Source organism: Myodes glareolus, chromosome 22, assembly GCF_982192425.1.
Source record: "Myodes glareolus chromosome 22, mMyoGla1.1, whole genome shotgun sequence".
Taxonomy (NCBI): domain Eukaryota; kingdom Metazoa; phylum Chordata; class Mammalia; order Rodentia; family Cricetidae; genus Myodes; species Myodes glareolus.
In genome coordinates this window covers 56,022,527-56,094,115 of record NC_142047.1, presented here as the reverse complement: position 1 = coordinate 56,094,115, position 71,589 = coordinate 56,022,527, and the positions used below count along the sequence as shown (strand labels likewise).

The 71,589-nt window shown below is 47.3% G+C and overlaps 1 protein-coding gene, 1 long non-coding RNA gene and 1 pseudogene across 3 annotated transcripts; 1 reads left to right on the top strand and 2 right to left on the bottom strand.

Annotated features, from left to right (window-relative positions):
* Nucleotides 1-26,857: 26,857 nt before the first annotated feature.
* On the bottom strand, nt 26,858-61,031 carry Kcnk1 (potassium two pore domain channel subfamily K member 1). Of its 2 annotated transcripts, XM_048450173.3 has the most exons (4): nt 60,883-61,031; nt 60,358-60,765; nt 32,978-33,373; nt 26,858-28,005 (listed from the first exon to the last, which is right to left on the bottom strand). In XM_048450173.3, exons 2-4 carry the CDS (start codon nt 60,710-60,712, stop codon nt 27,746-27,748), a joined length of 1,011 nt encoding a protein of 336 aa, XP_048306130.1. In that variant the 5' UTR covers nt 60,713-60,765; nt 60,883-61,031; the 3' UTR covers nt 26,858-27,745. The 2 variants fall into 2 exon arrangements, with proteins under 2 accessions (XP_048306130.1, XP_048306131.1); XM_048450174.3 differs by lacking the exon at nt 60,883-61,031 and having other exon boundaries at nt 60,358-60,798.
* LOC125410555 (cytochrome c, somatic pseudogene) lies at nt 28,012-32,662 on the bottom strand (annotated as a pseudogene).
* On the top strand, nt 60,783-68,666 carry LOC125410523 (uncharacterized). Its single transcript, XR_007235081.3, has 5 exons — nt 60,783-60,908; nt 63,366-63,780; nt 64,646-64,767; nt 65,652-65,810; nt 68,434-68,666. It is a non-coding gene; the product is annotated as an uncharacterized LOC125410523 (long non-coding RNA).
* Nucleotides 68,667-71,589: the final 2,923 nt, after the last annotated feature.

Below are 71,589 nucleotides of genomic sequence, written 5' to 3'. Positions count from 1 at the left end.
TTCTGCTCATTCACAGAAGGAGTCCCCCATGCTGTGGTCCTGCCATCATGCCTTCCCTGCCAGGGTGGATTGGATCTCTATCAAACTGCGAGCCTAACTAAACCAGCACTTTCTTTAAAGTGCTTTATCAGGTATTCGGTCACAGCAATGAATAAAGTAGCCAATGCAAAGTAGCCAATACAAAGTAGCCAATACAGAGTAGCCAATACAAAGTAGCCAATACAGAGTAGCCAATACAAAGTAGCCAATACAAAGTAGCCAATATGCACAGCCCATGCTTCTCCATATAGCAGGCTAACCAAGAGGCAGTCCCAGTGGTTCAGCGTGGTCAGAGCTGGGCTCTATGCTCTGTCACTCAGTGTTCCCCACTTTCTCACTTCCTGAAGTACTCTACCACTGCTCTCAGCACACAGTGTCTGATTCTGCCTTTCCCTACCTCTAAATGTTACCCAGTGGTATGGCAGACCCAGAGTCTGACAGATCCTACCCTGCTTCTAAAAGTCCCCAACTTGAGAATCGTTCTTGTGTGATTAAACTCAGTTAGATTCAAATTTGCCAAAAAGCAGCAGCCAAGAAAAATAACAAAGGGAGGTGGAAAGGGTGTGAAGAAGAGGGGAACCGGGAGGAGGGGGAACGGGAAGCCTCGGGTATCTCATGACTTTGTGAAGTAGATTGTGCAAACCCTGCATCTAAGAGCTCAGCTGTTTGCTCTGCAGAAGCAGTAAACACAGTTCCATCCTTTAGAGGACCCCTTAGAGGTCAGCGCAGCTTAAGGATACATTCTAAGAGCTCTGTCTCGTCATCACAAGGATGCTGAGTCAGATAAAGAGACTGACAGTAAATGGTCATTAAGAGAGACTAAAGATAGTCCAGGATAATTTGGGCTCTTGATCTCCAACATTTCATCTCACCACAATCATGATGACTTTGTTTTCCAAGGTCAGTCTCGGGGCTCTTCTACCAGGCTGTGGCTTCCCAAGACAGACTGAGTTCACAAGGAAATTTCTATTGTCATTTTGGATTTTAAAATGAAAAAGAAGAGTTAAATGAAACTTAATTTGGCCAAGAAGAGCTTCCGTACAAATATGATCATGTCCTCTCTTGGCCCACTGCAACTTAACTCTGTGTATAAACAGGAATGGATCCAAACAGGACTTTGTCTGTCCAGCAGTCTCAGCCTTCTCAAGTCTTCAACCAATCAAAGCTGAATAAAGCAGACATCAGATTTTTAGATTTTTTTGCATTGCTTATATGTATTTATGTGTATGTACATGCATGCATGTGTACATACATTTGGGTGCCTACAGAGGCTGGAAGATGGCATCAAATTCCCCTTGGAGCTGGAGTTACAGCTGGTTATGAACCAGGGTGGGTGCCAGGAACTAAATTCAGGTAACTAAGACACAATTTGGTGCCAGGAATGGTATTGATGTGCAAGCCTGACCTTTTGTGTGGAAGAATGTGGGAAGACATTGGGACTTTAGACTGGAAAATTGGTTGAATGCTGTGAGTTGGGCTAAATGCACCATTCTAGAAAGAGCATGGAAGGCCAGAGTGCTGAGAACACTGTGGATTCTAGAGGCCCAACTTAGGGAGCTTCACAGGGGAATGATATCAGCAACTGGGCTATGGACCATCCTGGTGAAATTTTGGCAAAGAAAGTGACTGCTTTTTGCCCTTGTATGAAGAATCTAAGATAGAGTTGAAGAGTTTTAGACTAAATTCTCTGACAGGAAAATTCAAGACAGCCTAAAATTGACTCCATGATGTGGTCATTAGTGGTCACTCTTATACAGGTCTACAATAAAAAAGAACAAGCAGGGCAAAAAGAATTACAAAATGTACAGTTTGGGGAGAAAATGAGCACTAGAAAATTTATTATTGGAGCCAAGGCTTGTGCTGAAGGAGATGAGAGGCCTGATTCATAATGAAATAAAAGGATCAATGCTTTCAAGACAAGACCTCACCCAGGTTACCCTCTAACTTGTAAAAAGAAAAGGTCTCGGGAATTATCTCTTCCTATAAAACAAAACCTAGCATTACATCACTTACATAAATGTAATTCGAGGAGAAGGCCAATCTCCATCCCAAGCAATTCACTGAGCTTGGAGGCATTGACCACATGGTTAGGCCTTTAGAATCACGAAATATAAAGGAGTAAAGGTGTTGTGGTTTCTTCCTTCACAGTTAAGGCTGAGGCCAGTCACGTGGCAGGGAAGTCCTCTTTTAGAGACCTGGGGTTGGCACTGCTTGGAGTGGTGCAGGTGAAGCCTGGAAGACACTGGAGTCCCCAGGATGTGGGAGATGTCAGAGCCTGTCTCCAGAGCTGCTGAAAACAGAAAAGGTAACCAGCCCAAGAGAGAACAGTGCGTTGCCATCAGCAGTTGAGGAGGAAGAGCCATCTAAGCCCCTTGACGTCAGACACTGAGCTACAGAATTTGTATTTTTTTCCATGTAGGGTTTCTCCTTGCTTTGATTCAGTGATTCCTCACTGTGGTCTCCTTCTTCCCTCTGAGAATAGTAATATATATTCTGTGTCATTGTGTGTTGGAGGTATGTCATTTCCTTTTTGATTTTATAGGAGGTTATAATTACGAGATTGACTTAAATCTCAGAAGAGACTTTGGACTTTTAAACAGGGTTGAGACTGAAGAACTATGGGGGCTTCTGAAGTTCAACTAAACACATTTTGATAATGATATGGCCAGGAGCCTGTGGGGACCAAGGAGAGGGAAGTGGTGGTTTACATTAGACTAGCCACTGTAGGATCATAGGTTTAAATGCTTGATCTCAAGTTGGTGGAATTGTTTGGGAAGGACTGAGAGGTGTGGCCTTCGTTGGAGGAGGTGTGTCACTGGGAATAGGCTTTGAGGTTTCAAAAGCCCACACCATTTCTGGTTAGATCTCTCTCTCTCTCTCTCTCTCTCTCTCTCTCTCTCTCTGCCTCCTACTTTCAGATAAAGATGTAAGCTTTGAGAAGCTGCTCAGGCCTGCCTGCCTGCTGGCATGCCCCCTACCACGATAGCCACGAACTCAACTTATGAAACTGTAAGCCCCAAATAAACTCTTTCTTCTATAAAGTGCCTTGGTCATGATGTCTTATCATAGTAATAGAAAAAAATTCTGGTCAAATTTACCCTTTCCTCACTTATATTCCCTGAAAGTGACTTCTCACTTTCTGTTTCTATAAGCATTATCTAGTATGCGGCTAACCTAGAGTCTTACAAATCCTACATTGCTCCTAGGGGCTCCCCAGTGTGAGAACTGTTCTTTGTCTCAGTTAAAGACAGTTGTACTTAACATATCTAAAGTTGATGTGTGCGTGTGTGTGTGTGTGTGTGTGTGTGTGTGTGTGTGCTGAATGTGTATGAGTGCATATGTGCATGCATGTGTATAGAAGTCAGAAGCTGGCATTGGGTGTCTTCCTCAACTACTGTCCACTTTAATTTTGAAAATGAGTTCTTTCACTGAACTTGGCCAGAGATCACAGGTTTGGCTCATGTACAGCAAGCTTCTGAGATCAGTCTGTCTCCATATGTACAACGGTGGGTTTACAGACCTGTGATGCTATGCCTGGCTTCCTTGTGGGTTCTGGGAGCTGCCCTTGAGTCCTCATGTTTGAGCAGCAAGTACCACACTCACTAAGACATCTCTTCAACCCTCTAAAACGTTTTTTAAATAACAATAAAGGAATACAAAAGAAAAAGAAGGAAGAGACTAGAAAGGACAAGATACCATCTGAGGAGAAGATAGGAGGCCTGCGACAGTGTGTATAACTTGAACAAACCTTACTCTTCAGAAGGTCAAACAGGGGTCATCTATCATTCCTTGACATTGTGCAGGTAACAGTGACTTTATTTTTCCAATCTATCCCTTTCATGAGGAGATTGGCACCATTAATACTGTAGTCAGGAAAACAGAGACCTTGTTAATAACTTTATAATATACTCTTTACCTTTGTTGTAGCAAAAAAAAATCTAAATCCTTTCCTATAATTGCATGGATTAAATAACAATATAATAGAAGTGCCTGGGGTTGTGAAATGAATCATTGCCTCTGAGCAGGGACATTTTTGTGGTGGCACAAACCTGTACTCCCAAGACTTGGGGAGACTAGAGAAGGATATTGAATTCAACACTAGCCTGGGTTGTATAGTGGCTGGGAAGCCAGACTAGACTGTAGGGACCCAGCAGCTCCTCCTAAAAGTTGCCATCTCCAGCACCATTGGGTTCAGCTATAAGGAAGAGATACTCCATTCCATTTCCTTGGAGACTGCATTTTACTACGTAAACCATGCTAGGTTTGGACTCTCTATCCTTCTGCCTTATCCCGCAAGTGCTGGGATTGCAGACATGGCCCACTGTGCCTGGATACTTCATTCCATTTCATAAACAAACAAACAACAAAACAGAGCCTGGGGCTGAGTAGATAGTCTACAGAGTGTTTGGCACAAGGACTTGAGTTCAACTCTCAAAATCCACGTACAAGTTTGTTCTTGGTTTTCCAGTTTAACTGTGTATATTAAGGCTGTATTGCTGAAGACACCACACAGTGTGGCTGCAGGATATCGGAGAACGTATCTCAAACCTACCAGGAAAACTCCTCCCTGCTGGCCAGCTGTCATAGCACTGGTGCGGGGGGTGGGTGCTATGAAGGATACTGGGAGAGAAAATACATCAGTGGTTTTACCCAGTGCTGGACTCTGAACTCTGTAATATTGACCTGCCAAACAAGACGCGTCCACCGGCGCAGCAGTGGCAGGAATGTTAGAAGGGGAGCTGGCAACTAAGCACTTTCTGATTGGCTTTGAAACCTTCTCCAGAGGAGGGAATTCCATGCCTGCTACTTTAATCTTGCTTATGACTTGGGTAATCCTAGGTCTTAGGGTAGAACCTACCTACTACTTTTTTCTAAATGGCAATGATGTCAAATTACCTTCTAAATATTTATGTTTATGTCAGTAGACTGGGCTGTTGTCAACCATGGTCAGAGAACCTTCTTCCTACAGCAGGTAGCAGTCAATGCTGAGGTGTATAAGTGGTCAAAGTGCTGAGAATTAGAGACTGAGTGCTAGGTCCTATGTGGGATACCTTCATCAATATCCCCCATCACCACCTAGGCTCAGGAAACATCGTAGAAGAGACAGAAAGAATGTACAAATTGGGGGACAGGCAGAAATGTGTGAAACATTGTCTTCTGTATATGATATGACTGTAGTCCGGATCAACTTACAATAACCGGGGATACCTGCACAAGACCTGCTTAAGATCAGTCCTGCCAAAATTCTGGCATAGATGGGGAAAGCTCTCTCTAGACTCCACCCATTACAGAGGAGATATTGGCAGTTGATAGGTAGCGGGGGATGAAGAATCACCTATTTTTGAATGTATGACCGCTGAAATATTTCCAGTGCTCCAATGAATGACCTCAAATCCACACATATACAGACAACACTAATTGGACAGTGGTGGCTCACAGCTTTAATATCAGCCCTCAGGAGGCAGAGGCAGGTGGATCTCTGTGAGTTCGAGGCCTGCCTGGTCTACAGAGTGAGTTCCAGGACAGGCTCCAAAGCTACAGAGAAACCCTGTCTCCAAAAAACATAGTTAAACAAACAAACAAATAAGTAAATAGATTTTGGATGGAGTCTTGTTGGAGGGAATTTGGGGATTATTAGAGGAGGAAATGGAGCTAGATAGATCATGCTTCATGGATACATGTGATTTTCAAGAAAAAATAATGTGTATACACTTAAAGATAGATGTGGGCCAGTCAGATGACTCAGTGGGTAAAGGCAATTGCCCCCAAAACTGGTGGCCCAAACTTAATTCACAGAAGCCACATGGTAGAAGGAGAGAATTAACTCCCACAAGTTGTTCTCTGATCTACACACACACACACACACACACACACACACACACACACACATCTGTTAAATAGAGCACATGGCAGCTGCTACATCTTCACCAATCCTTGCTCTTGATCATTTGTGACTGCCTTGATTTTCCATTCTGGCTTGACAGCAGGTTTAAATGTCAGAGGAAAACAACAGATTGGAAGGCTGAATTGCAACAGCTGAGGAGTAAGAAACAACATTAGCAACTACAAACCTCCACACCTCTGCCTTGCCTCCTCTAATTGAATAGAGCAAAGCAGGTATGGGATTTTGTTAGGAAAACGTCCTGAGAGCTGGAGTCCGGGAGGCAGGAGGGCAGGGAGGGATGGGAAGAGCTGGAAATGACCCCTGCCTGTGACATGCCCACAGTCACTGCACTTTCTTCCAGTTTGCTCATTAGAACCACTGTATATCAAACAATTCCCAGGTCATGTTCATTTCCAGTGTGATATGTTCACATTCGATAGGTTTTAAAAGTGGTTCAAAACAGGTTGTTCATCCTCTTGCCTGCAGCCTGTTGAGGAACTCCCCCAGACACCTATAAAAAGGGAGCCCCAACTCTGCTATATGGGCTTGCTTCTGATGTGGGATTCCCCTCTGGTGTGGGAAGTCCTTCTGTCTATGTGTTGCTTTTATTGGTTAATAAATAAGCTGCTTTCAGCCAATGGCTTGACAGAATATAGCCAGGCTGGAAGACACACACACACACACTCATATACATATATATATATATATATATATATATATATATATATATATATATAGAGAGAGAGAGAGAGAGAGAGAGAGAGAGAGAGAGAAGGTGGAGGCAGGGAGACACCATGTTACCCCCACCAGAGACAGATGCCAGACACAACCTTGCCAGTAAACCACAGCCATGTGGCAATACACAGATTAATAGAAATGGGTTAAAATAAGATGGAAGAGCTAGCCAATAAGAAGCTAGAGCTAATAGACCAAGCCGTGATTTAATTAATATAGTTTCTGTATGGTCTGTAAGGTTATTTCAAGTTTGGGCAGCCAGGAACGAACAAGTGGGCTCCTATAACTCCCCTCTTTATGCTGTGAATGTGTTTTATTACCATTGGTTAATAAAGAAGCTTCTTTGGCCTATGGCAGGGCAGAATATAGTTAGGTGGAAAAACTAAACTAAATGTAGGAAGAAAGAAGGCAGAGTCAGGGAGATGCCATGTAACTGCCGAAAGACAAGAATTCCAGTATCTTACACAGTAGGCCACAGTCTCATGGTGATATACAAATTAAAAGACATAGATTAATTTGAGATGTAAGAGCTATCTAGAAATAAGCCAAACAGTGTTGTAATTAATATAGTTTTGTGTGATTATCAGGTCTGTCCGGGTGGCCAGGAAACGGAAAAGCAGTCTCTGTTTACATGCTTCTTCTACAGAACCCTTCCGTGCTGGTTCTCTGTGGCTCTGGGCCTGAGCTCTGAGGGACAGTCATGCTGCTGTCAGTCTCTCTGTCCATGGCCTTAGTCACTCTTCTAATAGATCTCTGAACCTCAATAACCTTCTCAACGCCTCTCTTGAGCCCCACATCTAAGATCTTTCAGGCAGCACAATGGATGATCCCGTTTCATGTGTCTGTACCCTTGCTCCTGTAAGTCTCCCCTCATCCTTGCTCCATAAAGGAGATCAATAAACTTGCACGGAATCGCTGCTTTGGTCTGTCCTCGGTGCCGTATCTAAGGCAAAAACACATTTGGTTGCATCTCTGAAGAAAAGTTAGTGCAACTGAGAATGAAGCCTGGAAGTGAGGGGCCAGAGGAAGGGCATGGGAGGGCAGGAAGATGCTGTCATTTGGCTTTCGGTTTCTCTGGATTTAGGACAGCACTGTGGACCTTCTAGCATAACACTGCAATTATTGGCGTAAATTATCATCCATTATAAAGCACCTTTGGCTGAGAGTGCTATTAAAATGTGTTAAGATGCAGGCTTTAACACCATGCAATTAATAGTTCAAAAGTCTAGCTTAACAAAAGAAAAAAAAAAGAGCAAGCTTGGTGTTTCTGGGCCACTCAAATTATTTTAATGTTTGTAACCAGTGAATGGAAGAGGAAAGGATATGAGGTTCCAAGAGGTGGGAGGATTAAACTCGCGTTTGGAGTTTAAAGAAGTGAGATGGAAATACAGTCTACTGAGTCAGCCTAGACAGCTTCAGAGAGCAAGAGGTCCATTTCAGAGACACTGACATAATTAGGTGGTAACTGAGAGAAGGTAAGTCAAATCCAGACAAGGTGGCATATACCTGCAACCCAGCACTCCAGAGGCTGAGAGAGGTAAGCTCAGGGCTACACAGTGTTCAGGGCCACCTTGGGTTTACACAGTCAGATCCTGTCTCAAATTCACCCTCCCCTGCCACACGCACACCGAGCCTTGTGGTGTTTGTTGCTTGTTGCGATGGCTAGTTGTAATCATCAACCTGACACAGTCTACAGTCACCTGGAAAGGGAGTGCCCAGGGAGGGACCATCTAGATCAGGCTGACCTAAAGGTATGTCTGTGGAGGGTTATCTTGATTATATTAATTGAGACGAGAAGCCTCACCCGCTGTGGGTAGCATGTTGTGGGAGTAACTTCCGCTGCCTCAACCAATAGTTGCTGAAATACGAGCCCACAGTGCAGCAGGGAGCGATTTCCGCTCCGTCAGCCAATAGCTGCTGAAATACCAGCCCACTGGGGCGTGGTATATTTCTCTTTTAAAAAGAGAAGCAGATCCGGATCAGGCTCTCTTGGTTCCGGCTCTTGGTTCCGGTGCTTGCTCCCGGCTCCTGCTCCAGGCTCCTGCTCCCGGCTCCTGCTCCAGCGACTAGGCTCCCTTCCTGATGGTTTATGGTGTATGTAAGTTTTACCCCCCAAAATAAATAACCCCTTAAAACATAACTGGTGTGGGATTGATTCGCCGATAGTAGCACCCTTCCCTAGGCAGAGGACAGGGAAGTGGAGAAAGCGAGCTGAGCGCATGTACACATACAACCGAGTGCCACGGGACCAGCCGCTGCATTCCCTCGGTGTCCTTCCCCCCCCTCCCCCCCCCCCCCCCCCCCCCCCCCCCGCTCCCCGCAATAGGCTGCATCTGAACTCGGGAGCTGAAATCCACGCTTCCCCCTTAAGTTGCTTTCGGCAGGATATTTTTTTATCACAGCAACATGAAGAGAAACAAAGACATTCAACTATGGGGAAACAGGATGCTCGCGAGGGTCAGTGGCAGAAGCAGCGAGGCTGGTGTTGCCAATTGATACATATTTTGACTATTTCTGATTTAAGCCACCCTAATCGGCTAACTGCTCGAGAGGTAAGAGATGCGTTTCTATTATTCTTTTTTCTTCTGGTACTAGATGAAATCAACACCCTGTCTAGAAAGCCTGATCCTCCAAGACTTACAACCCAATTAAATTATTGAGGATGTTAAGTTTCTCATTGAGGCTGTTGGCTAATACAGTCACTGTGACCTGTATGGTGTGTTTATACCAGTTACTGCTGCCTAAATATTACCAATCTAAAGTCCTAGCTTTTCCCAAAGGAAGTCTGGGTGCATAGGAACTGTCACCCACAGTGACATTGATCAGATCTTCACAGGGGGCCAAACTGCGAGCAGAGCCAGGTCTCTGCTCTCCCAGCCTAAGACCTGGCCCAGTTGAAGCCCTTGGCTCTTTCCCTGCCATCTCTCTTTGGCCCAGGCTTTCTTTGTGAGTCTACAGGATACACACCAGGCTTTATTTGTGGAGTCTACAGGACACGCAGGATAAGAACAGCCCATGTTCTGAACTCATAAGCAACAAAATGGGGGCACACGCGAGGTTATCTCAAGGCCCCGGTGCCCCTGGTAGTGAAATCTGTTTCTGTGTTTAGAGATGTATCAGTCCTGGTGTGTGAGTGTTTGTTTGGTTTGTTCCTTTGTCTGTTGTTAAAGGTTTTGTGTTTCAGTGTACGGACATGTGAGCCCAGGTGCTCGCAGAGGCCTGAAGAGGGCGCCAGCTCCCCTGGCGCTGGAGTTGCCTGCAGTTGTGAGCTGCCCAGTGGTTGTCTGGAAACACACTTAGGTTGTCTGCAGTGCAGGAAGCGTTGTGAACTGCGGAGCCATCTCCCCAGCCCCTTGAGTGATTATAGAAGGCTAATTGTACCTGCTCCTTTGTTCCAGGCTTTCAAGCCAGATAAATATTCCTTTCACCCCAAGGACACACTTAACGTATTTACCTTTTGAAAAAGATTGAAAGAGTGTTCCATGAGTTTAATGTCTGCAGCAGAGTTCACTGGAGGACTTTTATGTACAGTAGTTTTCTAAATTATATTAAAATCTCCACATTTTTTGAGACTAGCATCTTCAAGGACCGGAGACAAGGAGGGATTTCATTTTATTAAGATTCCTGGGGATTCTGATGAGCACTCATTGGGAGCACGGAGCTTTGGAGAGCCCTCTTCAGTGCTTCCGTCCTCCCCATCTCTCAACTCTTCAAAATCGCCTATCACTCAAAGTCTGTATTGTCTAAATGTTTCATTCATGAAATCATCTTTCCCTCTGTGGGAGTCCTTCTTAAATATCTAGCATGTTCAGGTATCTTCTGTTTTCAAACCAGTCAAGGGCTGGGGAGATGGCTCAGTCAGTAAAGTGCTTGCCACACAAGCATGAGAACTCAAGTACAAGCCACGAAAACCCATCATGTAATAAATGCTGAGCTTGGGAGTGTTTGTAATCCCTGAAATATAGTGGTGGAGACAGGAGGATTCCTGGGACTTGCTGGCTAGCCTTCCTAAGCTATTTGACCAACTCTGGGTCAGGGGAGACTCTGTCTCAAAAGGTGGGTGGCTTCTGAGTACGATCTCTGGCCTCCACAAGCATGCTTACACAGATATATGTATACCTGGGCACACATGCACTTGTGCACTAGTGCATACACACACATGCATGCATGCATGCACACATGCACACATCTGGACATCATTGTATCTGTTCTCAGCAAGGCCTGCCTGATCACAGGCCGATGGCTTTCCAAGCTCCTTCCTTCCAGCTCAGCCCTCTGCATCCTTGGATGCACGTCTCAAGTAGACTCTGCCCTGGATGCTTGATGACATTGCTTCCAGCATTTGCTGTTGCTGCCATTGTCATTGTTTTCGGGACCTTGGCTTTTTATTTTTAACATTAAATACATTTAAAAGTAAAGAGAACAGTATAACTGAGACGGGGGTTAGTTGTCCTACGCAATAAGGGCTGAGCCCATGATGGACCATGAGCTGTTTTCTTAGCACACATGACCCCTTTCCTGAATGAATAAAGTAACCCTTCCTACCACCGGGCCATGTTGGTTCAAGGGAACATGTATACGGTATGTGGACTCTTCACTGACTTGATCCATGATGCAGTTAAAAACAACCAATCCCAATGAATACTACCCCAGTCTCCACTTTGTTCCCTTCATAGGATCCATAAAACCCACTGGGGCAGGCCAAGGAGCTGCTATTCCTCCCTGGAACCACTCCCTTTCCAGAGTTCTTTCTCACTTTTCTTAATGAATCTAGGTTTGTTCTGCCCACTCAAGAAAGGCTCCATCAAACCTACATTATAGTAAGTACCATGTGACCCATGGGTCAGTTGTCCATCGACCATCATGTTGTTAATCATTTATTTTTTCTCATTTATTTTTTCTCAAGTGCCTGGATTGTTCTGAAACACATCCCAGACACCATTCCACTTGGCCTGGAAGTATTTAATTTCATAAATGTTTATAAAATATGCGTGGAACTCTTTCAAAGTAAAACCAGAAACACAGTCTCACATCACCAAAAACAACTGCTAAAGTCCCTTACCACAGATTCTATTTTCACAGTCCCTCTGTGTGTAGTTCTCGTCGGCAAATGGAATTAAAATCTAAAAGGAAACAGAGACTGTGATTCACCACGAACCCCTTCAGCCATTCTGTTCTTACTGGAGTATTTCCACTGTTCCTTGTATTTATCCTGAAGATTCCCCCAAGCAACACACCACTTTGTCCTGAAAAGTTTCACAAACTCTTCAGGCTGGTGATGGTATCACTGGGGTCTCATAATGTGTTTCTCTTTTCTTAAGTCCCCTGGAAGTGATTAGCTCCATCTCCAGAGAGTTGAGCAGATAACGGTGGCATCTGAATTCTCCGCAGGAGTCTGTCTGCTCTGCTCTGCCCTTGGTGACGCTAACAGACCAGACAGATGGCCGCTGAATTCAGTAGATGACTCCTGTCGCCTGTAGTGATATTTTGATTATGTTTTTAACAAATGAAGCTTGTCTGAAAATCAGAATGCAGAGCTAAGCCACTAGGGGCCAAGGAATGATGGCACACATCTTTAATTCCAGGGTTTGGGAGACAGAGGCAGAGGGATCTCTGTCAGTTCAAGGCCACCCTGGGCTACACAAGAGTGAATCTGCTTAAAAGAGAAACAGAGCTCACACAAAGGTGATTCCAGCAGTTGGGATTCCATGCCTTTAATCTCAGTGCTAGAAAGGTGGAAACAGGAGAGATATGGCTCAGCGAAGAGAGGAATATAAAGCAGGAGGAGACAGGAGCTCTGTGCAGTCTGAGGTTTGGTGGAGACAGATGTAGTCTGAGGACAGGATCACCCCATCGGACTAAGCATTGGTAGAGGTAAAAGAACTCTCAATTGGCTGGCTTCTCTGATCTACAGCATTAACTCCTAAATCTGACTCTGTGTTTTTATTATTAATACCATTCAGAATTTGTGCTACAGTCACAAGTGATTTTTTTTTTTTGAGACAGGGTTTCTCTATAGCTTTGGAGCCTGTCTTGGAACTAACTCTTATAGACCAGGCTGATCTCAAACTCACAGAGATCCTCCTGCCTCTGCCTTCTGAGTGCTGGGATTAAAGGCGTGTGCCACCACCACCCAGCTCACACATGATTTTTATAAGTATTTTCAATTGATAATTGTCTTTCAGAATGGGTTTAGTCATAGACTAAGTAGAAAAACCAGGATAGGGGTTGGAGGGATGACTTAAAGGTTAGGAAAGCTTGATGTTCTTGCAGAGGTCCTGAGCTCAGGTTCCAGTGCCCATGTTAACAGGTTCACAACCATCTGCAGTTCCAGCTCCAGGGATCTGGCATTCCCATACATGGCTACCTGCATTCAGGTGCACATACCCCCACACACACACACACACACACACACACACACACACACACACATGCACATAACTAAAAATAAAATAAAGCTTTTCACAAAAAAGAAAAAAAGAATAGCTATTTTTCTTCTTCTCTTTTTCTCAGAATTCAAATAGTAGAACAGTTCTCTACTATGTTCTGAAGATTAAAAATGAACTTCAAAAACTGTCAATAATTTGAAGAGCTCAGGACTCAGCATGGCCGGTGTTTATGAGTCCCCAAGTCTGTCTGGATTAATGGATTTGTCAGTCTTCTCTGACTTGTAGCTACGTCTTCGCTGTGGCAAGAGGGTCATTTTGATGTAACTCCAGGAGTCTCAGATGGTCTCCTTTACTTAGAATCTGACAAAGTGTTCCAGAACCACAATTTCCTGCCCCATACTGAGGACCAGGCTGTTCTCCAAAGAGCTGTGGAAACAGGCAGGGCAGATGAATTTAGATTTAACACTCCCAGTGCTAAAGAAACTCATCAACCACATCCATCCTCAAGTTACACCTTCCGACCTTTGTAGAAGTCCCATTTTCGACAGCCCTGTAATGACTGTTTGGTGATCCCACCACACACATGCGTGTCTCACCTTGGTGATCCCACCACACACGTGTGTGTCTCATAAAAGCAGCACCATTGGCACAAACACCTTTCTGACACTGCACACATATCGTATGAGAAGTCCTTCTGTATGTGTTGCTTTTACTGGTTAATAAATAAAGAATCTGTCTTGGCCTGTGATAGGGTAGAGCTAGATGGGGAAAACTAAGCTGAATTCTGGGAGAAAGAAGGGGCAGAGTCAGAGAGATATCATGTAGCCTTGCCGGAAACAGATGAGTAGGGACCTTGCTGGTAAGCCACAGCCACATGGCAATACACAGATTAATAGTAAGCATTCCTCATTTGCACAGAATGTATCCCACTGGGAATTGGATACAAGGTTATGATGTCTTAAAGTCACTTGGATCCATGAGGCCCTGTACCATCTAGATCTACTGTTGCAGTGTTTGGTTGCTAAGAACTCTTTTAAACCTTTGAGTGGGAACATTCATGTGCAAGATCATGTGTGCATGTGTTTGCCTGTATGTAAAAGCCAGAAGAGAGACTTGTTTGTCATTCCCTATGTGACTTTAACTAGCCGGGAGCTCACCCAACAGGTTGGGCTGACTAGTCAATGAGCCCTAAGGATTCTGCTGCCTTTTCCTCCCCAGTGCTGGGACTGCAAGGATGTGCTATCATTCTCGGGTTTTTTTTTCTTTTATAATTTTGGGCCCTGGAGGGTTAAAGTGAAGCCCTCATGCTTGCAAAACAAGCATTTTACAGTCTAGCTGTCTCATCAGCCTGGAATTACTTTTCTTAACTTGGATTCTGTTTTCAGCTTTCTAAATTGAGTTTCTTAATGGAAGGCCCTTAACCCTCCTACTTCAGAATCAAGGCAGGGTATCACACAACTGGCTCCCTTTGTAGGGCTTGGGGCCAGGATCCCAACGTTAGGTTTAGATCAGAACACCCCAGTGGATGAAAGGATTTCATGAGGAACAGAGAGGCCCTTGGACTTCTAGTGACCGGTGACAACGTGAGTCGCAGGTCCTGGTTGTCTTCCTGGTTGTCTTCCTGCTTGCATGGCCTCACCCACCCATCATGGGTGTTCTCACCAACAGCATCTTATTCATACTGTCATGAACTGAAAAGATTGGGGTGAATTATCCTGGGCAACTGCCATCGTTAATCTTGATTGACAAATTGCCGGGCACCTAGAATTTCGACGGGACAAGCCTCTAGGTATGCCTGTGAGGCATTTTCTACACCGAGTTGATTGAGGTGGGAAGGCCCATCCTAAATGTTGGTGACACCATTTCAGGGGCCAACAATTACGAGCCAACATTCCTCTTCCTTTGCTTCTTGACCTCGACTGTAAAGTGACCAGCCACGTCATGCTCCTACCCTCGTGCCTTTATTCCAGATTGGAGTTTGGGGACCGTCACCTTCAGTCTTGGTGTCTCTGGCCTGTCCTTGTCTCATGACTCTACAGTTAAATCCACAACAGCTGCATCTGCTCCCGGGCCCTAACACACATGGCCACGGCTTCACTGGATCTCATGACTGACATCCACAGCCACGTTCAGAAGTTCAATTCATAGTCATGTCTTGGCCATGAGCTTTGAATGGCTCCAGAGGCTCTGCAAAACCATCACACACCAGGCCCAGAGCCGAGGATGAGCCTCCCTACTCCCTGAATCAGCTCATGTGGGGATCCACTGGATCTCTAGTTTGATAAATAAGTGGCAAGGGCTTCATTTCCTTTGACTTGGATGTGTCTCAGTACCATCGAACAAGATTTTACATCGAAAACATGTTAACTTTGACTCTCTTGTCTGAAATCGTTTCCGAGCCTGTTGCTGTCCAGAGAGGAGAGAGAACACCCTGAAGAGACACTGTGCTTCTCCTTTAGGCCTCAGGCTATCTCCAGAGGGCTTCCAAGAAATTGGATTTTCCCAGGAATCCTAAGCGGGGAGAAGGAAAAGGCATCAGCCTGAGGCTAGCCAGAAGAGGAAATTGTCTCCCAGGAAGAGACCTCACACACAGTTCTGACAACTTGTGAGACCGACAGGACCTGAGACAATGCTGGGCTGGTGGTGGGTGGGACCACCCCATGGCCTGGACTCCTTAGCTATTTGCGACTCTTGCCGTCTGTTTAAACATAGTCTATTTAAACATAAGCCCAGTGGTTGGGCCTGGCGGAGCACACCTTCAGACCCAGCATGTGGGAGGCAGAAGCAGGTGCAGGTCTTTGCATCTGAGGTCAACCTGGTTTACAGAGCAAGTTCCGGGACCTCCAGGGCTACACAAAGAAATCTTGTCTTGGAAAAAAAAAAAGAGGAGAAGGAGGAGAACAAAACAAACATAAAGCTCATGTCGTGACTTGGTGTGGGAATCACTGGGTCACTTTATTGGTCTCTCTGCCCAGTGTTGCCACAATACAGAATCTTCTTCCTCTGCCTTTCAGTTACTTGTCTCTCTTTTTTTTTTTAAAGATTTATTTTATTTATTTATTATGTATACAGTGTTCTGTCTGCATGTATGCCACCAGACCAGAAGAGGGCACCAGATCTCATTACAGATGGTTGTGAGCCACCATGTGGTTGCTGGGAATTGAACTCAGGACCTCTGGAAGAGCAGGCAGTGCTCCTAACCTCTGAGCCATCTCTCCAGCCCCCAGTTACTTGTCTCTTTAATTGCCCCCTTGGGGATAGACACAGAGCCTAGTTTGTTGGAGGTATGGTTCCCAGGTTCCCTAAAACTCCAGTAATGCACTCTGCCATTTGGCGGTCATGTGACTTTAGTCATTTCGACTCCGCTACTTAGAGGCATTTGACTTTCACCAACTTGCTCTGCTCTTCTGACAATTTGGTTTTTCATCTGAGACTTGAGACCAAGCAATTCATTTCACAGGCCTGTCTGTGAAGATAAGCCTTCTAAATCACCTAGTAAAAATGCCGGGCAGAGACATGGTGCTGGCCAATTATCAGTGCTCTCCCCTGACACCTCAAGAGGCAGACGGCTGTCACAGATGAGAGGACGAAGACTCAAACAGGCAAAAGAATATCTCCAATTCCACATGGGCGCGTACCTGCCCTGTGCAGGATATGAGAGGATGAAATAAGATTTATAAAATATCTAAACTGGGCCAGGTATGCATTGTAATAACCCTTTCAAAAGCAAGATTGGTTTATTTTTTTTATTTTATGTATAAGATAAAAAATTTGCCTGCATGAATGTCTTTGTCATGTGCATGCCTGATGCCAAGGAAGACCAGAAGTGGGTGTGATACTCCCTGGAACCAGAGTTACAGGTAGTTGTAGGTGTTGGGAATTAAACCATGATTGCCCAGAAGAACAGCCAATGCTCTTAATTGTTGATCCATCTCTGTAGCCCTAGTTATAGCTTTTTAAATGGAGCTTTCATGCTTAGAATATCACTCAATTAATAGAGTCCTCACTTAGCATCCACAAAGCCCTAAATATGATCCTAGCACCACACAATCCAGGCATGTTGGTGCATGCCTGTGATCACAACCCTCAGGAGGTGAGGCATGATGGTGCATGCCTGTGATCCCAGGCTTTCAGAGGTAGAGGAAGGAAGACCAGAAGTTTAAGGCTATCGTCTGTTTCATAGCAAGTGCAAAGCCAGCCTATGACTGCAAAAGACCTTATTAAAGTACAATAAAGTACGATAAACGGATCACAAGGCTACGTGAGGGCAAGCAATGACTTCTGTCCCTGTGTTCATGGTTATGTTTCACGTGTCTGGAATGATGTTTGCCATCTCTGGGAACACACACTTGTCGGTAAAATAAATACTCATTTCCTATCTGTATCTCCAGTATTTCACTCACCATGGGTCTAATATTAAGAAAATTTTGCTTTCCAAACTTCTTCCTTTCTTAAATGTATACTGAGCCTGATCTCATCATATCCAAGAACTGTTACAGGCACGCTTAAACCTGGCTTCTGCCCAGTGTAGTGACAGAAACATTCAGTAGCAAACACAAAAATCCATCCAGATAAAAGAAGAACTCTCAGGAGAGATATGGCAAAGCCTGTACAGGAAAGGGCTAGGAGGAAACTGGGTTTGTTTAGCATCAGTTAAAATGACATCTCTACATGGACACCAGAAGGGTCTAGAAATGAATGTCATGTTGGTACACAGCAGGTGGGAAGGCAGAAAGGAGGAGGACAAGAAAATTAGAAACAGCGGGAACAGAGCTGCAGCTGACACACAGCAGATTCTGTAGTGCAGGCTGGCACAGGGACAGAGCAAGACTGTCAGGACACCAGCTAATGGCAGCCCAAACAAATGAGCATCAAGCTGGTGCCAGGGATGGCAGGCAATGGAGGAGAAGGTGAATGAAAGCTGAAGGGGCCATGGAAAAAGTGTGTGTGTGTGTGTGTGTAGTGTGAGTGTATGTGTATAGTGTGTAGTTGTATGTGTAATGTGTGTAGTATGTGTGTGTGTAGTCTTTGTGCAGTGTGTGTGTGGTATGTGTAGTGTGTGTATGTGTATACTGTGTATGAGTGTGTAGTATGTATGGTGTGTATATATTTGAGAGAGAGTTATGTATGTGAGAGAGTTTTATATGTGTGTGTAAAAGGGAGAGAGAGCTTATATGTATATGCACACATGGAGCCCAGAGATCAATCAGGGGTTTTTATCAGGGGTTTTTATCACTCTCCACTTGATCATTTGAGCCAGGGTTTCTCATTGAGCATAGAGTCACCGATTCTGCTAGGCTGGCAGACAAGAGAGCCCTGAGATCCTCTAGTCTCCACCACCCCAGCATTCAGAATACAGGTTCATGCCACTTCATCTTACTTAGAAACATAAACCGAAAACAAAACAAACAAACAAACAAAACCCATATGTTTTGGGAATTCAAACTTAGGTTCACAGACTTACACAGAATGTAGGATTTTAGCATTAGACAGGTGGCCTTGCTCTTAGGCCTGTTCACACCACCATGCACACGCATCAGCAGCGACATATCTTGCTGTGTACTCAGCGGGGGCAGGCATAGCTCTTGGGCCTTCGTCTCTAAGATGCACTGTTGCAGAATATTTGCTTACACTGTGTGAAAATGTGTCGCTGTGATTGGTTTAATAAAGAGCTGATGGGCCAATAGCTAGGCAGGAGAGATAGGCAGAATTTCCAGGGAGAGAAAGAGAGACTGGAGATGAAGCTAGGTGCATGGATTGTGGGAGAGATACCATGAGACTCTGAAGAAGCAGGACATACGGTACAGAACAGAGGTGACCAAGCCACATGGCAGAATGTAGATTAATATAAATGGGTTAATTTGAGTTATAAGAGATAACTGGGGACAGCCTAATCTAAAGGGCAAACTTTCATAGCTCATAATAAATCTTCAGGTCTTTATCTGTGGGGTGACAGATCAAAGACAGTTTGACAAGAAAACTTGTGACAATGCACATAAACGGTTCACAGCACATGTTCTTTTTACTTCTTTAGCCCTGGCTGCCCTGAAACAGGCTTTGTGGACTAGGCTGGCCTTGAACTCACAGAGATCTTTCTGCCTCTGCCTCCCAAGGGCTAGGATTAAAGGTGTGTGCCACAACAGCCCTGCCTCTCCTAGATATCTTAAAGGAACAAAAAAGTCATAGGTTATGGCACCGATGAGATTACATTACTCCAGGCAGAATCTGAGGACCTTAGGACCCGCAGGAAGGATAATAAGAGGGTAACAGTGTCAATAACAGGACCCACTATGGGGGGAAAAACCTGTTGTGAAAATGAATAACCAAGGAGCGTGTCAAGTCTAGAGAGAAGAGGAAGGAGAGAACCGCCATCATAAGCTCAGCATGGGACAGTATGTGACCAGTGAAAACCTTCAACTGGTTAACAGTTGAAAGAAAGTTAAACATGTGTATGTGCGTGTGTGTGGGTGGGTGGGTGGGTGTGTAGATGTTTAAACTAAGGCCTGCCTGGCAGAAAAGCCTCTCTGTGAAGCTTTATCAGCTTCATTTGCAGTTGTTTTAGGAAGGAAACCAGCAGTGTCTGGATGAGAGTAGACCACTGCTTGTTGCACTTGTGTCCGTTGCCCTGGGTCCCCAGGTCATGTGCAACTATAAAAAATTGTGGTGGTTCATACAGGCTGTCACCCAGACATGGTCTAGTCTCACCTACCAGACAGGTCTCTGAGCCTATGAGAGGGTTCTAGATTATATTGATCAAGGCAGGAAAACTCACCCTACCTGTGGATGGTTTTATGCCGTGGCCTGGGGTCCTGAGCTGAATACAAAGGAGAAAGTGAATTGAGCACGAGTGTTCACCTCTCTGGCTTCCTAGCTGAAGATACTTTGAACCTATGCTCCAAAGATACATTGTACCTCCGATGCTCCAAAGATACATTCTACCTCCGGTGCTCCAAAGATACAATGTATTTCATGCTCCAAAAACACATTGTGCCTCGTGCTCCAAAGACACAATGTATTTCGTGTTCCAAAGGTACATTGTATCTCATGTCCCAAAGATACATTGTTCCTCATGCTCCAAAGATACATTGTACCTCATGCTCTGAAGATACATTGTTCCTCATGCTCTGAAGATACATTGTGCCTCATGCTCTGAAGATACATTGTGCCTCATGCTCTGAAGATACATTGTACCTCATGCTCTGAAGATACATTGTACCTCATGCTCTGAAGATGCTTTGTTCCTCATGCTCCTAAGCAGTGCCTTCCCAGCCATAAGGGCGGTGTCCTTGAAATGTGACCCAGAACAAACCCTTCCTTGAGTTGCTTTTGATAGGTATTTTATCAGAGCGCTGAGACAAGTAACTAATTCAGGGGCTCACCCAGGGCAGGAGCTCACCATTGAGACCCTGAGTTTATACGGGCAACCGTCACCGTCAGTTCTTCCTTTCCTGTGTGGTGTGGAAGGAAGCAAGGGTGAGAGAGGTGTTCAGTCAGGACTGTAAAAGAGAAAGCACGTCTCTATCTTCCGGGAGCCTGGCTGTTAAGTCTTGCTTTCTTAGGGGATGCCAGGATCCCCCACTCTGATCTGCTTGTGCAGGAATGATAAGATACAAATGGAGGGGGTTTCAGCAAGGAAACACTGACTTGTCTTAACAGCTGAAGTCGTCCTGGTTCTCTGCGCTCACACCTTTCTTCAAGCAGCTCAGTTCCTGTGGTATTTGTGCCGTCTCCATTCCCCCACACTTAATTCTCATTGCTGTCCTCTGATCGTTCTTACAAGGGGCCCGAGTCTCTCTCTGCAAAGGATCCTTCTGGAGTTCCAAGAGCCTGATGTGCCAAAGAAATCATTTTATTTTTCTGTCTTCTAAATCCTTAAGACTGTCTCATGGGCGCTCTGCCAATTTTAACGATGATGCCCTCCCTGAGCATGGAAATGGACAATGTCTGTTCTACTCTATGGAAGAATAAACTCAAGTCCTGAGGAGGTAGATAGACCCTCTGACATCGCCCAGAAACACATTTAGGACGGTGGAAAGGAACATGTGCAGACTCTGGGTTCAGCTATGCATAGAAGCATGGTCTCCCTCTTAAGACCTCCCTCCCACAGGGATGCGAGACAAGAAAAGAATATGAGCCATGAAGGATCTCCTCCTCCTCCTCCTCCTTCTCCTCCTCCTCCTCCTTCTGCAGCAGCAGCAGCAGCAGCAGCAACAGCAGCAGCAGCAGCAACAGCAGCAGCAGCAGCAGCAGCATTAAAGAACTATGGATGCTATTCCCCATGGTTTCTTTTCTTACTGTCATTTTCAGGACACAGTGCTGAGGAATGGTATGAAAATTTAATGGAGCAACATGGACTGCACAGCTCCAGAACTCCCGAATATGACATCATCTTCTCTTGATGGGTCTGAAGGCACTCGGGGCTGGGGAGACGGCTTGGGGGTGAAGCGCCTGCTATGAGTGGAGTTTGGATCCTTAGCACTCTCGTAAGAGCTGGGCGTTGGAGCACACACTTATGATGCCAGCACTGGGCGACAGTGACAGGAGGATCCAGGGGGTTTGCTGGCAACAAGCCTAGGTGAATTCATGTGGTCCACATCCAGTAAAAGCCCCTGTCTCCAAGAACAGTGGAGAGCAACTGAGGAAGACACCCAAAGCCAACCTCTGGGCTCCATATTAAGTGTGCGCCTGCACTAATAGGCACATCTACCACATGCACAGAGGCATATGCTACAGACACACACCACAATATATGCATACAAACTCTTACACACATTCCACACCACACACACAGAGGCCATACGCATACACACACACCACAAATAGACATACACCACACACACATACCAATATACACATCTACACATTTATCCCGTGTTCATATACTCACACACATACACACATACATGCTTACACACACACACACACACACACACACACACACGTCCACCATCCCCCACCCATGCCTTCCAAAAGCCCCAGCAGAGCAGTTGCCAACATCACTATTATTGTGCAGCAGGAGCCAGGGAAAATCAATTCCTATTTTATCACTGGTTTGTTATTACCTGGGCAGATGAGGTCTTAAACTGTAGCCTTAACATAGTGACAAAATACAAGAAAGCATCCTTGTCAATTTTTATGGGGAGAAGAAATCTCTCTCATGGTAGCTGATTCTATAAAGATCTTCACTCTGATCAGGTTTCCTCCTACAAAAACGGAACCTGGGTCCTCCCATAGGTCACAGGGGTATAACTACTGATGTCTGTGTTCACAGCAATACTATCAGTGTGGGATCTGATCTCAAGGGTACTTGAGGTAGACAGATAATTCTGGAAATGGGTACATGCCTGTGTGTTCATAGGAGGGTGTGTGTTTGAGTGTGGCATGATTGTGCTGGTGTGTGTGTGTGTGTGTGCCTGTGCCTCTGGAGGTCACAGGACAACTTCAGGTGTCATTCCCATAACACCAACTATCTTGTTACTTTGAAAGAGTCTCTTATTGGCCAGGACTTTGCAAGCAGGCTAGGCAGGCTAGGCTACTGGCCAGCAAGGCCCAGCCCCAGCTGTCTAAGTTCCCCTAGCACCTGAGTTACAAATGTGCCAGCATACCTTTCTTTAAAATAGACCCTGGGGCTTGAAGTCAGGTCCTCAAGGTTGTGGGATAAATACTTTATTAACTGAGCTATCTCCAGGCCCAGAAATAAATACATTTGTCAAAGAACCTTGGCCAGTTAAATGGGGTAGGATAAAAGCAAAAAGTGTCCTATAGACTGCTGTGAGAAGTTCCCCATAGTTGCAGTTGGGTCTATAAACAGCCAACATTTTACCAAATTAGCCTTCTGCAACCAAGACTAACCACCTGAGAACACAACAGAGTGTCATGGGGTGTCCGGTTTAGGAGACTGTGATGGGAGAATCCAGCTGCTGCTCAGCCCTCAATACCTTGCAGTAGACAAGACATCCAGGTGCAGACTGAGACATTGTTGCTGAGTCCCTAGTAACAGACTTAGGGATCCAGGGCTTCTCACTTGCAGAGGAAACTGAATCTAAGGAGCTATAGTGACCACACATCCTGGTTCCTGTCAAATTCCCGAACTTCTGCCTGACTTGTGTTGTGGACCTCCCCACCCCCTTCCTCAGAAAGTAGAAGATACCCCACATCTGCCCCAAGAGCCTTGGCTTCCTCTCTTCAGAGGCCCAGCCATGCTGTCTGTCTCTGATTGGGGTCTGAACTTTCTTCAGAACCCCCATATTACTGCTGTCTGTCCTGTCCATGTCTTTAATAACTTTTCTAATAAACTCCACACCCTCAAGAAACCATCCCAGTGTCCCCCTCCTGGGACGGATCAGGTATATAATGTGACGGCCATTGTTTTAAATAATCCTTCCACTCATGAGGTGTCTTAGACACTGAGGACACCATGGTAGAGAGTACTCCACACTCAGAACGTGGCAGGGATGGCAGAGCCACGGGTGTTTCCACTGGCTCCTAAATTCAGTCTTTACACAGTTGTTGTGGAATATTATTTTAAGATGTGTTGCATTCTTTTATGTTGTGGAGCATTTATTTAATGATGCAAAGATGTGTTGCATTCTTTTATGTTGCATTTGTTTAACTCTGCGAAGCTGTGTTGCGTTGCCTATCTACAACAGCTGATTGGTCTAATAAAGAACTGAATGGCCAATAACCAGACAGGAGAAGGATAGTCAAGACTGGCAGGCAGAGAGAATAAATAGGAAGTGAAATCTGGGAAGAAAAGATGAAGGAGCAAGAAAAGAAAGGGTCAGCCACCCAGTCACACAGCCAGACACAGAGGAAAGAGGAAAGAAAAGGGGGCTGGAGAGATGGCTCAGCAGTTAAGAGCATTGCCTGCCCTTCCAAAGGTCCTGAGTTCAATTCCCAGCAACCACATGGTGGCTCACAACCATCTGTAATGAGGTCTGGTGCCCTCTTCTGGCCTGCAGGCATACATGTAAACAGAATATAGTATACATAATAAATAAATAAATAAACTGGAAAGAAAAGATACACAGAAACAGAGAAAAGTGAAAGGGCAGAGAAACAGGTAGATGGGATAATTTAAGAAAAGCTGGCTAGAAACAAGTCAAGCTAAGGCTGGGCATTCATAAGAAAAAATAAGCCTCCATGTGATTGATTTGGGAGCTGCTCAAAAAGCAAAGAGTAAAGACAACCAACAAAAAAATCCTTATGCTTAATCTTCCAGGACCAGCTTCCCCACAAAACCTTGCTTCCAGCCTTCATCTGAGTCCATGCTCACTTTGCTGACTCACACAGTGTCACCAGCACCATGACCTTGCACTGCCAACTGGCATGTGTGTTATTGCCATGCATAGGTGTCCCCTCGAGAGCCCACTCCACCCTTTACTTCCACAGCCATAGACATTGTTTCCTCTCCCAGGGATGCCTGAGCCTGGAGTTCACAGCAGCTGCCAATGCCGTGAACCTGTTTCCTGAGCACTGGTGGGCAGGTGATGGTCATGTCGTCCTCCCTTGCTGTAGCTCCCTCTCCTGTGAGTCTGATCCCGACACCTACAGGAGACATGAGTGGGACCTCCTAACAGTGACACTTCTTAGCCTTCTCAAACTTCTCTTCATGCCCAAGCAGGGGACACAGAGCCATGAACAAAAAGACCGGGAGGCTCAGCCCCCAGATTAGTGTATCTATTGCTCTTGTCTTTATTGTGACCCGATTAGCTGTCAAAAGCAACTTAAGGAAGGGTTTATTTTGACTCAAGGCTTCAGAGGATCCAATCCATCATGTGGTACCAAAAAAAAAAAAAAGCCATGAGTGGAGAACTGAGTGTTAAAAACATTCAAACCCCAACACTGAGCAAATGACATAAAATAACTTAGAACTTTTCACACCTGAGATTGCGTGTAGTTGCCTGTAAGGTTGCTAATTCCAGGGCTGTGCTGTGATCATGATTCTGCCATTGCTGGAATAAAATGGCCCAAGCCTGGTTCAGACGCATGTAGAAGACGGAGCTGGATCTTTTTCCTTCTCTGCATACTGTGTCTCTCTGTGTGTGCTCTTTATTCTCTGCCCCCCAATGATGTCTGTCTCTTCAGCTCTTTTTGAGTCAGAGGTGAACTTGGCTCTGTGTGAACACCAGCGTAAGCTCTGGTGTATTACAGACCATGAGGAATAAGAGCATGGGATCCGCCCTATTCATGGTGTAGGCAGCAGCTCCCAACATTGGCCAGTGCCTGCGGATGTCTCAGGCTTCTCAGTTTTCTGCATCAGGAGTCCAGGCAATGTGAGATTTGCCTTTAAGGACAGATCATTTGGAAGGAAGAAAATCTGAGCATCTCTACTTTCCCTGCGTGTTTTCCTCAGAGAACTTCAGAGAGTTCTGTCTGCCCAGGGTCCCCCCAGAAGAGCTGATCGAGTCATCCTTCTCCTGTCCAACCCCAGTGCTACAGAGAGACTCCAGTGCTTCAGAGAGACCCCGGTGCTGCAGAGAGACCCCAGTGCTGCAGAGAGACCCCAGTGCTGCAGAGACCCCAGTGCTGCAGAGAAACCCCAGTGCTGCAGAGACCCCAGTGCTGCAGAGAGACCTCGGTGCTTCAGAGAGACCCCAGTGCTGCAGGGAGACCCCGGTGCTGTAGAGAGACCCCAGTGCTGCAGAGACCCCAGTGCTGCAGAGACCCCAGTGCTGCAGAGAAACCCCAGTGCTGCAGAGACCCCAGTGCTGCAGAGACCCCAGTGCTGCAGAGAAACCCCAGTGCTGCAGAGAAACCCCAGTGCTGCAGAGTGTTGAATGTGGTTGGTGTGCTGGAAGCTTTTCCCTCCATGTGCTGCTATTAAGTGATGGGACCTTTAAGAGGAGGAGTCTAGTGAGGGGTGGTTATGTCAGGGGGACACTGCTCTAAGGAGTGGCCAGCACTGTCTTGCTAGGGTTAGTTCTCAAAAGAGTAGGCCTATTCCTCATTCATGACTACCACTGTGTTGATGAAGCCATCTCCTCAGTCTCCATGGCTGCCTAGTACTGCCCCCATCTGTATGCTTCCTCGTGTTCTAACTCCCATCCACATTAAAGCTGAGAAACTGTGGGGAGCGGTACTTTCCTCCGTGCGGTATCAAACAGAAAGACACCCCACCCATGACCTGCTGTCCCTGTGACTTAGATTCCTCTCATCACATCACACCACACAGTAGACTTTCCGGGCCCTTTGCAGGTTTGGCTAAGCCCACGACACCTGCTGCCTCCTGTGAGAAGTCATTGCTTTGCCTTTACTCCTGTGGGTCACTGGAGAGCAGCCTACCCTCTGGGAGGCAAGGCCAGCACGGAAAATACCTACTCTTGAGCAGCATGGCCCAGATTCAGAAACACTAGGAAGGTCATGCTGACACTAGAGGTCACCAGAGATGGCCCAGCACAGTGGCTCTGTGTGTTACACAAAGCGCCCCAAAAGGAGCTTCTTTGCTTTGCCCTAAGATGCTACGCCATGAGGAATGGCTTTGTTCTGAGTCGGAGACACATTGTTGGGAGGATAAGGCAGGAGCGGGCAACAGGGGGCTTAGGTGGTGGGAGCGAGCTACCTAATGTGAGGAGACCACACCCTGCAGTCATGGATGTGACCAGGTCATCGCCAGATGAGGGGAATCACCTCTGGGTATGACCCAGGATCGTGAACATTTGTCTTCATGTGGGGCCCTCCTGGTTTCCCTTCTCTGGCCCTTCCTGAGATCCCAGCTACACCAATAAATGGCTACTACGTTATCTCTAAAGCAGTGCCCAGATAGAGCACAGATATGGAGGAAAACATCAGACAGAGTGAAAGAAGAGACTGCAACCTGCCATGATTTTATTGACTTCAGCTTCTACATGTAGACTTCTCAGATTAGCCTGACGTAATCTGTTCGTCGGGGGCATTGACACGGTGTCCTGTGCTTTACTGTGAGGTGTGTGGAAACAGCGGTAACTCTTCCGGACCAAATATCTTCACCTTCTCACAAGTCCTCTTCCTCACTGGCCCTCTGGTCCCACACCATCATAAGAAGGCAGAAAAAATATGGTAATATAATATCATACTGATTTTCTCTTGGGTTTCTTATGCCTTCTAGCGCGTTGTGGCAATTCTGAGTTCTTTAGTATAAAGAGAAATCAAAAAGAAAAAATATTCCTTATCTTGGCTTAAGGAGTACAGGGAGATCTGGTAGCCTACACATATGTACAGGGCATAAACATATTTATATGTTCTATGTACACAGTGGATGGTAACCTATTCATTATAAATAGTGTTAATTTAGACCCTACAAAAATAATCATTTTGGATAGGTACATGCAAGCCAGGACACTGAAGCCTATTTATAAAATACATCTCTCTCTATTTTTTTTAAATATAAATGTTACTATTTAGCTGTCAGCAAAAATGATTGGAATGCAAACCCAGAGTCCCCGGTTATATAGAAAATCTGCTCCCATCCCCCGTAGCACTCTGCTTCAAGTATCCGCCCAGTGTGTGATGTCCAGGTGATGCGTCTCCCATGAGTTACAGGCACACATCTCATTTCTGCAGGGATTAGACACCCACCTCCAGAGCCCAAAGTCCCATGTCTTTAAAATATTGATAACAGTAGATATTTCTTAAAATAACGTTATCTTGGTTTTGACTTTCCTGTAAAAATGAACACAGTTAAGGCTCTGCCTCATGTCCGGGATCTGAGGGCTCGTGCTCAGTGGTTCGCTGAGCCGTCCTCGTACGGGGGTGACTGGGAGGCCACGAAAGGCTCATTTTGTTTCTGATCCTCCTTCAGGCCAGCTGCCTGCTCAGTGATGGAGGAGAAGGACAGCTGGTCATGCTCCATGATATGAACCTGATCCTCATCCTTGTCTTTCTTCACATAGAACATTTTCCTGAATTTCTTCAGCTCATGGAGTTCGCAGAAGGTTTCCAGGACGACCAACATGGCGATGAGTCCAAGGAGAAGGTAGCCTGCAAGGCAGAAAACATGGCAACAGCTCAGTTTGACCAAGGACCACAAAATCCTCCCCCCACGCCACACACACAAGAATTCTCCAACAGGTCCACGGCCAGTTTATTCCGAGGCATGTTTGAAGTCCAGGGCTCATGGAGGAACCCAAAGAAGAATGAAATGACTTAGCCATTGGTGAACTTGGATTAGACACAACCACAGGCTTCGATCATATGTGTGAGCTTCACACAGGTAGGAGGGTGCACCCATGCACGTGCGTGCAGAGGCCGGGACACTGGGTGTCTGGTTTGCTCACTCTCTGCGTCATTCCTAGAGACAAAGTCTCACACTGAACCTGGAGTTAGGCTGGCATCCAGCAAACCCCAGCGACCCTTCTGTCTCCACCTCTGCTGGCACTAGGGCTGCAGGTGTGCAGCCACACCCTCTGGAGGGCATGCGGGGTCGCGGGTGTGCAGCCACGCCCTCTGGTGGGTGGGTATGTGGGGGCTGGGAATTTGAAGTCACATCGCCATGCATGCTGTGCCCACTCCTACTGCTGAGCCACCTCCCCAGTCCCGGCTTCAGTCCTTAAGAAGTGTCAACCACTCTTTGTTTGCTATCATATATAAACCACATTAAAAATGCCTCTCAACCATAAAAGGCAGCATCTATGACACAGGGGACCCTAATTAAATCGGCACTGTAAGGATAGACAGTTGCTTCCTGATGTTTAACCACTGCCTGGGACAGGCCAGCAAGCACAAACGGAAACACGGGCGTCTTCGGCTTGGTTCTCAGACAGTGAGAGAATTTCCCCAGTGTTTGAACACATTCATATGCCCAGTTACATAAATCTAAAACCATTCAGCTGGCTTTGCGGTGAGACCCCCATCTTTGTGAGAAGTTGAATATCACTGATTGAGGGAGAGCAGTGTTTGTGCAACTAGAATCCCTATTTTAAAAAAGAACATATTCACTTTTCTACAAGTCAGTTTTGCCTAAATCCGAACTGTCCGACATGAAACACTGCTAGCCATTCATGACCTGAGTTCTGGTGTATGAATTAAATTATAGCACACATTAAAAGCCATGGGGCATTTGTTTTGTGACCAATAAGGCAGGCGGTATTACATGTGAGTAACCTTTTTAAGATAAGCTGATAGGTCTGCCCTTTCTCCCTTCTTCTTAATTCCAGTGAAGATCATTTCTCTTCCAGGGATGTATTTTTGGGAATTCTCCAAATACTCCATCAGGGAATCTTCTCCCTGGGTGATGCCTTTGTTCTTGTTAGCATCTGTATGAGAGAATCCAGCGGCCTGACAGGCCATGGGGATTTGGTCCATCCAGTTTGATGTTTGCCTCCCTGCTCCACGGAGTAGTAGTAGGCACACTTCTGAACAAAACTCTTCTTGCCTTTGTCAACATCAGCCATTTTTAATCTGCTCCCCACTGCTCAACACCACTAATGCTAAGCCCTAAGCTGGACATCCTGCTCCCTCCAGCTTTCAGGATTTAAATTTTAGGGGAATAAAGCAATCAGTTGCTGCCAGTGTGACTCCCCCCCATAGCCGCCTGGGGTGACCCTTTCCAGCGTGACTCCCCTCCATAGCCGCCTGGGGTGACCCTTTCCAGTGTGACTCTCCTCCATAGCCTCCTGGGCTGACCCTTTCCAGTGTGACTCCCCACCATAGCCGCCTGGGGTGACCCTTTCCAGTGTGACTCTCCTCCATAGCCTCCTGGGCTGACCCTTTCCAGTGTGACTCCCCACCATAGCCGCCTGGGGTGACCCTTTCCAGTGTGACTCCCCTCCATAGTCACCTGGTGTGACCCTTTCCTCCTCAGCCTACAATCAGAGCGTCACAAAACGTTTTTCCCATCTCATGAGCGCCTTTCCGAGCGCTCCATATCCTTGTCGTAATTTCTGCTTCTTAAGTCTCCTACGATGTCACTGTCAGTATCTGGGCACAAGGACAATTCACTAGATAGCTACGATTTTCTCATTCAAGAATGATAACCGCTATTTCTTGGAACTTGTGATGGGCAAATAATGATTTTAAGTCTGTTTCAACATTTTTTTTTAAAAAAAAATCAGCTTTCAAAAAACAAAACAAACAAACTCACAGAAAGGGACAGGAAGGGGATGTCGGAAATCCTTGTCTCATGCCCTGGTAGTAAAACGTGAAAGAAAGATTTCCAGAAAAGATGCAGATGAGGAAAGTTAAAACTTGCATTATAGGAGCCTGGACCCTGGATGCCCCAGGCAGACAAAGTTTTGATACATCCGACTTTGACTGTCAGTTATGACCGTAAGCTGGCACCACAGGGACTTTCTTGTGTTTGGCAGTAACACTGCCAGTCAGTGGACAAATCCACTCCCTCCTCGGTTATTACTTAGCCAGACTCTGGAACACTGCCAGAAGTGCCCATGGGGCAGCTGCGGGATTTTACCCTAACTACACCTTCGGATCATTTATTCCTTAGATGTTCAAGTTCTCAATACTCAGAGCATAAGATGCGTCCTGGCTGACTGCCTGAGGAAACACAGTCCACGCCGTAACCAGAGAAACAGGTTACGGGAGGATTCGGTGTTTTCTGGAAAGCTAATCTAGTTCACAGATCAGGAGATAGAAAAGAGCAATTAACAAAAGAGAAAAGATGAACCAGAAAACACAATTTCGGGGACATTCTACTTCTCAAAGAAATTAGGAAGCCAAGTGAAAACTGAAGACTTGCCTGCTAGCTGGAGAGAAACTTAAGATGGTGTCTATCTACACTGCTACCAAATTCACACACAAAATGCTAGAATTGTCTTGTCCGGCGCCACCCAAAGAGGATGGGACCTCAGTTACCAGTGACTGTGTGCTCCTGTGTTCCCTTTGGGAACCTCGGCGTTATGTTCTGTGACTCACAAAAGAAGCGTGTTCATTTGGAGCCAGCAATCCCACTTCTTAGAAAGATCTCAAATACGAAATACAAACACAAAAAGATCTCCAAACTGAGGAGATTTGCCTTGCTATCGAATTAGAGGGAAGCCAGACGAGCCCTACAGGCGAGGCAGGCCAGCTGTGGGGTGGTCCCGGAGCCACAGCCAGACTCTAAAATAATAAGGAGAAGGAAACCCTCCTGCAGAACTCTCTTGGAAAATATTTACTGTGCTTGGACTGGAGCCAAGAGCCAGGAAGCACTGGGTTTATGAGTGCAGGTTTTGTTCCTGGTGAGCTGACAGTTTCACAGAGGTGTTCAAATAAAGTTCAACCAACCGCTTTCTGGAATTAAGACACGACAGGGCGAGGACACCGACTGCTTCCTAGAAGGTATAGCTGGGCTGGCACAGGTAAAAAGAGCCCAGGGAAGGCAGCAGAGGAAACTATGCTAGGACGGCCTGCTCCACATCCTGATCACACAGAGAGGGCTCACAGAAAATCTGCAGTTTCTTCCAGATGGATGACTGCATTTTTCCAGACTGTGTGCTGTGTGCTGTGTGCATGTGTATATACGAGTGTGCTTGCTGGTGAATGTGCATGGAGACGCCAGAGGTCAGCAATCTCTGTCTTCAATGGCCCTCTGGTTTATTTTTGGGACAGGGTCTCTTGCTGCACCTGGAGCTTGCCGTTTTGGCTAGACAGACCTGTCAGCGACCCTGGGATTCTTGTGTCTCTGTCCCCGCCAGCATTCCACCACACCTGACTTTCTGTGTGGATCCTAAGGCTCTGAACTCAGGTTTTCACGCTTGTGCAACTGGCACTTTGCCAACCGAGGCCTCTAAAATTTGCCTGCTTCATTTTCTATATGTAAATTCTGAGAGGAACTGGTGCCAGGTAACTTCAAAATGGAATGACACAGACAAATGAGGCCAGTGACTACTTTGAGAAATTTCCTGGAAAATTAAAGACCACGATGTTAGTGACAAGCGGAAGTCTTATTTTCTTGCATGTAAAATAGTTAACAGTGTAATGTAAGTTACTGCGGTAGTAGATGGCTACTATGCCTGTCACACCATCTGAGAAATCCATCAGGGCTTGGGAAATGACCCTGGCAGTCAAGAGCATCACCAGTGTGAGCTGGATCTTCCAAGCCCTTGGGAAATGCTGGTGCCGTGGCTTGTACTTGTAATCCCAGAGATGTCGAGATGGGAGGAGGAGACAGGTGGGTACCTAGAGCTCCCTAGTCATCCAGTCTAGGCTGCTTGATGAAATACCAAGTCAGAGAGTGACCCTTTCTCAAACAAGAAGAAGAAGGCACCAGAGGAAAAACTGGGGAGGTTGTACTCTGTCTTCACAAGCACAAACAAGGACACATGCACACCCCACATGAAAACACACACATACAAGAAACTCAGCGGTGACTTCCAGGTGCACTTGGGCACATCACTAAACGTTGGGACCAATTGGAATCCTGGCCTTCAGCTGCTCTTCCCTGCTAGAACCTTCTAATTGAAGTTACTAAAAGCTGTGCCTTGCCCAGAGGATTAGAGGATGGGATTTTTCACCTGTTGGCTATTGACTGCTGGGTATTTAAGCCTCCATGGCGCTATTAAACCAGGGTCTTTGTACCAGCGATTGGAGGTCCGTGTGTCTGTCTGTCTCTGCGTGTGTTTCCTCAACCTCCAGCCCCTTGCCCGAAGCTCGCGAACTGAATTCTAGCACATAGAGTGCAGATGGGGGTGGGGGGTGAGGGGTGGAGGGTGGGGGGTGGGGGGTGGGGGGTGGAGAATGGGGGGTGGAGAATGGGGGGTGGAGAATGGGGGGTGGAGAATGGGGGTGGAGAATGGGGGGTGGAGAATGGGGGGTGGGGGGTGTGGAGCACAGCAACTAAGCAGCAATAGTTGTGATATTGGAAGGGGTGAAGCGAAATAGCTCTAGGAAGTCAGGGGAATGAAGAAAATAGATCCAAGAGAAAGCAGGCAGGCACTGCCGCAGGACTGTCAATCCGTAGAAAAAGAACATGAGGACAGAGCAGGCACGCAGGGTGCAGCCTGCCACAGGTACTCACATGTGATCCCAATCTTGTACAGCTCTCGGAACTTCTGGTTGTAGCCTTCCCCTGGCACGTAATCCCCCAGGCCGATGGTGCTCAGCGAGATGAAGCAGAAGTAAAAGGATTCGAGGAAGTTCCAGTCATCCTCCAGCACAGAGAACACAGCGGCTGGGATGAAGAAGAAGCAGGACACAGTGACGAACCCCAGCAGAACAGCATGGACGATGGCCACCACCTGCTTGGAGAAGCCCCAGCGGATGTGGAAGTAGAGGACGGGTCTGCGGGTGACGTGCACGGTGACACGCTGGACCACAGCCGTCAGGAAGAGCAGGGTGAACGGGATGCCGATGACGGAGTAGATGATGCAGAACGCCTTGCCCCCGTCTGACAAGGGCACCGTGTGGCCATAGCCTGTGTGGAGAAAAGGCTTCGTGAGTGCACTGGAAACACAAGACACGCTGTGAGACAATTCCTGCGGGCCACGAGGAGACTGGAAAGAGGCGGGAGCCTTTGGAGGCACTGGCCTCTGGGTGTCTGTTAAACTCATCAGAGTGACAGTCACTTGTGAGGCAAGAAGGTTTGTGAATTATACACAAGTGTAAGGTAGGGACCCAGCAAACAAGGAAGGCTTCCTTCAGACTCTTCCTGACCAACCCAAGAATTGAACAAGCCTACTCCAGCAAACGGAAAAACAACTACCTACAACAACCAAAGAAAGATGCACACTTTCAACTAACTTCTCTCTGGTCATCGGTAGACAGGAGCCCTGAAACCTAAGTCGGGGCTTTTGAACTACACATGCATGCTCCCATCCGGTGGAGGGTAGTCTATGTTTTTATTCTTACCTTAAAAAAAAGACTTTAAAATAGTCTGTGGGCAAATGTGTGTCTGTGTGAATGTATGTGTACATGAATGCAGGTAAACCTGCAGAGGCCGAAGAGAGTCGCCTGAGGTGTGTGTGGGAATCAAACTCCAGCCCTCAATGCTCTGAGCCGTCTCTCCAGATCCTATTTTCATTTTTAATCAATCTACAGTTTCATAGCTGTAGGACTGTCAATCCCTAGAAAAAGGGGCTGTCTCACGTCCCCTTCATTGTCCAAGATACAAAGAACCTGAACATCATGTCCCGGGACATTCCCGAGACCCCCTTTGGGTCTCAGCTCCGACCTGCTCCTCTCACGCAGAGGTCTCTGGCTTAGGACACGCTGCAGGGCTGAGCAGGAAGCAGTGTGTGACAGAGGATAACACCCTTGTCATCTCAGACCCCTCCGGAAAACTCCTGCAGGGCACCCCACTCATCAGGGCCGATCCCTCCCTCCCCGCTCCCCGCAGGCCCCTCATTAGTGTGTCTTTAGCTGCACTATGCTCCTTTCAGAGCCAGGTTACTCAGGGAATGTTCGGGTAGGACTGACGGACAAACAAAGGTGTGTGAGGGGAAGCAGGCTGATAAGAGCAGGGGACGTGGCGTGGGAACAGGCACAATAAACACACAGGAAGCAAAGCTTCAGTGGGTCATAGGCTGAGTGATTCTTTCCAAACCTCGTCGCCCATTCCGAGCTCCACACGTTTCCCCTCCTGCCATTTCTAGACATTCAGAGGCCCCATGACCCCCACCAAACAGGACAGATATTTCAGGACTAGTGATTGTTGGTCATAACATGTCTGACTTCCTTTCATTAAAATCATTATCAAAAAATCCATCGGGGAACCGACGAGAGAGCTCAGACGAGAAGGAGGATCTCGGAACCATGTCTGAAATTCCACGAGGGCTTCCTCCTGAAATGGCAAGTGTGTCTGAACAAGTCAGTTCAAGAGAGAGCTAGCTAAGCGTATTTTTTAAAAAAACAAAAAACAAAAAGAACGAAATTAGGTTCTGAAAAAAATGACATGTTAGTATAATTGAAACGGGTTTCAAAGTGTGGTCTTGGGAATATATTTTGCCTAAAAATAATAATTCTAAAACTCCTGAGTTGCAGATTTAAATTGTTTCATTCTCAAGTATCTGATGTTGTTAAAAACAAAATCAAACCCAAGAAAAACCTCTCCTCTTGGGGTTCAAGAGATAACTTAGATGTCCTTAGCCCTTGAGGACATGAGTTCAAATCCTCAGCACCCATATAGAAAGCCAGGAATAGCCATGCACGCCCCTAAATCCTAGCTCAGTAAGGGAGGAAGGGAGACAGGAGGATCCCTGATACTTGCAGGCAGGCAGCCTAGCTCCATGTTCAATGAGAAATCCTGTTTCAAGGGAATAGGCCAGAGTGATAGAGCTGGGCACCCCTCCGACCTCTGTACCCGATGAGTAAACACACACACACACACACACACACACACACACACACACACACACACCAACGTGCGTGTGCGATTGTCCAGATTGCATGCCCCAGAAGGTGCACAGCTCATGAGTGAACCACAGATCATCTTCTGAAGCCATGTGCAAACGTATACATCCACCCACAGATGCGTGTTTTTGTGAAGTTTCCACAGCAGAGCTTCTCAAAAGTGACACGTGTCCCCAAACAGGTAAGAACCATGACTCTGAGCACCAATCCCCGACTCAATCTGGTCCCCACACTGCCAACAGCTCCCAAGTGCCGAGGCTAATTTTGAGCTTGACATTTGGAGCGATGGGGCTTCCATACCCCACAAAGACTGCCAATAGCACGCCACATCCAGGCAGCATATGGAAAAGGGAAGGGCTGGATGGAAAAGAACGAGACCATTGTGGGTCAAACAAACCACGACCACACTGACCCCAGGTCTCTCAGGAGCTAGAGTTCTCCTTAGACGTTCGGGGGACATGTTCCAGTAATCAGAGAAACAAGACATTATCTGGAGATGGGTTTCTATTCACTCATAGCAACGCAGAAACCCAGGAGTGCACTAAGAGTGTGGCAGTGAGAGAGTATCCACGGCCAAGACAGCTAAGCAGAGATTGCAGGGGAAGACAGGGACGTCAGCAGGAGCTTATAGAAGAAGAAGTTGATCTGAGGTGGGGATAAAAACTTGCATGCCTGTGAAGCTGTGGCTTTTTAGGGGGTATTTTAATGAATTAACTGTTTTGAAACCATCACACGCTGACATGGGCCTTAGGGTTTATATCCCCTTCGTGGCATCACGGAGAAACTTTGTGGGGTTTCACACACAGAGCACACCAGAGCACGTTGCAGAGTTAGAACTTTCTCACTTGCATAGATGCGTCTAAGAGAGATGCAGCTCAGAAGGTATAGTAGCAACCCTTGTTTCTTTTCTATAACTAGCAAGCTATGGAACGATACAGGCCTTCACTATGGTTAGCACGGTGCACGCTGGGAAGGAGGCCCAGGTTGGAGCTCCAGGCACTGAAAGCCACCCTGACACATACACAAATCAGTGGCCTCTTGTCCCATCCTCTGTGAAACCGAACAAGTGTGCAATCCCGGGCTCTGCTTGTTTCCTTCTTCTCTAGAACTGTGTGTCCCTACAAGGGCATGGAAGGAACCGGTCCTTCTCTGATGCCTCCAGGCTTCCAGCCTACAGTGAGCAGAGCCCTGGCTTGAGAACCAAGGCGTCTGACATCCAAAAGCAAAAGGAGGTGTCCCAGCACAAGGAGGCAGAGAGAAGTAATCTTTTGTTCGATGTGGACCCCTGACACTCCAGATGCAGCCAGACACACTGGTGGGCAGATCTCCTGAGCCTAACTCTGTACTAACCTCCTCCAAAAACGCTCCCAGACAGACACCAAATAACGTTCAACCAGCGATCTGTACATCCTTCGGTCTGCCCCCCACAGTGCTGAGGTAGAGGTGCACACCTCCCTTTTTATGTGGGTGCCAGGATTTTGAACCCAGGTCCTCATGTTTGTACTGCAAGTCCTCTTAGACACTAAAGCATCCCCCATTCCCCACCTTGGCAATGGTAGTACCAGGACTTGGCTAAGGGTGAAAAATCATCAAAGAAGCCAGAAAGAGTAACAAAGTTTCTCTGGAAGCCCAAGATAGTGAACTAGGTCTGCTGATCTAGTAACTAAAGTCTTAGGTCCTCCACTGCCACTTTCCCCAAGTTCCCTCCAGGTTTAACATTACCACTCTGAAGCCATCACTACCCCGATCTTAAATTGCTATACTTTAAAGGTTTCCTAGATATGTACTTTCAGAAGAGGGGGCACAGTCTCTGCTGCAGGCATTCCCCCAGGCAGGGCAGCTGCTCAGACAATTTAATCTTTCTTCCCCTGGGAACTGCTAAGCCTCGTAGGCTGGGAAGACAGACTCCAAAGGTAACTCAAAATGCCAAGTGAGAAGAGATGCTATTTTCTTTCAGACTTATTTTATTTTTATTTGTGTGTATGAGTATGTGTCTCTATGAGGCAATGTGCACATGTGTGCAGTGTGCGTGGGTGCCTGAAGGGTGTCAGGTCCATGGGTGGAGCCATCCCACGTGAGTTCTGGAGACCAAAGTGGGTCCTCTAGAAGAGCAGCTAGAGCCCTTAACAGTGGGGCCATCTCCTCAGCCCAGACACTGTTTCCTTCATGCTGCTTTTGGGGTCATTTGGGGGTGTGCCCTTAGCCACAGAAAACCCACAAGTAATCAAGAGAGCTCTCACTTGGCCCCAAGTCCTAATTCTAGAGCGGAAGATGAAGTAGTCCTTAACCCTCATACAATGTGAAGGGATGGGCATCCCGAGGGACCCTCTGGAGCAACCAAATCTGCCCACCGCCGTGCCACTCCTGAGACTCACAATTGTCCTTTGTCAACATCCCTAGTGGCTACAGGAGGAGAGCAAGGTATCCACTGAGACTTTCTGGAACCTTGACACCTGGGGAGGTGGAAGTTTCTAGATGAACCTGCAGACGGTCCCTGTGGGGTTGTGTGATGCCACTTCTCAGTTCATGCAGGTATTCTGAGGATAACGCAGAATGGCCCGTGTACTGTATGTGCCGAACTCACAAGCACACGTGAAACACCACCCTCTTGTGTCACTGGCCATACAATATGCACACGTGTTCAGGTCCGCGATGCAGTTTCTTGGTAGAGCACAAAGAAGCCGCCTACGTACTCCATTCTGTTCTCTGCACACAGTTCAAGTCCCACCGCATCTTTTAAGATAACAGCCTCCGTAGTGATGACTGAAGGCTATTAAAACAGTCCCTGATTTAATTGATAGAGAAAAATTCTGGGCCGTCTTGAAATTAATTACACAGGCTGGCAGGTGAAAATATAAAAGGCGTCTAATCAGCTGCAGGTGAAGTCCACAGGAAAGACTGTTTATATGGAAACTTTGGTTTAATTCCTTTGCAGCCGACCATCAGGGACACCGCACCCTGTTTTCCTGTTTAGGGTATAAACTTTCAGGACTGTTGACCCCAATCAGCCCAGGATTAACAGCTAAGGACGTTCCTCTATAGAGCACCCTTCTGTGAATTCCTGACAGCTCCCCCATGCATTGCCCCGCTGTCTGACCAAGAGCCAATGTAACTTGCTCTTCTTTCCCTTTCCAAAGGTAGTGAAGATGCTCTGGGGGCTGAGGAGAGTGCTCAGTCACTGAAGAGTTTGCTATGGAAGCATTAGGACCTGAATTCAATTCCAGCACCCACACAGATCCATGGACTGTAATCCGGGCTCTGGGGAGACTGACCGGTGGATCCCTGGGGCTTGCTGGCCACTCAGGCTCTGGGGAGGCTGACCGGTGGTTCCCTGGGACTTGCTGGCCACCCAGTCTAGCTGAGCAGTTTTCCCTCCATCTGCTTGCTCCCTGCCATGATGCTCCCTGCCCAATTAGATGCCTAAAGCAAGGCAGTGGGCCAGAAAGCCAAAATAGACCTTTTCTCCTCTTAAGTTGAGTGTCTCGAGTATTTTGAAACAGTAAGGGAAGAAAACAGGCACCAAAACAAACAAACATAGTTTTTCTTCCAATTCTAAAGGACTCTTTAGCCGGAGGTGATCAAACAGAGGGGACTCTATGCCTTCTGTTTGTCTAAAAGCAAAATAGAGATTCACAAAGGCAAATGTCCTTCTGACTTTTTCCTGCCCTTCTTGTCTATAGGCTAGATGTGAATTTCTCAAGACTTATTTGTCAGCTTGGAAACTGGGACCAATGGAACCTGCAGTTCCTTCAGTGAGTTCTTTCTCAGCTTGGATACCTGGGACAGTGTCCCCTCCCTAAGACACACTCTTTCTTGTGGAAATACTTTTCTCCCATGCTGCGGACCTCACGCATAATAAACTCACAAACGTTCCCCGTACTAACCCACCCATTGTTATAGAACTGTGTCTAGGCCACACGCTTATTTCAGTTAAGGAAAAGCACGTTTTCCTGCCCCTCCTTTTAGTGACTCAGAGGGGATTTCTGAGACATTCTACTTTCCCCAGAGGAACCGGAAGAAGCTGACTCTATGCCAGGACCTTTGCACACGATATCACCACCACCTGGAGTAGCCCTGGCTGGTTCATCCACATGGATGGCTTGCTCACAAACTTTAAGACTTGACCAAAGTCAACATGGAGAATGTAAAATATGTGAAGTCTCTACGCCACCCCCGTGCAATCCTTGTATCACCTCTACCTTCTTAGTCCATATTCCTTCAAATGCTTATTTGATATGAAACAGTTTTTCGCACGCTTACATTGATTTTGGTTATTCTTCTCTTTTAAAATATATGTTCCAGGACAGAAATGTCTGTCTGCTTGTTTTAGGGTGCCTCTCAGTGCCCCGAAGCCATCCTGGTGCCAAGCAGTACTTCATGCTAAGGTGCTAGTATAAGACACATCGAGTTTCATTTGTGGGGTGCTTACTATCAATTGTTAACTTGGCAGGACCTAGGATCACCCAAGAGACAAACCTCTGGCCACATCTCCAAGGAGGGAAAACCCAGGCTGAATACAGACAGCATCCTTCCATGGACTTGGGTCCTGGGCTGACTAAAAAGGAGGAAGTGAACTGAGCACCTGCGTTTATTTCTCTGCTTCCTGACTGTGGATACAATGTGACCAGCTGCCTCAGCTCCCACTGCCTCAGCCTCCGCTGCCTCAGCTCCCGCTGCTATGCCTTCCCCGTTATGAAGGACTGCACCCTCACACTGTGGCCTGAAGAAAACCTCCCTTCGGTTGTTTCTGTGAGGTGTCTGATCACAGCTCTGAGAGAAGTAACTAACACAATTTGGCAGAAGGACATTTTATGCATTAATTACTAACGAAAAACTGAACTACTAGTTGGGTGACGCAGGGAGATGTTATTAACTTGCCATGTGTGAAGTTCAAATGTCAGAGAAAGATTGCAGAATTATCAGAGAGAAACTGCAGAATTATGGTGTCCTACTGGCTTAAACCGTCCGTCTTCACTCAATCAATCCAAAGCACAAAACACAACAAAAATGATGATGACCTTGGCAGGAAGCTGTAAGTTTGCCTCAGATGAGGGTGTGTCTGCTGTTTAGACCTATGCCTAAAAAATAATTAATCCACTTTTTATTTTATATGTCTGAGAGTTTGCCTGCATGTATGTATCTGGGCCATGGTTGTGAAGCCTTATTTCCATATTCTTAACCCAAGAAGTAGCAATCAACTCACGAGGGGGGTGGGGAGATCTCAAAACATCCATGTGACTTGAACGAACAACAATTAACTGTTTTCCCCATAGTGAAGCGGATTTGTTTTCTGGGTCACATTGTGTTTCATATACCCCAGGACTGTTGCTATGCAACAGGCAAACTATACATAAGACATTTATATGCAAATTATTCTTATTTTCCATTCTCAAATTGGTAATCACTCTCCACAGATCCTGAAGCGGCTCTTGGGAAGGAAATGCAGTGTGAATGCTAAGCGCCCTTAGCTATCATGAGACTCTCACAGTTAAGGCTGGCCAAACAAGGTCAGAAGGCACCAGGGAGCCATTTCGCCACTCTCCGGTCTCTCTGAGTTGACCCAAGGGCACAAACAAGCCTAGTGTGCCAACCAGGGTCATAATGCACCCATTGAGTCTTGGAAGCAAACAATTAATTCTTTGATCATTGTTCTTTGTAAAGTCACACTTATTTATGTATTTATTTATTTATTATGTATTTATTAATTAATTAATTTATTTTTTGTGTTGCTCTCTCTCGTGTCGTGTGTGCGTGCGTGTGTGTGTGTGTCTGTGTGTGTGTGTGTGTGTGTGTGTGTGTGTGTGTGCAGGTTAGAGGGCAACTTTCAGGAGTCAGTTTTCTTTGCCCATCATGTAGGCGGGCCTTGAGGACCGAGCTCAAACCACCACACTTGGCAGCAATGCCTTTACCCACTTAGCCATCTCACTAGCCCTTGGACAATTGTTCTGTCTGGACAAAAGGCACACTGTGTGCTCCTCAGCCTTAGTGTGTGTACGAGTGAGGTTTCTCTGTTGCTGGGATAAAATCAACAATGGAAAGCAACCTGGGGCAGCACAGGTTTTTTGGCTTACAGGTTATAATCTGTCACCTATGGAAACCAAGGCAGGAACCTGGAGGCAAGAACGGATGGAAATCCTTGGGGGAAAGGGCCTGCTGGCTTGCTCAGCCTGCTTTCTTAGAGCACCTAGGATCACCCGCACAGCGAAAGCATTGCCCACAGTGGGCCCACCCCAGTGAATCATTAACCGAGAAAATGCCCTACAGAGTTTCCAGCAGGCCAGTCTTAGAGGTAAATCCTCAGCTGCTATCCATGTCCTCTTCACAGACGACTCTAGCAAGGATAAAGTCGACAAAACCAACCGGTATGGTGGGAGGCGTTGGCAAACTGGACAGCTCAGCCAGGTATCCGCTTAGGTTGCCCCAGCTTTCCACGGAGGGGTACAAGGGACACATAGAACACAGCCCTTAGTGGCAGATGTCCCTGGTCGGGCGCCTTGAGGCCAGAGGCTTTGCTGTGTCACACCTCCCGGGTGCAGCAACCCCAGCAGCCCAGGCTCTGCTTCACGCTACCATTCTGACTGTCAGCTGTTTGCCATGACAGAAAGTGACAGAAGCAGCGTAGTAGGAGGAAAGATTTGCTGTGGCACAGTGTGTGTGTGTATGTGCATGTTTATGTGTGTATGTGCATGTTTGTGTGTGTATATGTGTATGTGCATGTGTGTGTATATGTAGGTGTTTATGTTTGTGTTATGTATGTATGTTTGTATGTGTACCTATGTGTGAATATTTTGTGTATGTGTGTATGTATGTGTGTACATGTTTGTGTGTGTATGTATGCATGTGTGTATGTTTGTATATATGTGTGTGTATGTGTGCGTATTTGTATATATATGTGTATGTTTGTATGCATATGTGTGTATGTTAGTGTACATATGCATGTGTATGCTTGTGTGTGTATTGTATATGTGTGTATATGTTTGTGTCTGTATATATGTGTGTATGCTTATATGTATTTTTTGTGTATGCATATGCTTGTGTGTATGTATATATGTTTGTGTGTAGTGTGTGTGTGTGTGTGTGTGTTCCATTGGCCAATTATCCCCACTACTTTGGGCCTGAGCTTTACAGCAGAGTCACTGGGCAGAACAGGATGCTCACCTTGCGGACAGGAGGAGACGGGGCTTGCCTGCTCTACCTGCTCCCTTTTGTTTCAGAGTTTGCATCTAGAATGTTCCTGCAGATCCTTATATTGAAGACTTATTCCCCCAGAGTGGCACTTTTGGGAGTGGGGGGATGTTGACAAGGTGAAGCCTCAGGGGTGATTTCCAGGTCATGGAATGGGGTGCCTTTAAAGAGGGCAGTGAGTCACTGGTTGAGTTTTCCAGGGTTCAATCCCCAGGGCTCCCAGGAAGGAGAGCACCAACCCCCCAAATTGTCTTCTGATCCCCACATGCATGTCACGGCATGTGCTCCCCCCCACCCAATAAACAAATAAATTAACTGCAATTGAAAAAATGAACAATTGTCAAAAAGTAACTGTTAACAAAACTCAACAGAAACATTTTAACCCTGATTGATACTGAGGCTTCTTTGAGCCCTTGGAATGTTCTAGTCTCAAAGCACAGCTACCGCTGAACCTTGCTGACTTGGGGCACAAACATTTGAGTCTCCACTGCATTCTGTTGTCTCACAGAAGACATCTGTGTCTTCTGGACTTGACTTTGCCACCTACAGACTGGACTCACAGAGCTGCCCAACCGTCCACACACAGAGCTAGAGAACACGGAAGTCCTGGTAGCAAGAGCCACCTGTCACAGCACAGCCCTGGGAAGGCAAATATCCCTTCTTGTCCCTTTCTTATCTTAACTGCCTCTGCTGATCACCTGTCTTTACAGCTTCTCACCCCCAGTTAATAATAAACAGATGAACGGATCACTGAGGGCAGAGATCTGTGCTAACTTCCCATTTCTCGCTCTAGAGGGAAGACTGCTCTCCTCTGGCACAGAAAGGGTTCCCTTCCTAACTGTCAGCGTTTTCTATCTCCTCCTTTAAGGTCTGCTAACAGAAAATCACCTGCATACAAACAGAACATCTCACGCTAGAAATGTTTAAAAATGGCTCCTTCTCAGACTGACTCTAAACTCTGAATTGCTATGACATTTTACAGGTCATTAGTGGAGGCTTTACGTGAATTAGAGCCATGATTTGACTTTTTAAGTAGAGAACATTCACTTGACACTAAGACTACAAATCACCTCTTAGAAAACCAGCCACATAAGGACAGTAATGCAGCCCAATAGTCCTAGATGCAGGGAAAGTTCTTGAATCCTTCAGATATTTGTATAAAGGTGCCAACATTTCCCAAACACAGTATGCTAGTCTGGTTTATTCAGATGTGCCGACCTACATGCAAACACCCTGAGGACAAGCTCCGTGATACACAGTCTGACAGAATGTTCTTCTAAAAATACACACACACACACACACACACAGAGATGAATGCACATGTACTCCTGTTAGATAGTTTCTAGGGAAGATAGTGGAGGTTCAAGAGAAACGGTATGCACCCCCACACACATGCACATATATAAAGTCATATGGGTGGTGTGGGAAGTCCTTCTGTATATGTGTTGCTTTATTTGATAATGAATAAAGAAGATACTTAGGCCTATGACAGGGCAGAATAGAGCAAGGTGGGAATTCCAAGCAGAGATAGAGGAGAAAAGAAGGTGGAGTCAGAGAGACTCCATGCAGCTGCCGAAGAAGACAGATGCCCGGAACATTACCTGTAAACCATGAGCCTCGTGGTAAAATATAAAATAGGAATGGGTTAATTCAAGATGTAAAAGCTAGCTAGAAAGACACCTAAGCTATTGGCCAAACAGTGTTTCAATTAATATAGTTTCTGTGTGATTATTAGGATCTGAGCAGCTGGGAAACGAAAGAGTAGTCTCCACCTATATATGGGTGCTGGAAAGATAGCTCAGGAGTTAGGAGTGCTAGTCCTGCAATCACAGGATGAGAGTCTGGGTCACTGCACCCACATAACAAGCCGGGCATTCTGTAAATGCCTGCATTCCCATTTCTGAATGGGGTGGAAACAGAAGGGTCATCTGGGCTGGCTGGCTCTTGTCCTAGCCTAGACACAAGCTCCAGGTTCAGGAAGAGAGCCTGCCTCAGAGGGCTAGGTGGAGAGTGATGGAAAGGGGCACTGGTGTCCTCCCTGGGCTCTACACTCAAGCTCAGTCATGTTCACCTGCACACCCATATGTCCATATACCCTCACACACACATAAACAAGTGTGAACATAAATATATGTGGACTATACATGTGTATATAAAATATATGCATATACATATATGTGTGCATATATAAACATATACTTTTATATTTGTGTGAATATATATAAAGTAATGTGAAATGCTATATATTTATTTACCTATACATGTGCATATATATAGTCTTGTTTAATCCCTGTCAGAAGAGGTACTCATTAAATCCATCTAATACACAAGTAGGTTCTTTAAAAATATTTATTTACTCATTTATTTATTTACATATTCATTCACTCATTTATATGTGTGTGTGTGCACAAGGATGATATATGTGAGAGAGCATGTGTGTCAAGATGCACATGGAGAGACTATAAAATACCTTGTAGAGTCAGCTTTCTTCTTCTGTCTTGACATGGACCCCAGAGAGAGAGCTCTTATGTCATGCTTGGGTGACTAGAGCCTGTCCCCCTGCTGAGCCATCTTGCTGGCCCAGGACTAGGTTTCTGAGGCTCACAGAAGGAACTGCTATTTATTGCCTGAATACCGCCTTCCCCCAATCTAATTCTTCAGGAACACAGTGGCTGCCCTTCTAGACTGAGTCAATAATACAAGGAACTACAAAGGTGAGCTGTGCATCTGGGAAGGCCAACAAGCAGCCAAGACAGAGAGCTACAGGCAGACTGGGAATCAAGGAAGACAGGGCCACAGCCCTCTAAGAATGGAGATGTTCTTCTGGATAGTATCTTTCATGAATGGTGAAATGATGGTTAAGAGTTGGGGCATGAGGCTAGAGAAATGGCCCAGCCATCAAAAAATGGCTGCTTTTCCAAAGGACCAGGGTTCAGTTCCCACCGCCCAGTGGTGTTTGAGGGGGTGCAGAAGAGAGATTCAGACCACCTGGAACGTGAGTTACGGGTGATTCTGAGTCCCTTCATCTCATGTTTTGAGGCAGGGTCTCTCACTGAAATGGGAGCTCACAGACTAACTAGACCCATTTGCCAGCAGGCCCCAAGGATCCTCTGTCTCCTCCTCCACAGATCTGGAGAATTACATACCATGTCACCACACCCAACTTTTACGTGGATGTGGGGATCCACGCTCAGGCTCTCCTTCTTGCACAACACACGCTTTGCCCACTGAGCAATCCTGACCTCTCCCGGCCACCGTTTGAGACCTGCAAGGGAGAAGGAAGAGCTCCACAGATTCTAAAGTCCCCCAGCTCCTGCCATGTTTCTGTGAGAACCTCAGCCTGATAAAGGATAGCCTCACCTTCTGCATGCCCCTTCTGACACAGAGCGCAGGCCGTGCTCAATCCCTCTGTCTTGGCGTCTTCACTGCTGGCTGGCCTTGGCACCTGTCACTCGGGTGCTGTAGGAATTCCTATTGCCAGTAGCCTTTAAGTTACCCACCCACTTGAGCATGTATGCCCACGTAAAGCGCGTGTCTGGCCTCTTTTCTGGCTGCAGGATTCGGTTGCTGTACTCCATTGTGATCTGCGAATCTATCGCTAAATAAATAACCTTTTATTATACTCAATTCTGAGCTAGTGTGGGATTTCTTTTTTAGCATCCTTCTTCACTCGGGAGAAGCATCTTGAGGGGAACCAGCCAAGCCCTGACACTTGAAGCCTGAGTTCTCAGCCTTGACCCCCTTCGCTAAGCAAACTCGAGGCACCCAGTGAGTAGCTCCCCTTGCAATCACACCCTGTCCTTCTCAGTACCGTTAGCTTGGTGACAAAGGACTGTCACATGACATCTGCTACCCACTGCTGCTGTCAGTGTTAATGCTTATAACACAGGAGGGGTGAAAGACGTTAGGGGTAGCCCACGGCCATCTTCTTTTCAAGAACACTGCCCTGGGGCTTCGAGAAGGACATCACAGCAGACTAGGGGTGCAATGCTCAGCCCCCTCTGATCGATCCGAGAGTCCCTCAGCAATTTCAGGGCTCACCACCTGATTTTCAGCATGAGCTCAGTATCAGGTTTCTAAAGCTTCTCTATCTGCTCAGAGGCCATCTAGCCGAACAGACCACATCCCAATGTCACACCTGGGAGGTCATAGCGGGCTTGACTTTGACATTAATAGAGGAATATTTTAAGGTCCGATGGCAGGTCTCTAGAGAGTCAAAGTCTTAGCCAGTTGGTAGCTCACACGTGTAATATCAGCAATCAGGAAGCAGAGGCAGGATTGTTACCAGTTCAAGGCTAGCTTGGGATACACAGCTAAACCTTGTCTCAAAATGTACAACCCCCTATTTCCCAACTCCCCAAAGTCAAACAAGTCGGCTCAATCGTACTTTGACTTCCAAACCCTTCCATGGACCTGCCTGGTCATGAACTGTGAAAATGTGTGCTTGCTGTGCGAGTCGGTTCAATGCGATACTCCTTTTTCGAGTTCACACCTTTCAAATAAAGGATCAAGAAGGAAAAGGAGACTTTGCGAGTGTGATCCTGTCTGTGGTTTTAAAAATTATGTCTTCTGGAGAAGTTGGCAGATCACAAATGTAAAGTTGGGGGCTCGGTCCAAGGCTGTGTGAATTCCACTCAGCTTCTATGGAAGTGGGACTGGACTTGCATTTGTGACATTGGTGTCCTGAGAAACAGTAAAACTAACAAAACGTTAGAGAGAAGCCGGTCACCTTCTCTCTGAGTTTAGAACCTGGAGAACTGTATTTAGAACACCCGGTTTCAGGGTGGCTTAGTGGGTAAAGTGTTTCCCACACAGGCAGAAGGACCTGAGTTCAATCCCCAGAACCCACATAAAGCAAGAGCGACAAGTCCAGTACAGGGGAGGTGGAGACAGTAAGACCCCTGGGGTTTATCCAGCTGAAACACTGGGGGCCGAGTCACTGAGAGACCCTGTCTCAAAATATGAGGTGTGGGGTGATAGACGAAGACAACAAGTATCAACCTCTGACCCCCACTAGCGTATGTACACATATGGTGCGGGAGAATTGTCTGTATTCTGTCAATCATATTTTAATAAAATGCTGATTGGCCAGGCAGGTAGTATAGGCGGGAAAGCCAGACAGGAAGTAGAGGTGGAGCAAAGAGATTGGGAGTATTCTGGAAAGCAGGAAGCTCCCTCCGCACTCCTGTGCAGACCACCGAAGAGGCAGCATGTAACTTGCCCCGCTGGAAAAGGTACCAAGCCATATGGCTAACATAGATGAAAATAATGGGTTAATATAAGCTATAAGAGTTAACAAGAAACCTGAGCTAATGAGCCAATCAGCTTTATAACTTATAGAGATCTCTGTGTGATTGATTTTCTCTGGGACTTGCCGGTTGTGGGGTACTGGGTGGGAACAGATACCCCAACAAGCTGGCCCTCATGTTACACACATACACACGTGCACATGCACACATCAATATCCTGATGATACACAACCTCCCCCTCCCCAAGAGCACGAATGTATGCAGCCCAGACACACATAAAGGGTCTCATGTCCTAACCGACAGGAACAGCAGGGCTTGTCTAAGAGAACTGTCGCCGGGCTTTGTTGTGGTCCCCACTGTACAGTCAAGGTTTTACTAGGACAGTGCCGAGCATAGCAATAGGATGACTACCCACTTGGACTCACACCAGCTGTGTGTAAGTGCCATCTGTGACTCATCCTGGAACATATACTACTTTACACCCTTGAGAGCTTCCCCATTACCCCAGAGCTGGATCTGGGAGAATCTGGGGCAGTGGTTCCAACTCCCTCTCAAGTCCTGCACAGAACACCCAAAGCGTGGTTTTGAATAGCCACGGCGAGGTGAGAGAACACCGAACAAGGCTGTGAGTTATTCTGGATTCCCTGCACTGTGCAGCCCCAGAGGAGGTATGCTCCTATCTCCAGCAAACATCAAGGCTGCACTCGGCTCTTGTTCTATCAATAGTGACCTCAGAGGGGTGGCCCAGGGACAACTCACTCACCTATGGTTTCCTGGGGCCTACACTACTGTAACCATCCTGGCAGGAATGAAGACATTCTCAAGAGACGCCATGCCCTTCCCTTTGCCTATCAGATGGTTAAAACAATGACCCCCAAGAAACTGGAATTTCCCCCAGGAATCTCAAGCTGGCAAGAGGAAAAGGTGGGGAGCTTATCTCTCCCAGGAAGAGATCTCGCACAGCTGTGGCCCACCTGTCAGACAACCTAGAGGTACAGACTGGAACCCAGACCATGGCGGAGGAGTGGTGGAGGGGACAACCCCTTGATCAGATATGCTCAGCTGGGCATCCATTTGTCCTGTAAGTCTCAGCCACATGTCAGGATCCTAACAACGGACTTGAGGGTCACTGGTCCCCAAACCTCCCCTTTCGTGTGCTTTTCACGACTCCTCATCTTTTTAATTGGCCTACTGAGGTCAGATGGCCAAGCCTGGCTCATTGGGGAGCTGCCAGGGACAAGACCATGACTCTGACAAATACAGGGACACCGTGATGTTCTGTCTACATTCACCCAGGACTCTAAGGGAAGCTCCGCGCACAGTTTGGCTTCGCCATCCTAACTCTCAGTCCTCACATCCGGGACCCCTTCAGAGCAAGGCCCCTCGTTTAGTACTGAGCAGCCAGGTTTGTCTGCCTTAGCTCTCCCTATCCTGGGCTAGCACGCAAGCCAGGCCACTTATCGGGTAATGCCAGTGACTCCTGATGCCCATGATTCAAGGGCCAGCCCTCCTTTTCTCCTGGGCATCCCAGTGCCACTGGCTGCTGTTGCTGCAGGTAGCTCTGGACTCTGAACTTGGGCAGGGCTGGCTCTTTTGCTTTCTGCAGAAAGTCTCACGCCTGCCTCTGGACATGCGCACTGAGCAGATGTCCTTTTCCTTTTCAGTCCCACCAGCCCAACATCACCCGCATCAGTGGGCCTGACACTATTCCTGCCTCAAGACAGCTGTTCAGATCGCTGCCCCCCACATCAAGGCCTAGAGAGTCCCATGCATGCTGCCAGGAGCCTCATCCATCCTGCCTCTGCATCCTTTCCCCTCTGCAGAAAGCGCCGTGGGGGCTCTCTGAGCTTACGTGGCTGTCCCTGTACTGTGAACACAACAGGAAACAGTCGGCTCTGGAAAGAGGCCTGTGTGGTCTAGATGAGCGGAGGGCACTGGAGAGACTGCTGATTAAAGTGACTCTGAGGAGAACCCAGCCCCCGCCCTTACCCTCGCGCCCAGCTGGATGCCTTCATACCTCCTGTCCCTGCATTTGGGGTCTTTCTGGGTCCTTCCCACACCTGAGCAAAAAGATCACCTTAAAGTAAGGCAGGAAGGGCTGGGGACATGGTTCAGTAGGCAGAGTGCTGCCTAACATGTGAGAAGCCCTGAGTTCCACCCTCAGCACTGCACAGGCTGAGTGTAGTGGCTTGTGCCTATGATCCCAGCACTCAGGAGGCAGAGGCAAGGGAATCGGGAATCCAAGGCCTTTGCTGATTACAAGTTCAAGGCCAGCCTAGGACATCTGAAACCCCATTTCAAAAACATTAAATTCAAGTAAATAAATAATAATAATAAACTAAAATCAGTTCCTGACTCCCATGCTGTGTGACCCAGCGCTGGACTTTTCCAGTCGTATTGACCAGACTGACTCACGAGGAGGTGACTTCTAGGTGCCCTTCCCATAGTGAATGATGGCTCTGGTCTTTGCCAGTGACACTCGGAAGGGACAGGTCAGGTGACAGAAGAGACTGCAGTCACAGACTGCACCATGGTGGAATGCAGCTGACAGCCTGGGCACAGCAGGAAAGCAGCCCAAAGAGTGCACAGACTTCTGAGTGAGGCCATCCCTGCTTGGCTCCCCTCTGCTGCCAGAAGAACAAGGGGAGGTTCGTGTCACTGCCACGTGCTGTGGCTCATTGTATGCTTTAAGGCCTCCTCCTTCTGGTTTTTCATATTCAGTCTCTTTTTGTCTGTGCAGTTTGGGGTGCTAAGTTTCAACTGCTTTGCCGTGGCAGGAAGTGAACTAGAGCAGGGTGGGTGACAGATGGCTCATCCACACAGCGCGCTCTTTCCTTCCACAGGGGACCCTGCCATCCCAGCTCCACCAGGAGACCCATCTGGTGTAGCTGTGCAGGCTCCAGGCTGGTTTGTGGGCACTGTCCGGTCTGGCTGGGGGAGGGAGGACAGAGAGAGGGCCCTTCACTCAGCTCAGAGCCTCCTGGAGTCACTCAGCAGTGCCACGTAGGCAGGCAGCTTGGGAACAGCCTCTCCTGTGTCTTTAATTAACTTAATCCACCTAACCATGTTCTTTAAATAATTGAGTGCCTTGGTAACCGGTATTCAAACACTTGAAGAATTTTGGTTACAAGAATGCTGGAACCTTTTAATTTGGGTTTAAGACATTTCACGTCCCCCGTTGTTATTCCAAAACTGAGACTGCACCAGGAACCGTGGGTGGGGAATGAGAAAGCCATTACTAAAGGATGGGGGGCAGCAGCTTATACAAAGAGGATCCTTACAAATTGTGAAGCAGCAAATGCAACAACCTCTGGAAGGGGCATGGAGTGTGGCTCAGTGAGAGAGTGCGTGCCTAGTTTATGGGATGTGAGGTCCTGGGTTCAGCCCCAGTAGCAAGAGGAGAAGAGGGTAGGGAAAACGAAGAGGGGGGAGGAATGGAGAGGAAGAAAGAGACACACAGAGAGGAGAGGGAGTGGGAGGAGGGGAGAAGGAGAAAGAAAAGACGGGGAGAAACAAAGAGAGGAGGTAAAGGAGAGAAAAGGCGAGAGGAAGAAAGAGAGAGAGAGAGAGGAAGAAGAAGGAGGAGGAAGGGAGAGGGAGAGAGATATAAAGAGAGAGAGAGAAAGCACAGAGACACAGAAATGAGACAGATGGAAAGAAAGGAGAAAAAGAAGCAGAAAGAAATGATTAGGAGGAAGAAGTGAGAGAAAAGAAAAGATCTGGGAGATAAAAAGAGAAAGAGGAGAGATGGAGAGGAGGGAGGGAGAGAGAGAGAGAGAGAGAGAGAGAGAGAGAGAGAGCGCACAAGTCAGCAAGCCTTAGCTGAGTTCACTGTCACTAGGGATTTTTCCCAAAACTGGTGATGTTTTCCCATCCAGTGAAAATCATATTTTTTTTGACAACTATACCTGAAATTCTTGACTCTATTAAAAAAGAAAACCTTCATGTTTGCATTATTTGATTCCTAGATGGGCCCCTGGCACCTTTCATGCGATCACTAAAAACTGTGCTGAGTGCATCCCTTTGTTAGCATCCTGTCGGCTGTGCACATGGCTTATTTTATAACACACATTTCATATCAGCTATCAAATATTAAGTACCCTCTGTTGGACCTACAGAGTTCTAGTTTTTCAGCTTTCTGCACAGCTTTCTACACTATTAAGTTAGAAACCAAAGCAAAGTTTAGCTACTCTTCAGCAGCATAGAAACTGAAGTATTTAAAGCGACTTAGAAGCTATCCAACATGGCGGCAACTTACCCTGGGTAGCCACACGCTCCATCGGAACCCTCTCTTCCCTCTTCCTCCTTGTTTATTTCCCCTCAAAGGTGAAAGTCAAATCTATATCTCAAAAGCCAGGGCAGATAACTGGGAACCACAGCGAGCAGTCTCCCGCACTTCCAAGGGTGACCCTCACTGTTCTCCCATTACAGTTGAATGGACCTGATGTAACCCCAAGTTCCAAGGCCTATGGCTGGATGCCAGGCCTCCCATGCAGAGCCCACTCTTCCTTGGCTGTAGGACGTTTGGAGGGAGGGTCCTGGCCCCAGTCAGTGTCACCATCATTCTCCTCTGGCCTTTTAGACCCCCTAAGAAAAATCTTTTAGAATGTGTTACCCGTTCCCTCAAAATCTGCCAGGGCTTCCCGCTGCACTCAGAGCAAGCATGGATGGAGCTACAATCTGTCTCTCTCCTGATCCTGGAGCCCCACTTGGCCCTGGTTATAATGGCTTTTTGGCCATGGCATCAATTGCAGGTGGAGAGCTAACTGCCCGGGAAAGGTATGAAGCAGGGTTAGGCTGGGAAAACAAAAACCTCAGCAGAGCCCACTGCTCAGAACACTGAGTCCTGTGTGCCGTGCTCAGAACCCACCGGTAAGAGTACTGAGTCCTGTGTGCCATGCTCAGAACCCACCGGTAAGAGGACCTGAGTCTTGTGTGCTGTGCTCAGAAACTTATAACCACTTTCAGCTGCACTACAAACCTAACCAGAGCCAGAAGAAACTTCAAGGGACTCCAGCAGACAAGAGGAAAGCGCAGAGGTCATGAAAGCATGAACACAGAAGGCACATCACAGTTGGAGCCTCCAGCCTTGTCTCCACAGAACAGCTTCACACTTTTCTTCCGGGACAGCATCTTAGCTAGCCCAGGCTGGCCTCAGACTCACCCAAATGCCTCCTGCCTCTGCCTCCCGAGTGCTGGAATCATAGGCATATGCCTGCACACTTGTAGGGTTTGTGCAGTGCTGGGGATTAAACCCAGGACTTTGCGCAAGCTAGGCAAGCACTCTGCCACCTGATCCACGTTTCAGATGTGACCCACTGGCTACACTCAGAGAAAGTCTGAGGGGCCTTCTGTGTGTTTGCCGTCCTTCAAACTGAATTCACCAGCTGGTCTAATGGCTGAGCCCACAGAACTGTGTCGGTCACTCTTCTCATTCCCTGACAGAATTCCTGCAAAAGCACCTTCAGAAATGGTCTGTTCGCGCTCAGCATGAGGGTGCTGTCCACCATGGTGGGAAGGCATGGCAATAAGAGGGTGAGGCAGCTGCTCACACTTCATCTATGGTCAGGAAGCAGAGAGATGAAGGCTGGGGCCCAGCTCACCGTCTACTTCTCATTCAGTCTGGGATTCCAGCCCATGGGATGGAGCCACACACATTTAGGATGTGTCTTCCCAGCTCAATGAACACAGTCTAGAAACTCCCTTACAGATGTACCCAGAGACCTGTCTCCTAGGTGACCCCAGATGTGGTGCTGACATTATTACCCATCAAAGGAGGCTTCTGAGGGCAGGCGTTTGATTTGAAGCCTAAGTAAAACAGGTAGCCGGGAATCACAAACGGCCCCAGATCCAGCAGGAGACAACAAAGCGGAGCTGCAAAGCAAGGCTAAGGTCCAGCAGGAGCCAGCTGACCTCGTCAATGTAGCAAGACTCAGTTTGCAAATTAAAGCATTCCGAAGATGCCTCTGAGTTCTGTTATTAAAAGCAAAGACCGGTTTCTTGAAAGCCGTGGCCACTTGCTTATGACAGTATGTTCCAAGTTCTATAAATAGGCGCAGACGCAGCAAGTTTCAAGATGAACGGTAAAAACCCCCTTTTGAGATACTGAGATCCTGAGGATCTCACGCAGTACGACTGGGGTGAGTTTACATATTTGAGCATAAATCTTTGCTCTCCTCTACCAACGCCGGATAGAAGCTCTCACAGAATTTATTAAATACTCGTGTATGTGTACATGTGTGCATGTGCGAACCTGTGTGCAAGTGCATGCCCGTGGGTCACAGAGGCCAGAAGAGGATGCCGGGTTTCCTGCTCTATCCTGAGACAGGTCTCTTACTGAGCCTGAGGCTGGACTGACAAACAGCAAATACCAGAGATCCTTCAGGCTCTGCCTCCTGCAGAGCTGGGGTTGCTGGTGTGGGCTTTCAATCTGAGGGCTGGAGGACTGAGTCCAGGTTCTTAGGCTCGCACAGCCAGACCCCCACCCCCAATCGCACACTGTCCTTAAGAGGAGCACACCGCGGCGTGTTTTTAAGCTCCAGGGCATCGGTATCTATATTTGGCTCTGCAAGAGTACTGTCCCGTTTGAGTGCTGTGCATAGAGCTTACAAAAGCGAAGACCTAGAAACTGCTTCTGTTTTCTCTTCTCTGCTTCCACTTTCACAGTGCCAGGATTTACCGGTGTGATTCCCACACTCTGGAACCTTCTGTTTCTTCTGCTCCTGTGTCTGACCTTGTCCCCACTTTCCCATTGCCTCCTTAAATTAAAAAATAAAATAAAAAAGACCCCGGCTTCACTGTTAAGCTACCATTGCACAAGAACACAGACTGGTCCTCTAGCTAAAGCAGAAATTTTCTTTCTGCTTCCTCGCAGACCTGGAGGCTGGATAGTTGAACATCAGGGTATTAGCAGGTCTGGTTTTTCCTAGGCTTCTCTGGCTGGAGCACGGCCTCTTTCTGGCTGGGTCATCATTTTGAACTTATCATTCCTTCCAGTCCCCTGACTCCAAACCCAGGCCCTGCTGGAGGTTTCAGGTTAGGACTTGGGCACAGGAACTTGCGGGAGACAGAGTGGGCCTGCAAAAACCTGCAGCCAGCAGCTAAGGGAGATTGAACTCAACGCCTGGTCACTTAAAGCTGCAAGTGAAGCAGGGGCGTCAGCCAGCGGTTTTTAGTCCCCGCCTCTGTGCTCTGAGACGGTGGTAGGAAAGGATGATGAACCTCAACACCGGACGGTCTTTAGAAGCTCACTTCAGTTTTGGGGGTTGCGGTCTGTCTGTCTTTCTACTGCCCTTCTCTTGCGTTTTCCTGCAGCTGAGCCCTCCCACTTTAGTCCGCATGGGCTCACAAAACCACACAATTCAATGGATGAAAACTGAGACCAGGCTGGCGAGGCAACTCCGCAGTTAAGAGCCTGCACTGTTCTTGCAGAGGACCCAAGTTCAGTCCCCAAGCAGAGGAGTCACATAAGCGCCTAGAACACCTGCTCCGGAGAATCTAGCACCTTCTTGTGGTCTCTGATGACACTTTGCACGCCTGTGTACATAATTACACATAAACATACAATAATTTAAAATAAATCTTTTTTTAAAAAGAAACAGAAACCAGAAGGTTCTCCAGAGAAGCCAAAGCTTACAGGCTGACTCCATGGATTACAGCTCCACGCTGACTGATAGGGACTTTTTGCTTTCGTTCCTACTCCAGATTGAGTATATGCTGTCCTTTGATTGGATTTGGTTTTGTTGAGGCTGGATCTCACGTAGCTGAGGCTAACCATGCGATCCTGATCCTCTACTTCTGAAGTGTTGGGGTGACCAGCATGTCCCCACAGTGGTCTCTGCTCATTTTTGATAAACAACCCCAGGGTGAAGCACGGCTTTGCTGCCCTTCAGAAAGAATGGGGCTGTGTCACAGACTTTGTGACATCCTATGGTAACTACTAGTTTCCCAGCAGGTTGGCTGGGGATCAGTATCTTAGAGGTGGCATCCACTCAAGAGCCCCAGGAGATAGGAGGAGCCTTGCTCTGGTTGTGTTTCAGCAAGGGGGCAAAAGCAAAGGGCGGACTCACAAAGCTCACAGACTCTCGGCTCTCCTTCCGGAACATTCCTAACAGGTGTCTGAAACTTACTCTGTAAAGACTTAGAAAACCGCCGCTTTAGGGTGTGTGGCCCTATGGCTTCCATGACAACCATTCAACGCCTCCAGACAGCAGCCATAAGGAACACAGAAATGACAGGGATGACTGGGGTCAATAGGCTTCTTACACACCAAGGGATTGTTGTCAACTTTTATTGTGTTGGGAAGATTTTACTTTTGCTATTTTTCCTAATTGTTTGAAAACATAAATTCCTAATTGTCTGAAAACATGAAGGCCTTGCTTCGGGCCTTGTAAGGCTGTAGTGTAGCTATGTACTGGGTGCTAACATTCCGTGTCTATCTCAGACTCCTCCTGCACACTGGCTGAGGGTAACGACACATTTCCCCTCTTGACAACAGATTTAAAGCTAAGGATCAAACAGCACCCTCGGAGCACCTGTTCTCATCCACTTTTTAAAAGCTGTCAGTGCTCAGGTGGCTGCTCCCTCGGCTAACTCAAAGCCCAGGTCAAAACACTCCAAACAGTTCTTTCTTGAACACTTTCTTATTTTTATTATTATTATTTTTTTGTGTGTGATAGAGTCTTACTCTGTAGTCCAGGTTGACTGTGAACTCTCAGCAATCCTCCTGCCTCAGCTTCTCTAATACTAGGAATATAAACGTGAGCTATTGCACCCGACTTTCCTGACTGTGGGTGAGTTTTAAAGTGTCTCTTCACAAGCAGGAAAAGGTCCTCATCTGCAGATGGCAGAGCAGACTCTGCCATGTGGGCCACACATTGTTGAAGAAACAAAAGGTAAAGACAGCAGCGTATATGCTATCTGAACCTAAATACTCATTTATGAGACATCCGTCGTCAAGCTGTGGCCAGAGAGAGCAAGCCTGTAGATCGCCGGCAGCATGCAATGCTCCTAAGGATGAAAGGCAGCTAAGTCTGGCGGTGCAGCTTTCTACCCCAGCTACTCAAGAGGTTGAGACGAGTCGATTTCAAGTTTGAGGCCTGCCTGCCTGGGCTACAGAGAGAGCCTAGGCAGCCTAGAGAGATCCCATCTCAAAAATAAGCGTGTGGAAAGGCCCAGGGATATGGCTAAGTGCTTCCTTAGCACGTGTGAGACCCACTGAGGGCTTAAGACCAGCAGTACAACAAAGCAAAACAAGGACAAACAGAAGGGAAGGAGGGAGAGGGAGAGCGAAGACTGTATGACATGGCTGAAAGACTTAGACTGTTGCCGAAGACACAGAGCTGTCTCTTATTCTCCAAGAATCCAAATGCTATTTCCTTTGCTGGTGCATGGAAATATGCAGGTTGCAATATAGAAGGTGCGTGAGGCTGCAGTATAGAAGGTACATGGAGTTGCAATATAGAAGGTGCATGGAGCTACAGCACAGAAGGTACATGGGGCTGCAGCATAGAAGGCACATGGGGCTGCAGCATAGAAGGTGCATGGAGTCACAGCATAGAAGGCGCATGGGGCTGCAGCATAGAAGGTGCATGGAGTTGCATCATCGACGATGCATGGGTACTGTGAGCTCTTTCTCTTATATGCCTCCCTTCCCTGGAAAAGCCTGACCCTGGTGCACCCTTTCCTCTGCTCTCACACGGCTTCAAGACGCTGTTCTGAAGCCTCAACTGAACCAAGGTTGACAACATTCAGGGCTGCTGCTCCACATTCGTGGCGAGGGTAGAGGTGGGAAGGCCACTGCTCTGTTCCCTTCACTTCGGAGGCCTCCTCCGAAGTGACCCTCATTCTGGGAGAGTCCGCTCTGTTGACAGAAGGTCGAAATGCCCATATGCATTGCTAGAGGCTGCCATGCCGCTCAAGTGGACAGGGAATAAGTGTACATGCCTCTCCATGTCTAGTGTTTCAGCCAAGAGCCTTGCAGTGAGGAGAAGCAACCGTCATGCCTCCTCTACCAGGCATTCAAGGGTTTAAGGATAGATAACATGGTGTCCTGTGCTTACTGAAGCCTCCCATCCAAGTACTAAGCAGGCCCTATCCTGCTTAGCTTCAGAAAATAGGCACGTTCAGAGTATGGCTGAAGACCAGTGAGGAGTTAGGCTGTCCTGAGGCTTCTTCTAAACGGACCAGGAAGACTTCACCCATTTCCTTCCATCGATGCAAGTGAGCACTGTGGGGGCCAGCAGGCAGGGATAAAAGCATTTATTAGCCTATGCTACAATGATGGCAGCCAGCAAGGGCATCTTGGTGGGTTTCGCTATTGCTCGGATTCACTTGGAGACAAGGTCTTACTCACTACCTAACCTAAACTTGCCTCAAAATCGCAGCCATCCACCTGCCTCAGTTTCCCCAGTGCCGAGACTAGACCAAGCCCAGCAGATAGATGCCTTTGTGAGCCCTATCATTACTATTCCAGACAGAAGTCTACCGCTAAAAGCACGTGACTCGTTCCTGCCTGAGAGAGGGGTAACCGGGGCATCTGAGGTCCTGCTTCTCTTGCATGAAACAGTTTCTTAGCAATGAAACCTATCAGCCTTAATCTTAGTGCTGTCTGCATTTCTGCCACAAAACCATTCTGGAAACCATGAGGGCTATCAAATGTGTCCTACCATGGCATCAGCTCAAACCCGAGAGAGGGGCGGGGCTACGCCTCACAGTACTTTGTTGAGAAGAAGGTCTCACCAATCAGCTGGTTTCACAAATCGAGTCTCCTCTTTTCCCCTTTTGTCTGGCTTATCCCTAAGTGCCCCCTTGCTCTCATTTCTTAAATGAACCTTTGTTCCACCACTAGAGTTCAGACTTTCTTTCTCAGGAACAACAATTCAATCCGAATGTCAATAGCCGAGCCCCCTACCCCACCCCCAACTAGTCCAGGCGCTGTAATGCTCCTTAATTATAGGGGCTACGTTGCACACTAAATAGACAGATATTTCCCAGAAGAAACTGTGCCTGAACTAGCTCTTGTCACACAATTCAGAGGACACAGAATACCATGATTCTACAAGAACGTCGGCGCTACCTGAAAACTCCACCCAGGAAAAGCATATATTCTTTTCCTCGTGGCGTTTCTTACCCTCACCCTGTTCCCCAGCCCCCGGAAGAGCAGTCTTCATTTTCAAACTGCTCACTCGACGTTGTGAACCAGCTGTGAACTTTCTGTAAGTATCCGTGTCTGTGGAGAAGGTGGGATTTACACTCTGGCACCAAGAGAATCCACAAAGACCTGACTGACTGACCCAAAGAACTGGGCGATGTTGCCATAAAACTGGGACTGTGGGCAGCAGGGGAAGGGCAGACTTTCCTTCGAAAGTGAGCCAACAGGTTTGTCCTGTTTGGGCATCCCTTTAACACAGTTTAAAATACCACAATACAGTCTAGAACTCTCCTTGTGTTTGAAGCAAGTTCGGTAACTCACCCCAGATGTCTGAACAATAAATTTACCTGAACTGGCTGGAGAGTGTGTTCACTCATTATCGGGTCATTAATAAAATAATTTACCGGTCATAGTCAAAAGTAGGCTGTGAAGGGCCAGTCAGAGAGGCAGGGCTGGGTGGCGGAAGGGCTGGAGTAGCCCAGGTGATGTTGAGTCACTGGGAAAGGTGGGGCAGGGGCATAACACACTGTTCCTGGCAAGAACTCTGGAGGCCCAGATTCCAGAGTGTCCCTGGGCACTGTGTGACCTTGTGCCTGCCAAATGGGACCATTTCAAAGATTGGCTCTCATGCATAAGAAGAAGGGACAGTACTGAAGTCCTTTGAGAGTCCCTCTAGCTGTCCATGCACCTATTTAAGTCCTCCAGAGCCTGCTAACCTGCATGCATGGTCAGCCACCACTGACAAAACCTGGCCTTTCTTTGTCTAGTCTAACTGGTGCGCCCTGGGGCATGTATGTTCAGCTGGATTTCTAAGCTTCCTGCAGAAGGTGGCAGGCACCTCTAAGTAGACAGGGAGCCAAACACATCTGAAGTTGGAGTAATTGCTAATTCAGGAAGTCCCACAGTGTAGGGTCTAGGCCAAGTGAAACCCCCTTCCCCACACCCACCCTTCCTCCGACTCGGATATCCCACAGGCCTGTCTTCTCAGAGGTCACCTGCGAAAAAGCAGAGTGATGTCACCATTGTCCCCCAAACAGATTCAAAGAAGCTGAATAGGTCTACAGTCGGGAAGTTGGTGTCACAGAAACGAAGGTGACCTATCCAAGTGTCATTCCTAGATTCCTCAGCCTGGGGTCTCTGGGATGGAGCCAGCAGGAGGGCGAACACCCCTTGAATGCTCTCAGTCAGCCCCTAACCTTGCTGCTCAGTGTCCAGGACAGAATGTCAGGGTCCCACCCGCCCATCAATCAGCCCAGGGTCCCCACAAGTGTGGAGCAGCTAATGAGGCCCCTGCAGCAGCTAGGTCCAGGATATAAGGGACCTACTCCAAAAGAGTTACAGCGGCAGCATCCACGTGGTGCTCCGAGGTCACCTCGCCGGTTGCCACTGCGGGCCACCGCAGGATGCGCTCAGGGGAGGTCTGGGGTCGCCAGGGACAGGGCAAGGTAGCAGCAGGACCCCTACCTGTGGTGGAGAGCACGGTGCTGGCGAAGAAGAGCGCGGAGGTGAAGTCCCAGTTCCAGTTGCCAGAGGCATTGCTGAGCACCGACACTCCATAATTGCTGGCCTCCAGCACGCGGCCCAGGAACTGCTCCAGCTGCGGCTCCGACAGACACTCGTGTTCCTCCAGGAAGCGCCGCTTCAGCTTGCGCAGCTCCTGGCGCAGCAGGTCCTCGTAAGGCAGCTCCACGGACGAGAAGACCACGGCGCCGAACACTAGGTAGAGCAGGTAGCCCAGCACCAGGAAGCCGAAACACCAGGCCGAGCGGTGCCGCTCCACCAGGCGCACGCACGAGCTGCCGGCCAGGGACTGCAGCATCTTCCCGGCGCCCGCGCCCCGCGCCTCCCGCCGCCGCTCCCTTTCCTGGATCCCTGCAAAGAGAAGAGGCCAGATGATGTGGCAGTGACGTGGTTGCCGGCTCAGGTAGCAGAGTCGGCAGAGAGCGCGCACCCACTAGGCGGGAGCTGTTAGTTGCCCGCGCCCCCTACCTGGCTTCCTAAACCGGAAAGTGCAGGTTTGTTGGCGCCAGACTCTGGCCAGGCCACTCCGAGGCTGCCTGGCTCCCTCTTCCCTTCCCCAGTGCAGTCAGTAGGACTGACTCTGTGTGTGTGTGTGTGTGTGTGTGTGTGTGTGTGTGTGTGTGTGTGTGTGTGTGTGTGACTTCTGAGCAACAGTACTTGTCCACCCAGCCCCTATCCTAGTACATTCCCCCTCCCCAGGCATTCCTCCTGATTAAAGCCACTGTCGCCAAATACCAAGGGTACAGATAGAAACTGTCTTTCTCTATCTTGTTGGCTGGACAGCTGAAACATTTGCTGCCCAGACTACTGAAAATACAGGAACCTCACTCTAAAAAGCAACTTGAAACATCTTCCCACCCTTAGCCTCCACCTAGAACAGAAAGGAACTGAGGGTGAAGGAGAGGTCTAATACTTTAAAACATAGCCTCTGGATTTTAGCTTAAACAATACTCCCAATTACAGGCACTTCACGGCCAGGGGGCAGAAACGAAAACGTGGACTGGAATACTGAACTCTCTAGTACTGACAGTGGGCAGTGATGTTGAGAAAATGAGTACTACATGTCTGCAAAGACATGCATGTGGCTATGTGCTTCAAGAGTCCCAGAAGGGAGTGCATGTGTGACTTGACTCTGTGACCCTTCTTACAGGAAGATTGCCATATACATAAGATTCACCATAACTGTATCTTGTCCATATATGTCATATCACATATCATGCCTACTGTCTTTTTGTTGTTGTTTGTTTGTTTTCTTGTTATTGAGACAGGCTTTCTTTGTAGCTTTGGAGCCTGTCCTGGAACTTGCTCTGTAGACCAGGCTGGCCTTGAACTCACAGAGATCGGCCTGCCTCTGCCTCCTGAGTGCTGGGATTAAAGGCGTGCGCCACCACTGCCGGGCCATACCTACTGTCTTTGTTAGGGTTTCCATTGCTGTGAAGAGACACCATGACCCCAACAACTCTTACAAAGGAGACCATTTAAGTGGGGCTGGCTTACAACTGAGCAGTTCAGTCCATTATCATCGTGATGGGAGCATGGTGGCAGGTGTACAGATGTGGTGCTGGAGAAGGAGCCGAGAGTTCTACATCTGGATCAGCAAGCAGCAGGAAGGCAAACAGACACTGGGCCTGGCTTGAGCATTTGAAACCTCAAAGTCCACCCCAGTGACACACTTCCTCCCACCAAGCCACACCCCGTCCAATAAGGCCACACCTAATAGTGCCACTCCCTATGAGCCTATGATGGTCATTCTTATTCAAACCACCACACCCACATAATGAAGATGTGTTCATGTCAAGAGTCAGGGACATTCTAAGAACTCCTGAGTAGCAGGATGAGAGCAGGAAAGACAGCCTAGCTGGAGGCCTTTGGATCCCCAGACATGAGGTCAGATGCTCATGACCCACATAAAAAGTCTAAAATCATAAGAGCAAGCCTTGTAACGCCAGCACTGAGGGGAAAGAAACAGTAGGGTCCCTGGAGCTTGCTGGTCAGCTTTGCTAGCTCAGGTTCAGGAAGAGAACTGAGGAAAACACCTGACATGGAGCTTTGAACCATGTTTGCAGAGTCTGACAGTCCTCTTAGTAAAAGACAGAGTTGTGTCTCCTGTGCATGAGACTAGGTGACTCGAGACGATTCCGACTGACATTATTTGTTAGAGAAGACACGAGGTGACTTTTAAGGGTGGGTCGTACAAACTGCAGCTGCTGACCTTGACCCCATAGCTACCTATAGATGTACTGGGTGACAATCTGCTTAAGTACAACTTCCTGAGCATTTCGGAGAGACAGAAGAAAAGGAGTGTAGTTTATTCCCAGCCATCCAGATCCAGGAAACTTCTTATCTGCATGTGTCCCCTGGATCAGATAAATCTTCCACCCAGACTCTGCTTGAGAGGTTCTTGTTTTAAGGCCAAGTCTTGTATTAACTTGATACAGTCTATCTAATAGACAACCAGAACAAGATACATCTGGGTTGGGCTTTGAAGAGCATCATTAGAAGTTTTCTTTTAGATAAGTGATACATGCTTGTAGTCCCATTTCTGGAGGGGTGGAGACAGGAAGTCACTGACCAACCAATCTAGACTACTCGATGGGTTCCAAGGAGAGACCTTGCCTCAAAGAACAAGTTGATGGATGCTCAATAAAGGACACCTGAGCTTGTCCTGCTTGTCTTACACACACATGAACACACACACACACACACACACACACGAGAGAGAGAGAGAGAGAGAGAGAGAGACAGACCGAGAGAGAGAGACAGAGAGAGAGAGACAGAGAGACAGAGAACAGTTTTCATAGACAAAGTCTCTTCTTAGTTGCTTGCTGATCACTTAGTGTCATCACTCTGGCAAGAGAACCAACCTTAGGGAGGAGACGTCTCTTGGGCTCATCAGTTCCTTTTTCAACCCTGGTTCTTTGTTCATTCCTTAACATTCAGTCTGTTCTCAGGCAGTGGCCATCAGCAGCCCAGGGTTGTGACCCTGGAGGACAGGAGACAGCAGAACGATTACAGTCACTGGAGAGAGGAGTCTGAGATTTGAGATCGGTGCACCATACACACATGTGGAGAACAGGGGATGTTTGGGAAACCCGGTTCTATCCTTCCACCCCACGGGTTCTGGGGATTCAACTCGGGTCATCAGGTTTGACCATGAGGACCTCTACCCACTGAACCATCCCAACTGTCCAGAGGACATTTTTGAAAGAGATCTTTGGGTCAGTGCAGTTGAGAGATTTGGTTATCAATGGAAAGCTGCATGATCTCCTCCAGACTGAAGAGCATTGTCGCCTGGTGCTGGGATCAACACAGAGAAATCGAGTACATGCAAAAAGAAGAAAAAAAAAGTCATTTATGTTGGCCAAGGTGAGAAAATATATTTTCTTTCCCTTGTAATTTTCTTAGAGAGAAGAATCAACAGTGTAAGAGAAAACTAGTCATACCGTGATGCAGAGCGTGTGACATGTCTGGAAGCAGCTCAGATTGTTACACTGGGAAGCAAGAAATGCAAACTAGAAAGCAGGAGGTGTGTTAGAGGAATAGGAAGGGGTGGAGCTGCAGAGAGCGTACACAATGTCTGCTGTTGAGTATAAGTGCTTGGTAGAACAAATTTAACCTTTGCTATATAGCCCAGACTGACCTTGAATTTGGGATCCTTCTGCCTCTACCTCTCCAGTGCTGAAATTCTAGACATAGGTCATTATCCCTGGGGGCAAAGTTTGATTTAATGTAGAATCCAGGGCAGATAAACCATTACTATGATTGAGTATCAGAAGTCAAATTATCCAGTGGGACCAGTGGGGACAGTGGAAGCCAGTCAGCATAAACCACACAAAGACACAACCCACACCCACTGCATGATTAAAGTAAATATTAACAAGACAGTAAGGAAAGGAGACACTTGACAAGACATAGACATGAATCTGGAAATGCCCTGGGGGCTATGAAATGAACAGCGGCGGCATTACATCATAACCGAAAGCACCTGGGAGAGAAGACTGCTTTATATCTCCGCTGGAGCAGTGGGTACACACGTGTAAAAATGCTTGCCGAGTTGTCACTTGCACCCTTAATGTAATGTCGTTGCACCATCAATTAGATCTTAAAAGTGGAAAAAGGATTTCTGTCCCAGGAAAAAAAGGCAATATTCACTGCATTTAAAAAATGGATGAGTCCCTGTCCCCTACTGGAGAGAGACGTACTCATCTGTGCACATTGTCTCTATTCACAGTAGCCCAGAGATGGACTCAGTGGAGACGCCATGGCCTGACTAATGGATTGTGGAAGCGCGGTTCATATACACAATGGGATTTTATACAGCTGTGAAGTTAAGGGAAATGACGACATTCGGAGGTAAATGGATGGAACTGGAAAAGCAGTGTACGAAATGAAGTAGACAAGACCAGAGAGACAAACGTGCGTGTGTGTGTGTGTGTGTGTGTGTGTGTGTGTGTGTGTGTGTGTGTGTTTAACTTGGGGTGCACATATAAGGCAGCAAATTAAAAGGGGACTGTTAGCAGTTTCTGGAGAGAAAAAAAGATCTTAAGGGAGAGGGGACAGTAGAACACAGGTGGCATGAAGGTGGGAAGAACACGGGCGGTGTGAAGGCGGCAGAACACGGGTGCTGTGAAGGCGGCAGAACACGGGTGGCTAGCTGGGCAGTAGAGTAGAGGGCAGGGCAGAATGGGAGGTGAATAACTAACACTAAGGGTAATGAGAAATCCTCAGTAAACCTGAGCGGTGCGGGAGAATTGTCTATATTCTGTCAATCATATTTTAAATAAACGCTGATTGGCCAGGCAGAAAGTCTAGGTGGGTCAACCAGACAGGAAGTAGAGGTGGGGCGATGAGAACAGGAGTATTCTGGGAAGCAGGAAGCTCCCTTCGCATTCCTGCCCAAATCATGGAAGAAGCAAGATGTAACCTGCCCGGCTGAGAAAGGTACCAAGCCATGTGGCTAACATAGTTAAGGATAATGGGGTAATATATTATAAAGGAGCTAATACGAAGCCTGAACTAATGGGCCAATCAGTTTATAATCTTATGGAGACCTCTGTGTAGTTTTCTTTGGGGCTTGCTGGCTGTGGGGAACTGGGCAAGACATAAACCCCAACAAGCAGGCCCCTTCATGTTACAAACCTGCTCTGCTGCCCCTTAGCTATGGGACCTTCTGTCTACTTGCAAAGCCTTTCTGTCCTTAAAAGGGTCACACATGCCCATGGTCTCCTTTATTTTAGGGACATCTCTGCCCGGGATGAATACTTCTGTCTCTGCTCACCTTCGGTCCAATGCTAGCCTTCTTCAGGAAGACTTCCCAAGTGACTGCCACTTCTGACCTTGCTCTCCCAGAGTGTCCACAGAAGGCCATTCTTGTGCGTCTGACCTTGTCGGATGAGGTTTGTCTCTTGGGATCTTTCATGAGGGTCTCACAAAAAGGCTAGAAAAGAGGCAGAACTCAGTTCTGTGGAAGAATACTTCCACAGAATACCCAAGACCCTGGGTTCAATCCTCAGTGCTGAAAACAAGAGCAGACTACAGTTTAGGCGACATTAATACAGTGTCCGTCACATCGAAACAGAAACGAGGGCACTGAGGAGCTGATGAACCAAAAGAAAATGAAGGATTGACTAACAGTGGTTCTCCCAGAAGTAGCTGGCTGGCCGGTTGCCTTGGAACCCTGCAGTGGGAGATGAAAGGGGAGGAAATTGTAGCCACAGGAGGATACACTCACTAGTTACTTTTCTGTTGCTATGACCGAATACACGACACAATCAGCTTAAAGGAAGAAATAGTTACTTGGTTAAGTGTTGGAGAAGTTTTGGCCCACAGTCCTTGCTGCCGCTGATTCTGGGCTCGTGCTGAGGCATGACATGGTGCTAAGGACATATGACAGAAACGGGTTGTATCATAGCAGATGGAAAACAGAGAGGAGAAGGGGCTGGAACCCGAGTGTAACCTTCAGAGGTATACCCCCTGACCCAGTGAGTACAGTCTTCAATTAAGCCTTACCTCCTAAAGTTTCCAGAGCTTTCCAAATAACAGACCTCCTTGCTAGCAATGACCATACCATTTTGTTCCTTATTCTTTCTTCCCCACCTTGGTTAAACAATGATAATTCTTCAACCAGTTTGAGTTCCCAAACTTCAGCAGCTTGTTCTTGTAGATTATTGTATACATACACACACACACACACACACACACACACACACACACACACACTCACTCATCCAGTCTCGTAATGGTGGCCCCGCCGAGATGTTCCCAATACTCTGTAGCTCTCTGCTTACCCCTAGAACAATCAAGTACAGGTCAAAGAAAGGAAACTTCTCTTTTCTTCTTCCTGACTTCCTTTTTCTTCCCTCTAACCACTGCAGCCAGTAAGCAGACGGCTGGCTCTGACCCTCACACCAGGCACCCCTTTGCAGGTCTCAGGACAGGATAAAATCCTGGACGACCCTTCAAGTCGCTGGCTTCCTTGTCAGTCTCCTCTTGCTAACCATCCACGCCTGGAGACAAATTATTCAATGGACAAGCTGGTGGGGGAACTGTCCAAATTCAGAACATAGCTCAAGGGTCATTTTATGGCGGTGTCCTGAGTTCTGGATGATGGTGAATTCTGGGGTCCAGCCTTTGCCATGGAGGAGAAAAGGCTGCACTCTGAGTATTGACATCCAATGTAGAAGACCAGGGTAGAAGGAAAAGCTGTGTGCCTTGGCAGAAAGTCACAGGGGGTGGCAAGTATTGGAGATGATGCTGGGTGAGGCTGAGTCCCCAGTGGAGGGTACCACCCCACTTCTTTACTCTAAGTCACAGATCACACTGCCCCCCTCCCCGATTCCTGGCACACACACAGACACACACCACTGCTGCCGGCACTGCCACCACATCCCCACCACAGGAGCCGTACAGGTGCTGGTCAGGCTGGACCAGGCTGTCAGTGCTGCCTGACAGGAGTCAGGCAGGGGTTGGAAATCTTGATTCTAGATGAGCCATGAACTTCAAGTCAGAACCTCTTTTTCTTTTGTGCACATTTTCGCCGCAAGCTTCCTTTACTAAGCCCGTTTTTATTTGGTGCTTTGAAGACTGTAGATAATTTCCAAAGAAAAAAATTCATTAGGCAAATTCCTCTGGGTAATGCATTACGATAACTGCGTAAGTAGGCCAGGCATTGTTTTCCAATTTCCACAGCTGAATGAACAAAGAATTTGGGAAATGCCCATCAAGGGCACCCTGGGTAGATGTTCCCAGCCTGAGCCTGCCCTCCAAATTGCAGCGCTGCAGGGCACACTGACAGGCCCACAGAAAGCACGCTTCCCAGACAATCACCATGCACTTGGCATTATGTTGGGAAAGGAGATTTAAGGACTTGGTAAGACACAGATCTCTCTTGCCAATGTTTTTCAAGGATCCTCACATTACTGAGAAATACACATGACCTACCCCTGAGAACCACTGAACACAGAAGAACATGTAAGAAGACAGAAAAGGAGAATGTTCCAACACGACTGCATTTGAAGCAAGAAGCTACTGTGTTGGCTATCTGCTTAGGACAACACCAAACGCTAAGAGAAACTAAGTGATGGTGGGTCCTGGTCAAAACACATGAGTTAACCATCCAGAATTTTAGAATAGCACACATCTTGCTGGGAGGGCAGCCCTAACAATGAACTTGGCACTAACAATGAACTAACAATGAACTTGGGAGGCTAGGAAGTGAAGTCTTCAGGACTCTCTAAGATCGGAGGTGCAAAGCCTTTCAGAGTTTGTAAGCAGACCAGATAGGAGCAACAGGCAATGCACCATGGGCCCATCCATCCATCTTCAGTTTGTGGACCTTTTCGTATCTTAGCATTTTAAAGTGCTTAATTGGATCCCGAGAAATCCTATCTCCAGGAGCTGAATAGTAATCGTTCTTTTACCCACTCTTCCCTGACCCTCTCCCCTCTCCTCCTCCTCCTCCTCCTCCTCCTCCAGGATTTCACTGATTATAATCTAATATGTGTGTTGTGTTGTTTCTAGGGTGGAGCCTGAAATTGAGGAGCCTCTAAGACACTGATTCCCAAGTCACATTGCCTGTGTAACCAGGGGATTGAGTGTTGGGACTAAAGCCATCTCCTTTCCCCTAAAGTGTGGAGAGATAACCAATCTGCCCTGGACTCAACCACGTCTGCCTGTAGAGGCTTTGCATCCCTGTGGCTGCAAATTGAAAAGAGTTTCTATTAAACCATGTCATTCCTGCAGCTTGCTAGCTAGATGGCAGCCGACTCTGTTTCTTTTCTTCTCTGATTCTGTCTCTTCTACCTATACTAGGTACCCAGCTACCCAGATTCTGGGGTTTTAAAGCAACCAGGAGCAGAGGTGGGATAGGAAAGTTGTGTGGGATTGTTGCTTGTTTGCTTTTGCCTTTTCTTGCCTGGACACTGAAAAATGGCATTCTTTCCTGGGCTCAAATATGTTTCCACATCCTTCAATCTACAGTTAGGAAAGTATCTATAGATGGAAAAGGACAGACATAAGGACAGGGTATCATACCTTGGAGTATTGTTTCTTAGTTTTGAATATATTCTCATGTCCTTACATTTACAGTTGGAAAAGCATCTGTGGGGATTGGAAGGACGGACATAAGGACATAAGGAGGTTGTTCCTTAGGTTTCAATGGTAAGGAGATGCTAATGGCGTCCTGTGCTCCTCTTCTCAGCTCTCTTCCTAACATTAGAACTAAACAGAATCAACTTATGGCCAGAAAAGCAAACTAACAGGGAGGCAATAACAAGGTACAGTAACCATGGTAACCTAGCACTGAGCATATGGGAAAGACTTGAACCATCACATACCACACCACCCCCATCCTGTGTGAATGAAGATGGGGTTTGGCCCTGTGCTCTGGAAAGAAGAGCAGAAAATCCACTCTGAGGTAAGGCCAACCTTTTGATTAAAAAAAAAAATATTGTGGGTTCCTGGCTTGACTAATGGTTCACTTAGTGAGGACCCTGTTATACCTCATACAGGGTCCCCTCTCAATTAATCTTGATGACTTGACTCTGAAAGCCTGACCCTGTTGGAAATTAATAAAAAAAGAAGAAGAAGAAACACAATACAGAAACTAGACTCTGACAGAAAATTAGAGCATGCTCTATGATGCTGAGGCATCAAGTCCCAGAGGATTTCCGTCCTTTGGGTTTTCTTGCTCCTGTATTCCAAACCATCCACCTCAAGGGGCAAGATAATGTCTCCTACCACTGTAAGTTCCCAACATGGAGTGCTGGGTGCAGGGTGTAGGCTCAGGAAATGTGTGTTGGGGAACAGACACCTTTTCGAAAGAGCCAGGCTATCTCTGAACAAATCACAAAGACTCATTTTTCTTCTTTGCGCCCATGCATGTGTGCATGCATACGTGTGTGTGTGTGTGTGTGTGTGTGTGTGTGTGTGTGCGCGCGCGCGCAAGGGCATGTATATGTACACACACACATACTTATGTGTACATTTACATGTGGATGTCAGATTCAACCTTGGATGGCATTCCTCGGGAGCCATCTACCTTACTTTTTGAGACAGGATCTCTTGTAAGACCTGGGCCTCCCAGGTGAGGTTAGGCTAGGCTGGTCAGTGAGCTCTGGCGAGCTGCCTACCGATGTATCCCCAGTACTGCAATGACAAACACACAGGTGACCTTTTACACATGGGTCCCGGGAAACAAATTCAGGTTCTTGTGTTTGTTAGACTGTGCTTCACCGAGCTATCTCAGCAGCCCCCTGGCTCTTAAAATCATTGTTCTAAATAATAAATTAACTGTTACCAAAAATTAGCAAACCTCATGCTGGCATGTCTGTCACTATCAGCTGAGATAGCTCTCGGGGACAGTTACTGAAGTCTGGGACCAGTGAATTCTGGTGACAGGATTGCATGTCTAATTCAATCTCACAGCTGTGCTCCTGTGATAACTTAAAAGGGTGTGAAGAGGTGTGATTTTGCTTTGGTCAAATATCCTCTCTCAGGTTTAGAAAAATATGCATCAAGCCTCTACACAAGGCTAAATCTGTAAAAGAACCTCTGTGTGTCTGGGGTCAGTACACAAATTCTATAGATTTCTGAAAATGAATGACGCAACCTTTGATACAGTTATCACGCTGTCTCATGAACGTCCTGAAGCACTGGCTGGTGGCATGCAAAACTGGAAGTCATTCGGTAGCCTGGGGAGTGCTCCAAAGGTCTTTGCGATCTCCATCTTGTGTGGACAGGAACTGCCTGGAAGTAAGCTCTGCTTCTTAGGAATCGCAAGGCCCGAGTCCACCTGTAACACCTGCGCCCACTCTGCCTGGAGCCAAGGGGAGGGGCTACGGTTTGTACACGTGTTCCCTGAAAGTCCCCGTATTGAAGGTTTGTGCGCCCACCCTGACACTCCAGGCTTGGATGACCCTGCGAGGTCGTTGAACCTTTTGGGAGTGGGAGGAAGGCGGTTGTTTGAGCTGTGGCTCCATTCTTCTCCTTTCTGTCTACTCCTGGGTTCCCAAGAAGTGAGCACCCTCCGCTGCTACACAGGACCACCAGGATACAAAGGCAAATGCAGATCAAGTTTACCCAGCAGCCCACACTGAACTCAGCGACCCCCAAAGGCTGAGTCTCAAGAAACCATTGACTTTTCTCAAAGTTGACTCACCTCAGGTGTTTGCTACAGTAGTAGAGAATTACCTAACAAAGCAGAGCTGGGATCCTCGGCAAAAGCTGACTGTACTGGAGATGCCGCTGGGCCCTGGGGCAAGACATCCGGGATTTCAGGGAAGACACTTCCTTTTCAAACACAGGGGCATCATTTAGACGGAGGCAAAGACAAATGCTGAAGGCAGGGGACCCCTGGCACCAGATCGCATAGGCCTTTGCCTTTCTGGTCAGAGCTCCTATTCCAGATCTTCTCAGGGTGGCTCCTCCCCTGGGGCTTCCTTTAAAAGATGTGTGACCATTCTTTCAAGCACAGACTTGCAGAGGATACAACATCTAGGATAAAGAAATGAAGCCCCATTCACAGGCTCTTGGTTAAAACCCTTTAGTCTTTCAGTCTTTCGGATTTTCTCAATATGATCTGAGGCTGTGCCTTGAAATCAAACACATTAATTTTTTTTCAACCGAAGTAGGTATTATCGCCACTCTATGTTGATTATTATAAGTGGTCTTAGCCAT

What these genes read in the sequence shown, in the direction of transcription:
- Kcnk1 (XM_048450173.3), bottom strand. Translation starts at nt 60,712, where the DNA reads ATGCTGCAGTCCCTGGCCGGCAGCTCGTGCGTGCGCCTGGTGGAGCGG. An exon ending in CACCGTGCTCTCCACCACAG is followed by an intron (nt 33,374 to 60,357) that starts GTAGGGGTCCTG and finishes TTCTCCACACAG; the next exon opens with GCTATGGCCACACGGTGCCC. An exon ending in GTACAAGATTGGGATCACAT is followed by an intron (nt 28,006 to 32,977) that starts GTGAGTACCTGT and finishes TCTGCCTTGCAG; the next exon opens with GCTACCTTCTCCTTGGACTC.